Below are 72,089 nucleotides of genomic sequence, written 5' to 3' on the forward strand. Positions count from 1 at the left end.
GTTTGTAACTCCTGCTCTTTCAGGGCAGTTTCTCTCTGCAAGGCGGTGTCTCTCTGTACGGCCGCCACCTGCTGCAGGAGCACATCTCTGTCCAAGATGATGGACTCCATATCTTCCTCCATGGCCTCCTTGGCAGAAAGAGCAGCATTTAACTCCTCTTCTGCCTTGACAAGGGCGGCCGCCATCTTTTTGTTGGTCTGAAAAACCTCGTCAGCATGGCGTTCCAGCCTCTCCATCCTACGACCAAGCTCCATGGCAGCAATTTGAAGTAAAGGTTCCACCTTCAGGGCCGTGTCTTTCTGCAGGGTGGCATCTCTTTGCACAGCCTCCACCTGCTGCAGGAGCTCGTCTTTGTCCAGGAGGATTGACTCTTTTCCTTGCTCCATGGCCTTCTTGGCAGAAAGAGCGGCACTTAACTCCTCCTCTGCCTGGAGGGGTGCAGCCGCCATCTTTTCTTTGTGTTGCTCCCCTTGGGAAAGCTCGGCAGTGAAGAGTTCTAACTGCTCCTCCAGAGCCTTCATTTTCACCATGGCAGCAGTGTGTAACTCCTGCTCCTTCAGGGCAGTGTCTCTCTGCAAAGCAGCATCTCTCTGTATGGCCTCCACCTGCTGCAGGAGTGCCTCCTTTTCTTGTTCCATGGCTTCCTTGGCGGAAAGAGCGGCATTTAACTCCTGCTCCTTCAGGGTGCCGTGTCTCCGCAGGGCCTCCAGACGCACCTCGTTGTCCAAGATGATGGACTCCATATCTTCCTCCATGGCGTCCTTGGCAGAAAGAGCAGCATTTAACTCGTCTTCTGCCTTGACAAGGGCGGCCGCCATCAGGGTGGCATCTCTTTGCACAGCCTCCACCTGCTGCAGGAGCTCGTCTTTGTCCAGGAGGATTGACTCTTTTCCTTGCTCCATGGCCTTCTTGGCAGAAAGAGCGGCACTTAACTCCTCCTCTGCCTGGAGGAGTGCAGCCGCCATCTTTTCTTTGTGTTGCTCCCCTCGGGAAAGCTCGTCAATGAGGAGTTCCACCTGCTCCTCAAGAGCCTTCAGTTTCATCATGGTAGCAGTTTGTAACTCCTGCTCCCTTGGGGTGGTGTCTCTCAGCAGGAGCACATCTTTGTCCAGGATGACTGATTCCATGTCTTGCTCCATGGCGTTCGTAGCAAAAAGAGCGGCATTTAACTCCACCACTGCCTGGCGGACGGCAGCCACTCTCTTTTTGTTGTTTGTTTGTTTTGTTGTTTGCTACACAACAGATGGAAAATATCAGTGAATGTCCGTGATTAGATCTGCTCACCACATCAGTGGCAAACACGAAGTCTGTAAGTATCACTACGAGAACTGTCTCAATCCCCCCCTCATTTGTTGAGAAGGTAATGCCTGCAGTCTGCGGGAAGGCAGAGTTGGCCGTTCAGCCCCGCCCACAGGTCCAGCCCCGCCCGCCCACAATAGATTGACAGTGACAGCGATTTATGCAGAAAATAATTACTGTTTAACATAAGCCTGAGAGTTTCACGTTTTGTTTTACAATAATAATAATAATAATAATGTAACCGGTTATTTTCTTGCCCGGTGCGGGAATCTATGCGGATGTACTGCACCACAAGGCGACATCACTAACAGTACTCTCCCACTTGGCCAGATACAAAAGGGAAATTAAAACAAACATCATAAATCCCATAAATCACAGATGAAGTCTGAAGAGGTGAGTCCCGACACAAATCATGGCCGTTAATACCACGACTGTTAATTCCGAAGCTACTGTGTGCTTCAAACTTCCATTAATTGCCTGTGTGGCTCAACATCCGTTAAAAAGGGGGGGTTGATTTTTGGGGATTATCTTGATGAACAAAACGTGTTAATATCATAAGCTTTTGTTCGGTACGGAATTTATTTTCGTAATTTATCCAAATTCATCATTTTAGGATTCACTTGACCTTTTCCCTTTTCCGGTTCCGGGTTAAAAAGGAGGCGGGAAGAAGAAACTCGCGTTATGGCGGTGAGTGTTAAATGGCCGCGCTACAGTAATCTGAACGCTCGCTCAGATCTTATTAGGAATCAAACGTGTTTGGTTGCAGTGACGTGTCTTCTTAATATGAACGTTAGGATGTGTAGGTTGGTTAGCCACGTGGCGTCGCGTTGTTAGCATGTAACGCTAGATCGGTTATTTTAAACGAGCGGCAGCGTCGCCGTCGTGTGACGGAGTATAAACCAGGCTTTCCACCGAGCCACCACGCTCAATAACTGCTGCTGTTGTGCAGATATTAGTAACAGCTGGCTGGTTTGGGGGCAGGACCTGTGGGGTAAAATGCTAAACCAAAAGCGCGGTGGGGAATCGATGTGGGCTTGGGAGCGAAGCGCGGTGTCGTCATGAATGTGGGCGGGGCTGGACAGACAGGACGTCCAGATCCGCGTGCCGGCGGGCTGCAGCCGGTACTACTTGGCATCTGTCTGGCTTGGCCCGTTTTTTCGTTTTGTTTTTAACGTTATAAACATACAGTCCAAAATGTTCAGACATGCAGTCGTTACGTGAAACATAAACCCTTATATAATTTACACTTATACGAGTGAAAATGGAAAAAGGCAGGTAATCAAATTAAATATGTAAAATAAACAAGTTAATTAGCTTAAAATGGCTTGGCCTGTTTTTACCTGCTGACCGGACTCCTGGTTCAGACCAGCTCTTGCGTTTTCACGTCCTTGGTGGTGAACGTCGTCCTGCTTCATCTTTCCTTTCGCACTTCTCTGTCTGCGACTCGGGAGTCTGACCTGTTCTGTCCACCGCGAATCACCAACTGACTCCGCCGCCGCTGCGCGGCCTTTTATAGCGTTCCGAGGCCCGGCGCCGGAAATGGAACGCAACATGATTGACAGATTCTTTCTTACACATTCTACAACGGTCGGTTTGTTGTTTGTTTTTAAAATGGCAAACACACCGCAGAATGAATTACAATTATTTCAGTAAAATTACTGGTACAGAAATATTAAATGTGTTCACTATACAAGCCTTAAAATGTACTTTGTGGCGGACACTAGGGGCTATGCCTCTCACCCAGCAGGGCTGTGAGCTGGGGGCGTGGTTTACGTTCCCGGGCTTGCTGGTGCAAGTTCCGAACAGTTTATTGATGGAAATCAGCAACCTACGATATTCTACTACAGCTTTGAGGAATCTGTGAGTAGCCTAACGACATCATCATGACCACGCTGGGTCGCATAGAAGAGTTTGATGAAGGCTCCAGCGGCAATGCCATTGAGGAGTATATTGAGAGACTGGAATGTTTTTTCCTGGCAAATGGAGTAGATGGGGAGGAGAAGACACGCGCTATTTTGCTTAGCGACTGTGGTGCTGCAACGTATTCTACACTACGTTCGGTGGTCGCTCCCGTCCTTCCTACGGCCGTCACCTATGAAAACTTAGTATCGGCCTTGAAGCGCCACTACAGTCCTCCTCCGTCACAAATTGTTCAGCGTTTTCAGTTTCACAATTGCAAACAAAAGCAAGGCCAAGGAATCTCCAGCTACATTGCTGAACTCCGTAAACTCTCAGTGCATTGCGCTGTTGGTGACCAACTGGAAGCCATGCTGCGTGACAGAATTGTCTGTGGGGTGCTAGATGAAGCGCTGCAGCACCGCCTGCTGGCTGAAAAGGAACTCACATTCAAAGCAGCAGAGGAGAAAGCCCTTGCAGCGGAAACAGCCACGTTAAATGCGCGAATACTACAACCAAACCAGCTGGGACCACCACAGTCAGCAGAAGTTCATCAGACTGCACAAAGTCAAACCGTTTTGAAAGTGAAACAAACAGTAGCAGAAGGTGGTGCAAAGCCATGTTTTCGTTGTGGAGGCACACACAACCAACAACATTGCAAATTTACCTCTGCTGTATGCCACTATTGCAAAAAAGGGGGCACATTTCTCGTGTTTGTTTTAAAAAGAGCAGGGATGTTGCATCAGCAGATTCTTCTGACACAGTTCCTCAATCTGAACAACACACACACACTGTTAGGCAACGAGTGCTCACGTAAAAAAGCCATATCAAGCCACTGTGATCCTGAATAACAAAACACATGTAATGGAGGTGGACTCTGGAGCCGCATGCTACTTGATCAGTGAGGGCAGTTACAACACCTTGTGGCCTGACCAGCCGCCTTTACTGCACAAGGACAGTAGTGTGCTTAGACAATGGTCACAAGCAGAACTACAAGTTAATGGGAAGACTTTTGTGGATGTGCAGTATCAAGGCAATCACAAGACCTTACCACTGATTATTGTTCGAGGTCAGGGGACAAGTCTACTGGGCAGGGACTGGTTTGAGGCACTGGGCCTTTCTGTAATGGGGGTGTGCCAAGTATGCTTACAATCCGTGGAGTCCATCTTAACGGAATATGCAGAAGTCTTCCAGGACCTCAGGGCTTCACGAACCCCTCCAATTGCTATTGATATTGATACGACAGCATCACCCAAGTTTTTTAAAGCACGTTTGGTGCCCTTTGCCCTTCGGCCAAAGCTAGATGAGGAGCTTGACAAGCTAGTAGCTCAGGCTATTTTTGAACCCGTGAGACACTCAAGGTGGGCCACACCCATCGTACCAATAGTTAAAAAGGATGGCAGCTTAAGAATTTGCGGTGACTATCGCTGCACTGTGAATACAGTTGTGAAACCTGATGTATACCCCATTCCTACGGTGGGTGAACTGTTTTCCAGACTGGCAGGGGGGGTGCTTTTCAGTAAATTGGACCTCAAACAAGCTTACCAGCAGCTGGTGCTGGACGATGAGGCTGCAGAGCTTCCCACTATAAACACCCATTGGGGGCTGTTTCGGGCCCGCCACCTGCAGTTTGGAGTATCGACAGCTGAGTCCATATTTCAGCGTTTCATGGATACACTTCTCGCCGGTATACCAGCCATGCAACCGTACCTGGGTGATGTCTTAATAGCGGGAAAGACTGTTGGCCAGCACAGTGACCGTCTTCGTGCAGTGCTGGAATGATTTGCAGAAGCAGGATTGCGGCTACAGAAGGAGAAGAGTGTGTTTGCTGCTGACCAAGTTGAATTTTTAGGTTTTCGTGTGGACAAGGATGGCGTGCGGCCGACTATGGAGAAAGTTGAGGCTATTCAGAAGGCGCCTTCACCCCGGAACAAAACGGAGCTTCAGTCATTCCTAGGACTGCTCAATTTTTACAGCTGTTTTTTGCCAAACAAGGCTACCATCTTAGAACCGCTGCACCGCCTCCTGCATCAGTCTGAAAAAGCTTACACTGCTGCAAAACAACTGCTTCAGGCTGATGGCGTGTGACGAAACAAAGCCATTAGCCGTTGTTTGTGACGCTTCGCCTTATGGCTTGGGGGCACTGCTCTTCCATATGGAGTCCGATAGCCGGGAGGCTCCCATCATCTTTGCCTCGAAGACACTATCCTCCACTGAAAGAAATTATGCCCAAATAGATAAGGAGGCATTGGTGGTCATTTTTTCAGTCAAAGAATTTCATCAGTACCTTGCTGGTCGCCACTTTGTGGTTTTTACTGACCACAAACCTCTTTTGGGCCTGCTACACCACTCTAAGCCCATGCCACCTGTCCTGTCCCCACGCATGCTACGCTGGAGTGTTCTTCTTGGGGCCTACGATTACGAATTGTGCTACCGCCCTGGCAAACAGCTAGCAAATGCTGATGCCCTCAGTCGCTTACCACTGCCCACTGGTATGCATGATACCCCTCCACCCATGGAGGTGCTCTTACTGGAAATGGCGCCTGAAGCCCCACTGAATGCAAAACACATTGCCGCCCTTACTCGGAAGGATCCAGTTCTGTCCCGGGTGCTGCGCTGGGTCCTGCATGGCTGGCCAGTGGATACACCTGACAGCCGTTTCAAGCCGTTTTTCACCCGATGCCATGAACTGTCCACACACAAGGACTGCCTATTATGGGGGAGTCGTGTAGTTATTCCCAACCTGGCGAGGGAGGAGGTACTAGCCATGCTGCATGATGCACACCCAGGCATTGTGCATATGAAGGGCCTGGGGAGGAGTTATGCCTGGCGGCCAGGTATGGATTTAGCAATAGAACAGACAGTAAAATCCTGTGAAACCTGCCAGAGAACTCGTCATGTACCACCAACAGCACAGCTGCACCCTTGGGAGTGGACAACTAAGAAATGGTCCCGGCTACACATTGACTTTGCTGGTCCATTCCAGGGGAAGACATTTCTCATAATTGTGGACTCGCACTCTAAGTGGTTAGAGGTTGCCACGGTGAGTTCAATGTCCTCCTCTGCAGTGATCAGCACACTGAGGCTCCTCTTTGCAACTCACGGGTTGCCAGATGTCATTGTTTCTGACAACGGTACGGCCTTCACATCAGAAGAATTCAAAGAGTTTGCCAGATGGAATGGCATCAGAGCAGTGACTACAGCCCCTTACCATCCTCGTTCAAATGGCCAAGCAGAACGTATGGTCCAGACAACCAAGGAGGCCCTGTCTAGGATCACTATCGGTGACTAGCAGACACGCCTGGCTAGGTTTCTGCTGTCACAGCATGTGACTCCCAATTCAGCAACAGGAAAGAGCCCTGCCGAGCTTCTCATGAACCGGAGTCTGCATGGTCTTTGATCGCTTTCATCCTGACTATGAAAATGAGATGCACCTCAAGCAGGAGGTGAGTGCAGAAAAGCTGCAAGGCCCAAACAGATGTTTTAGGCCACAGGACACTGTGTACATGAGGAACTACACTCTGGGACACAAATGGGTCCCTGGTGTGATAGCCGATCCTACTGGCCCAGTTTCATATAGAGTGCAGACTCCTGATGGGCAAATGCATCGATGCCACGTGGATCAGCTGCATAGTAGAGCGACTGCACGCACGGATGTGGTCGCTGGAGAATCCATTGTTCCTGGTGAGCAGTCACCTGAAGATGGGCCGCTCGAGTCTACCTCATCTGAAATGCCACGACCAGAGACCAGCAGGTCTGTTGAGGTCCTGTGTCTATTCCTGTGCCCACTACCCCTCTTACAGCGTCCAGCAAGAGACCGGCACCCTCCACACCACTTGGCAGATTTTTTGACTGGGGGAAAGGGGTGTAATGTATTGGGACTTATGTTAATGCGCATGCTCTCTGGTTAGTCTTTGATGGGGGGCTCTCGCGGGGCGAGACTAGGAAGTAATGTTAAGTGTGAGCCGAACTGGAGGGAACGCAGATGTAGCCTGATGGCTGAGTATCCTAACTTTGCTAAGGTCTAAGTAAAGAGTTCGTATACAACCAATGTCTCTCGTCTCTAAGTCGAATCCTACAAATTTCATTTTAAAACTATTTTATAGCAGAAAAGTAGCGAAACTCAATTGATTTACATGACAGTCGGCCAAGTCAATTTTATTTGTATAGCCCGATATCACAAATTACAAAATTTCCTCGGTGAACTTTACAGCAACACATCATCCTGTCCTTAGACCCTCACATCGGATAAGGAACAGCTCCCTAAAAAAAAAAAAAAACCTTTAACAGGGAGAAAAATATGAGGAAACATTAGGAAGAGCAACAGGGGAGGGATAAACACAATTTACAGAATACAGCGTTGAAAGAGGATAACAGAATTATAATGGAATTATGAGATAATATGAAGAATAGGATGAGGAGGATGCCAAGCAGTGCCCAGATGCCACCGGAACAGCCCAGGACCTGAGCCATGCGACCACCATCACCATGGAGACCTGACAGGAGGACAGACTGCACACGCACACAAAGGAGAGTCGGTAACACTTTCTATGACGCTTGCATCTATAATACTCTATAAGCATCTATAACGCCCTATAAGTGTATCTATAAGTCATTGTAAGATTCATTATAACCATGTATACGCCCCCACAACACCTCATAACCACCTTTATGATACACTATATCAATTTAAAATGGATTTATGCATTATAAATATGTCATCATTAGCCTGTTTATCTGTCAAATGTCATAATGCATCATAGCCAACTTGTTTTGCTGAAGTTTTGTAGAGATGCATAATGAGACTTCAGTGCTATTTCACAGTCGTCAACCCTAGCTGTTAGTCATTGTAATACACATTATAGGAAAGTATGGGCGTTATAGATGCTTATAGGGCATTATAGATGCTTCTGGGCCTTATAGGTGCAAGCTTCATAGAAAGTGTTACCGGAGACTCACATGACACCATTCACATACAGAAAAATGTAAAGGAGAAGGCATCATTCAGAGAGAGAGAAAAGATGTGAGAGAAGAGAACAGTTTGCAGTTGTCAATAATCTATACTCTATAATCTGGTCGGCAGAGCAGTGCTTGGTAAATTCATTGAGACAGAAACCGATCTGCCATTCAGTACAGGTTGTGGAGTTTAATTTGGTAGATGGTATTCATCTGTTGTCTGCACGTCGTTTGTTTCCTTGGCCTGTATATTTGAACGCCTTCGGTCCTCCTTGCCCGCTATGTCCTGTTGTCAATTCTGCCTTGGTGTTTACATGATTCGTTTTTGTATGAGAGTTTTATTATACTGGCTGCAAACTAATTTTCCTGTCAGGGACAATAAAGCCACTTTGACTTTGACTTAAACCTCTGAGCCACCACTGCAGCACAGAGCTCAATCTGAGACAGCTGAGCCATAAGTGCTGTAGAGTTTCTTCATCATTACAGAAAAAAACAGTGACTCCTTGCTCAGGGATCTACGTATATGTGCCACATGCCTGTTCATAGTCACATCCCCATGTACCACCTCCACTGCAGAGCTGCAGTGTGTTTCTTTATGGGGGTTTTGTACAGGTAATTCCATCTGCCTTTGGGAGATGAACCTGGTGTCAATACACTCAGCCACCTCGCCTCCTGTACACTGGCTAGTTATGTTCTGTTGAGAATCTTTACAGTGACTGCATACAAGGCCTGCCTTGATGTTCTTGAGAAGTCCTGTAGATCTGGTGTTTTAAAAGACAGAAGGGGTCCGTTTTCTTCCTCCTGCTCTTCCACTGCAGCATGGATCCATAAAGATTGAAAAACAGACCGCATAACTGACTGATCCTCTCCACACCCTGCTCCAAATGCCTCTCTGAAGAAATGAGGAAGTGCACTGATCACTTCCTCCAACAGCATCTCCATTAGACAAAAATATTTAAAACCAGTCCCTTGGCTCAAAATGGCAGCCGTTTTCCACACGCTATCTTAGTAAATCCAGCTCTTGTGAGGGATCGCCGTACACTGACGGATCTGAGAATCCTGCAGTGTATCAGCGGGTTACAGAACAGAGATTCATCTGCTACACTGCCATAGATCTGGGAGCAATCTCTCTTCTTGTTTTAGACTGTTCCCCAAGCTCGGAGGACAGCCTGATAGAATGGTGTCGTAGTGAACTCCATGCCAGCTAGTTCCAGAAGGTGCAAGTGCTTGTCATAATTCAGGTTCACAATCCTACAAAGCAACACAGATGCAGTTTCAATTCAAAGCAGGTTTCCCCCCCCATTTTCTCCTCAGTTGTATCCAGCCAATTACCCCACTCCTCTGAGCCATCCTGGTCGCTGCTCCACCCCCTCTGCCGATCAGGAGAGGGCTGCAGACTACCACATACCTCCTCCGATACATGTGGAGTCGCCAACCGCTTCTTTTCACCTGATATTGAGGAGTTTCGCCAGGGGTATGTAGTACATGGGAGTATCACGCTATTCCCCCCAGCCCCCCCCTAACAGGCGCCCCGACCGACCAGAGGAGGCACTAGTGCAGTGACCAGGACACATACCCACATCTGGCTTCGCACCTGCAGATGCAGTCAATTGTGTCTCCAGGGACACCCGAACAAGCCAAAGGTGACACGGGGATTCGAACCGGCGATCTCCGTGTTGGTAGGCAAAGGAATAGACTTCGATGCTACCTGGTTACCCCCAAAACTGTTGTTTATGATATATAGTCCTTTGAGCTCCTTATCTTAGGTCAAGGAAATATGACAATAATAACAAAAATATATTACTGTTAAGAATAACAATAACGATAATAATAAATGAGGTACGTTAGTGTAAAACAAAGAGAACGAGAAAAAATGTATATAAAGACACATACAAGCATAAATGAGAGCAAAGTGTACTGCATATATGTATGGGCCATTACAGTGCATAATAAGTTGTTGGGGGTTTGAAGATTTTCAGTGTGCTACCAAACTGTAGGATTTAGCTGTTCCATTGTATTAATCGTCTCATCTGGGTAGTCATTCTGGGGAAAGGGAGGTCAGACTCTTAACAGAAGAGGTCAGAGGCTGCCAATTTATCTGTCGAACCTGGTATGGAGAATTTGATCTTTTCCAACTCCAAAACAGACATGGTATCACGCAGCCAAGAAGTGGTAGGTGGGGGTAACAGTTTCTTCCATAGTAAAAGTGTTCACCGATGGGCTATTACAGAGGTGAATGAGATTATATTGGCTTGCATCACTGACATATTTTTGCCAGGGTCAGGTACACCAAATATAGCAGTCAGTAGGGATGGTTCTATTGCTTGCTCTAATATTACTGAAATGACTTGAAAGTAAGATTTCCAATACTCCCCCAGTCTCGGACATGACCAGGACATGTGAGTGAGATTACAAGGAGCCTGATAACATCTGTCACAGGTGTTAGCTATATTCAGGTATATCCTGGCAAGTTTAGATTTACTACAGTGTGCCCTGTGAACTATTTTGAATTGTATGAGTTGACATTTTGCACAAGATGAACAAGATTTTATTTCTTTCAGCGCCTTAGCCCACCGATCATCAGGCATGATAATGTCAAGTTCTGTTTCCCATTCTGTTTTAATTTTCAGCAAAACTGGAAGTGTATCTGGAGCTAGGAAGTTATATAAAGACGACATATGCTGTCTTGTCATTTTTATCACCATTAAATGCTTATCAATTCCCGATGAGGGTGGGGCATCTGGAAAAGAAGGTGTGTTTGATTTGAGGAAATGCCAAATTTGGAAGTACCTGAAGTGGTCAGATTGCTGTAGGTTGAAGGTATTACACAACTGAGCAAAGCTGGAAAATGTGCCTTCACTATAGAAATCACCTAGTGTACCTTGTCTGTCCTAAAAAGAAAATCTGGCATCAATCTTAGCGGGTTTGAACAGTTCATTATTACATATTGGGGTGTTAAGGGGGGGCGCATGTTCCAACCACAGTGTTGTTTGATTTGTTGCCAGATTTTCAAAGTGGATATGACTATCGGTGTATCCGTCTATTGTTTGGGTTTAAGTCTGTTAGCAAAGCATACCAAAGCGTTTAAGCAGGAGGAGTAACATGAATGTGATTCCACCACTTGGTTTCAGGACAGACAATGTGACATTTTTGCATGTTGGCTGCCCATTAGTAAAATTGCAAATTTGGTTATCCTAAACCTCCCTCCAATCTACCCCTCTGTAATAGGGGTTTTTGAAGCCTTGGTGATTTATTGCCCCATATAAATGAGGAAAACATACTGTTAATGCTACGAAAAAAATGACCTATGGAGGAAAAGAGGCAAACATTGAAATAGGTACAGATATTGAGGGACAATATTCTTGTTTATACATTGTAGTCTCCCTGCCAGTGTGATCTGCAAGCTGTTCCACCTTTGAAGATCTTCTAACTTGTGTTGTTGGCACAGAAAAGTTGTTGTCAAATAGTAGTGATATATTTTGGGAAATGTTGATTCCTAAATATTTAAAGGTTGTTGGGGAAAGAGTGAATGGCAAATCAGATCGTGTAATATCCCCTGCCAGCTGATTGGTTCGGGTGGGGGGGGGGGGGGGGTAAATCCCTTTTTCCTATACTGAGCTTATATCCAGAGAAAGTGCCAAATGTTTTGAGAGTGTCTAAAAAATATGGAATGGCTGTTTTTGGATCTGATACATAAAGTAACAAATCATCTGCATACAAGGACACTTTATGCTCAATTCATTATTCCCATTGGTCACGTGACTTTCTGGTTGCCGCCATGTTGGATCACAACCGAGCTATGGATACATGTAGCAACTGTTTGATATTCTATGCAACGTGTGTTCTCGCTGCTTGTTTTTGCTCGAAAGTACGTTTATAAGTTAAAAGTTAATTCTTACTTCGTAAAATGATTGCCTGCTGCCTTTTATTATCTAGGGAACAGGTTTTTTTAAACTTTAAGTACCTGGCTCTGACAGGAGTAGGAAAAATTCTTCGAGTTAGTTCCTATCGTTTTAGGCCATAAGCCTACCCGATCAAAAGGAGTTCATCGATCATGGTAAACTTTTTTGCAGTCGTTGGGTGTTCAAACAGAATTGGAAGTGACAAGAAATCTTTGTTCAGATTACCAAAAGTTATCACACATCACGGTGAAGATGCAAAATTAATTTCAGAAGAGAGACGTCTGTCTGGTTGGCTCAGATTAGCAGATCAGATTTGACCACGAGAAGCAAACCAACACCAGGGTTTGTTCAGATCACTTCGTCTCCGGGAAACCAGCTGCTCTTTTCCACAAGGCGAACATAGACTGGGCACCTACTTTAAACTTGGGACACAACAAATTCAGGCCTCCTGCAGATTCATCACTGAAAAGAATCGTTAGAGGTCAAAAATGGAGCAACATCAGGCAAACCAAGATGAAGGCAATCAGACCCCTGTCAAGTTACCGAACGATAAGGACGGATATATCGAAACCACACTGGTAACCAAGGATGTTTCTTGTCAAACTGATATGACCTGTGAGGAGATTTATGACTTGGAGAGAAGGTATGAAAATGCGGTAGCAAAGCTTGATAAGTTATCCTTTACTGAAGAATGATTGAAGGAAGACGACAAAAAAAGTTGCAGTATACACAGGGCTTCCAAATTTTCTCACCCTGTCTTCAGTATTTAGCCTTTTTGAGCCATATATACCTTTAGCATAGGGCTCTTTATTGACAAAATTTCAGCAGTTGATGGTCCTTTTACTGTGACTGAGGCTTAATCTGTCTGTCGAAGATATAGCATACAGATTGGATTTATCCAAGTCTACCATATCAAGAATATTCCTACGGATGCTAGACGTTGCCTTTTTTAGGTTTTCATTTTTTATTATAGATGGCCAGAAAGAGAAGAAATATGGAAAACAACACCACTTCCACTTCGACAGCATTGAGGGACTAAAGTGACAGTAGTGATAGACTGCTTTGATGTTTTTATGGAGAAACCTTTGTGTTTACTTGCAAGGGTACAAACATTTTCAGCATATAAGCATCACAATACCGTAACATTTTTGATTGGAATTTCTGCACAAGGAGTTATAACATTCATCTCTAAGACATGGGGTGGAAGAGCCAGTGATAAATTCTTCACTGAAATTGTGGACTGCTGGATAATATTGTATGTTTTGTAGCCATTATATCTTTATATGCATCAAGTGCCACTTTTTCATGGGTGCATCCCCATCTTATTGCCTCAGTAGTGAAACTATATGAGGGTAGCAAATTTTCTTGATCAGGCTTTGAGAAGGGCACTTGATATTTGTCCTACAGCAAGATTTTAATGTTGATGAGGAGATATGTCCTGCCTTGAATTATAGCCAAAGCTAAGATTTTGCCTGTTCCCGGGTTAGCTCTTCAACACATTTAATTTGCTCATCAGTTACACTCAGGTCAATCTTGCAATTTGCCCTTGCCATCGAACCCCTGGCAATAAAATTTCTCTCCAATCCTCTCATTAAAGGTCTAATTAGACACGGACACGAACACAAACTGTCTTTATATGCAGATGATTTATTGTTATACATATCCGACCTTTCTGTTTCTGTCCCCGCAGCCCTTGCCACTTTCACATCCTTCGGCCACTTATCAGGGTATAAACGGAATTTTAGTAAAAGTGAATTGATGCCACTTAATGTGGCCGCCAAAAGTTTCTCTCTACATAACTGTCAATTTAAAACGGTTTATAATACTTTCACCTATCTCGGTGTACATGTCACAAACAGACTTGAAAACCTCTTTCAGGCCAACTTTGTCCCCCTTTTAACCCGAACTAAGGACGATTTGGGACACTGGTCATTGCTGCACCTCTCTTTAGTCGCAAGAATTAATTCTATTAAAATGAACACCCTCCCTAAATTCCTATATTGCTTTCAATGCCTACTGATTTCTCTTCCCGATAAGTTTTTTGAAAAGATTGATGGCCTAATTTTACCTTTTATATGGGATGGAAAGTCTCCTAGGATGCGAAAACAGCTCTTGCAGAGGCCCAAGTCAGACGGAGGCCTAGCGCTACCAGATTTCAGGTCAAGTAAAGTCAAGTCAATTTTATTTGTATAGCCCAATATCGCAAATTAATAAATTGCCTCAGTGGGCTTAACAGCAACACAACATCCTGTCCTTAGACCCTCTCATTAGATAAGGAACAACTCCCTAAAAACAAAAACCCCTTAAACAGGGAGAAAAAATACGAAGAAACCTCTCTCCCAAGACGGACAATGTGCAATGGATTTTGTCTTTATATAATTTACACAATACAACATTGAAAGAGGATAACAGAATCCAGGTCCTACTACTGGGCTGCTAATCTCAGGATTATTCAGTTCTGGTTGCAGAACAAAGAAATATCCACACCCCCAGTTTGGCTAGAGATGGAGGCCGCCTCATGTGCACCGGCGTCATTGTCTTCCCTCGCTCACTCTTCCATTACAGGCCCTCATCACTTCTTCACTAAGAATGTATGTGTCAAAACAACATTGAGGATCTGGAACCAATTTAGACGCCATTTTGGGTTTCAGACAACTTCTTTTGATGCCCCTGTGGCTTCAAATCCAGCTTTCCCCGCATCTATGGTGGACAGTGCCCTCTCAATGTGGTCTAGTTTTGGCATCAAAAGGTTCAGAGATCTCTAGTATATTAATAATACATTTCCTACATTTGAGCAACTCTAAGCCAAATTCGGGCTTCCCAGACATCATTATTTTAGGTACTTACAGATCCAGAGTTATATCTGCAGCAAATATCCTCGATTCCCCGCTCTTGCTGGTGACACACAGTTTGGACACTTTTCTTACCCCCCTTCCTACTCTAAAAAGTACCCTGACATTAGCCTATAGACAAATTTGTTCTCTACAGGCCACCTCATGAAACAATATGAAATCTTCATGGGAGGTAGAACTGGGTGAGGAACTATCTGACCAATTATGGGTAGAGGCACTCAGAAGGGTACACCTCCTCTATCTGTGCCCGACACAGCCTCATCTAATGCAAACTCATTCACAGGCCTCACTGGACCAAAGCAGGATTATCCAAAATTTACAAAGATGTTAGCCCTAACTGTGCTAAGTGTAACCAATCTCCTGCAAATCATGTTCCTATGTTTTGGGGTTGCCCACCTCTTGTTGGTTTTTGGGAAGACGTATTTAACACACTCTCTGAAATAAGCGGCACAAATTGAACTAGACCCACTCATCACCCTATTTGGGGTTGCCTCACCCACATTACGACTGACCAAAATGGACTTAGTTGCCTTTGTCACCCTGTTGGTGAGACAATTGATCTTACTTAGATGGAAATCTCTGGCACCCCCTTCCCATGCTCTCTGGATTAAAGCTGTTTTAAATTGCATAAAGCTGGAAAAATTAGACATACACTTAGAGGATCCATATTTTGTGTTATGTGGATTCCCGCCTTTTCTCATATTAAGCCATTACACCTCCCTGCAGTTCCAGAGTGATGTCTAACCATTTTTTATAGTATATAAAAAAGAAATAAAAAACAGTTGATTCTCAAAAAAAAAGAAAAGAAAAGACAATCAATGCTTGGCAGAGAAGTAGTTTATTATTTGCAAGCCTGTAAGGTCTACATTGAACAGTAAAAATGAACTGGCCACCAGCTGTAGACACAAAAAAATATCTGCTTTGCCATTATAAACAAGCCATTGTCTTTATTACCCCCCCCCCCATTAGATGATATACATGTGATGACCTTTATAGATGTTATATTTTATATTTCAACCGTCTGCTCTTTCAACTGTGCTCCAGCCCCACTCCACTATATGATATACGTAAAGTACCCCACTGGATGGTATTTTGTTATATTTTGAATGTATGCTTTTTCAACAGTGCCCCGGCCCTTTAAGTCCACACTTTTTCAAAACGAGCCCCAGTCTTTCCCCCCATTGGTTGTAAGGATTCTGTAGTTATTTTTGAAATGTTTCCTCTCCTCTCATTGGTTGCCGTGCACTGTAACTAGGGGCATGGCGCAGGGCAGCATGGCATTTATTGGCGGTATCTTCTATCTTCTTTGTTGTTTAACCACCTTAGCAGCTTGTACTACTATGAATGAAAGTTTTTTCCCCTACATCTATCTTTATATATACGTAAGTGCTCAACAAATGAGCGGAATATCAATATAGATGTAGGGAAAAAAACGTTTAATGCAAAGCAGTACAAGCTTGTTTCATGCGACGCACACTCAACAGCTGCTAATGTGATTCAACAAAGAAACAACACAGTTTATGTTGCCCCACGTCATGCTCCTGATTTCGGTGGGCAGCACAATTGGAAGGGCAGGCAGTTAAAATATAAAAAAATACAACATCTAATAAATGTCACACGTGTGTCATCTATGGGGAGGGGGGGTGAGAGAATAATAAAGACATTTTACTTGTAGTTACAAAGAAGATATTTTTTCAGTGTTTACAGCTGATGGCCAATTTGTTTCTTCTATTCAAGGTGGACATTTTGGGTGGACGGCACAGTTGGAAGGGCAGGCAGTGATCAGCTAATTGACAGCTGATGATTGCTTATGGCATGAAACAGGCTTGTACTGTCTCATAAAGAATGCACTTGACTCTGGATATATATTTATATATATATATTTATTTATTTATATAAATAACACTCAGCAATTCATCCTGAGGGGTGCTCTTCCTGATGTATTCATTATTTGTATAGCCCAATATCACACATTACAAATTTGTGTCAGTGGGCTTTACAGCAACACAACACCCTGTCCTTAGACCCTCACATCGGATAAGGAACAACTCCCTAAAAAACCCCTTTAACAGGGAGAAAAAATAGGAAGAAACCTCAGGGAGAGCAACAGAGGAGGGATCTCTCTCCCAAGACGGACAACGTGCAATGGATGTTGTGTTCATACAATTTACAGAATACAACATTGAAAGAAGGTAAACAGTGGTCCTGACACTCACTAACCCCTCGGCCCCCCATCTGTTCATTTATCATACAGTCTCAGGCTGCTGGACTTCGAGTGGAACCCTCTGTGCATAGTGAGGAGGTTCCGTATCCTGATATCTGTGGCCTTTGATTTGAGGAGGATAAACTCCTGAGAGAGTAGCACCATAGAAATGTGACTTATACACCGAAGCAACTTGTGTTTTTTTCCTCGCAACAATACGTTTTTTGCTGAGTAGGACTTATACTCCGGTGTGACTTGTAGTCTGGGAAAAACTATATATAGTGCTTGGTTAGTGACCATCAGTTGTATACTACTTTTCACGATGCGTTGTGGGATACTTTGAGTCCACTATGTAGAGTATAGCGATTCTCGCCATACAGTCGGACAACACTACAAGTGAGTAGTGAGTGATTTCGGACACGGATCTTGAGGCTTGTGGGTGAAAGCTGTCCTTAAGCCTGTTGGTCTGGCCCAGATGCTCTGGTACCATTTTCAACAGTGGAGGAACATCAGCGGCGAACAATCCTCCTCAGCCTCTCAAAGAAGCGCTGGAGACGGCCCTTCTTGCGCTTAACTTTATGCTCTCTTCCTACCTCAGCCTCTTCATCTTCGTTGGGGGAGAATGTTCCTGCCCTGGCCTCTTCAACTTCATCAGGGGAGGGTGTTTCTACCTTGGCCTCCTGTGCATTCTGATCAGGAGAGGATGTTTTTTCTTTGGCTGCCTCCTCTTTCTGCTTGGAGGAGTCCTTTCCCTGACAGGTTTTAGATGAAGCTCTGTAAAACACAAAACTGTTGTCATTCTACTGTCAATACACTATAATTTGTGCTACTGCTGTACACTGATTGTCTGACATTACAGCAAACTTATTTGATCCATTTCACTGACACACATGGCAATGTTGTATACTTGTGTATAATGTACACCGTTTCTTCCACCTACCACTAGAACACAGTGAACATACATACCTGTCTCTGTATTCTGTCCTGCTATCCATGGAGCTGTCCTCCTTTTTTTTCTTGGCCAGGAGGACTTTTTCCTCCTGCTCCTCGAGGGCGGTGTCTCTCTGCAGGGCCTCCACCTGCTGCAGGAGCATGTCTCTGCCCAGAAGGAAGGACTCCCGTTCTCGTATCATGGCCTCCTTGGCAGAAGGAGTGGCATTTAACTCCTCCTCTGCCCAGAGGAGGGCAGCCACCAAATTTCCTTTGCTTTCCTCGCGTGGGGAAAGCTCGTCAGTGAGGAGTTCCACCTGTTCCTCCAGAGCCTTAATTTTCGCCATGGCAGCAGTTTGTAACTCCTGCTCTTTCAGGGCAGTTTCTCTCTGCAAGGCGGTGTCTCTCTGTACGGCTGCCACCTGCTGCAGGAGCACGTCTCTGTCCAAGATGATGGACTCCATATCTTCCTCCATGGCCTCCTTGGCAGAAAGAGCAGCATTTAACTCCTCCTCTGCCTTGACAAGGGCGGCCGCCATCTTTTTGTTGGTCTGAAAAACCTCGTCAGCATGGCGTTCCAGCCTCTCCATCCTACGACCAAGCTCCATGGCAGCAATTTGAAGTAAAGGTTCCACCTTCAGGGCCGTGTCTTTCTGCAGGGTGGCATCTCTTTGCACAGCCTCCACCTGCTGCAGGAGCTCGCCTTTGTCCAGGAGGATTGACTCTTTTCCTTGCTCCATGGCCTTCTTGGCAGAAAGAGCGGCACTTAACTCCTCCTCTGCCTGGAGGGGTGCAGCCGCCATCTTTTCTTTGTGTTGCTCCCCTTGGGAAAGCTCAGCAGTGAAGAGTTCTAACTGCTCCTCCAGAGCCTTCATTTTCACCATGGCAGCAGTGTGTAACTCCTGCTCCTTCAGGGCAGTGTCTCTCTGCAAAGCAGCATCTCTCTGTATGGCCTCCACCTGCTGCAGGAGTGCCTCCTTTTCTTGTTCCATGGCTTCCTTGGCGGAAAGAGCGGCATTTAACTCCTGCTCCTTCAGGGTGCCGTGTCTCCGCAGGGCCTCCAGACGCACCTCGTTGTCCAAAATGATGGACTCCATATCTTCCTCCATGGCCTCCTTGGCAGAAAGAGCAGCATTTAACTCGACCTCTGCCTTGACAAGGGCGGCCGCCATCAGGGTGGTATCTCTTTGCACAGCCTCCACCTGCTGCAGGAGCTCGTCTATGTCCAGGAGGATTGACTCTTTTCCTTGCTCCATGGCCTTCTTGGCAGAAAGAGCGGCACTTAACTCCTCCTCTGCCTGGAGGAGTGCAGCCGCCATCTTTCCTTTGTGTTGCTCCCCTCGGGAAAGCTCGTCAATGAGGAGTTCCACCTGCTCCTCAAGAACCTTCAGTTTCATCATGGTAGCAGTTTGTAACTCCTGCTCCCTCGGGGTGGTGTCTCTCAGCAGGAGCACATCTTTGTCCAGGATGACTGATTCCATGTCTTGCTCCATGGCGTTCGTAGCAAAAAGAGCGGCATTTAACTCCACCACTGCCTGGCGGACGGCAGCCACTCTCTTTTTGTTGTTTGTTTGTTTTGTTGTTTGCTGCACAACAGATGGAAAATATCAGTGAATGTCCGTGATTAGATCTGCTCAACACATCAGTGGCAAACACGAAGTCTGTAAGCATCACTACAAGAACTGTCTCATTCCCCCCCCTCATTTGTTGAGAAGGTAATGCCTGCAGCCTGCGGGAAGGCAGAGTTGGCCGTTCAGCCCCGCCCACAGGTCCAGCCCCGCCCGCCCACAATAGATTGACAGTGACAGCGATTTATGCAGAAAATAATTACTGTTCAACATAAGCCTGAGAGTTTCACCTTTTGTTCTACAATAATAATAATGTAACCGGTTATTTTCTTACCCGGTGCGGGATTCTAAACGGGGTGTACTGCACCACAAGGCGACATCACTAACCGCTCAACTAAAGGGCCAGACCCGTTAATCAGGGACTAACGTGTCTTATTAGTAGTTTACAGTCGTCACCCTCCCCGGAAGCGTGCCCTCGCGCTTTGTTATTCCCGCGCTCCGAAGAGACTTCTGAGGATCTGCACACTTCCGGATCCCACCGCTGCCACCAATGTAACCGGTTATTTTCTTGCCCGGTGCGGGATTCACACAGGTGTACTGCACCACAAGGCGACATCACTAACAGTACTCTCCCACTTGGCCAGATACAAAAGGGAAATTAAAACAAACATCATAAATCCCATAAATCACAGATGAAGTCTGAAGAGGTGAGTCCCGACACAAATCATGGCCGTTAATACCACCACTGTTAATTATGAAGCTACTGTGTGCTTCAAACTTCAATTAATTGCCTGTGTGGCTCAACATCCGTTAAAAAGGGGGGGTTGATTTTTGGGGATTATCTTGATGATCAAAATGTGTTAATATCATAAGCCTTTGTTCGCTACGGAATTTATTTTCGTATTTTATCCCAATCCATAATTTTAGGATTCACCTGACCTTTTTCCTTTTCCGGTTCCGGGTTAAAAAGGAGGCCGGAAGAAGAAACTCGCGTTATGGCGGTGAGTGTTAAATGGCCGCGCTACAGTAATCTGAACGCTCGTTCAGATCTTATCAGGAATCAAACGCGTTTGGTTGCAGTGACGTGTCTTCTTAATATGAACGTTAGGATGTGTAGGTTGGTTAGCCACGTGGCGTCGAGTTGTTAGCATGTAACGCTAGATCGGTTATTTTAAACGAGCGGCAGCGTCGCCGTCGTGTGACGGAGTATAAACCAGGCTTTCCACCGAGCCAACATGCTCAATAACTGCTGCTGTTGTGCAGATATTAGTAACAGCTGGCTGGTTTGGGGGCAGGACCTGTGGGGTAAAATGCTAAACCAAAAGCGCGGTGGGTAATCGATGTGGGCTTGGGAGCGAAGCGCGGTGTCGTCATGAATGTGGGCGGGGCTGGACAGACAGGACGTCCAGATCCGCGTGCCGGCGGGCTGCAGCCGGTACTACTTGGCATATGCCTGGCTTGGCCCGTTTTTTCGTTTTGTTTTTAACGTTATAAACATACAGTCCAAAATGTTCAGACATGCAGTCGTTACGTGAAATATACACCCTTATATAATTTACACTTATACGAGTGAAAATGGAAAAAGGCAGGTAATCAAATTAAATATGTAAAATAAACAAGTTAATTAGCTTAAAATGGCTTGGCCTGTTTTTACCTGCTGACCGGACTCCTGGTTCAGACCAGCTCTTGCGTTTTCACCTCCTTGGTGGTGAACGTCGTCCTGCTTCATCTTTCCTTTCGCACTTCTCTGTCTGCGACTCGGGAGTCTGACCTGTTCTGTCCACCGCGAATCACCAACTGACTCCGCCGCCGCTGCGCGGCCTTTTATAGCATTCCGAGGCACGGCGCCGGAAATGGAACGCAACATGATTGACAGATTCTTTCTTACACATTCTACAGCGGTCGGTTTGTTGTTTGTTTTTAAAATGGCAAACACACCGCAGAATGAATTACAATTATTTCAGTAAAATTACTGGTACAGAAATATTAAATGTGTTCACTATACAAGCCTTAAAATGTACTTTGTGGCGGACACTAGGGGCTATGCCTCTCACCCAGCAGGGCTGTGAGCTGGGGGCGTGGTTTACGTTCCCGGGCTTGCTGGTGCAAGTTCCGAACAGTTTATTGATGGCAATCAGCAACCTCCGATATTCTACTACAGCTTTGAGGAATCTGTGAGGTGCCTAACGACTTCACCATGACCACGCTGGGTCGCATAGAAGAGTTTGATGAAGGCTCCAGCGGCAATGCCATTGAGGAGTATATTGAGAGACTGGAATGTGTTTTCCTGGCAAATGGAGTAGATGGGGAGGAGAAGAAACGCTCTATTTTGCTTGGCGACTGTGGTGCTGCAACGTATTCTACACTACGTTCGGTGGTCGCTCCCGTCCTTCCTACGGCCGTCACCTATGAAAACTTAGTATCGGCCTTTAAGCGCCACTACAGTCCTCCTCCTTCACAAATTGTTCAGCGTTTTCAGTTTCACAATTGCAAACAAAAGCAAGGCCAAGGAATCTCCAGCTACATTGCTGAACTCCGTAAACTCTCAGTGCATTGCGCTGTTGGTGACCAACTGGAAGCCATGCTGCGTGACAGAATTGTCTGTGGGGTGCTAGATGAAGCGCTGCAGCGCCGCCTGCTGGCTGAAAAGGAACTCACATTCAAAGCAGCAGAGGAGAAAGCCCTTGCAGCGGAAACAGCCGCGTTAAATGCGCGAATACTACAACCAAACCAGCTGGGACCACCACAGTCAGCAGAAGTTCATCAGACTGCACAAAGTCAAACCGTTTTGAAAGTGAAACAAACAGTAGCAGAAGGTGGTGCAAAGCCATGTTTTCGTTGTGGAGGCACACACAACCAACAACATTGCAAATTTACCTCTGCTGTATGCCACTATTGCAAAAAAAGGGGGCACATTTCTCGTGTTTGTTTTAAAAAGAGCAGGGATGTCGCATCAGCAGATTCTTCTGACACAGTTCCTCAATCTGAACAACACACACACACTGTTAGGCAACGAGAAGAGGAATATGACATTTACACCATGGGCAGGCAGCTGTATGCTCACATAAAAAAGCCATATCAAGCCACTGTGATCCTGAATAACAAAACACATGTAATGGAGGTGGACTCTGGAGCCGCATGCTCCTTGATCAGTGAGGGCCGTTACAACACCTTGTGGCCTGACCAGCCGCCTTTACTGCACAAGGACAGTAGTGTGCTTAGACAATGGTCACAAGCAGAACTACAAGTTAATGGGAAGACTTTTGTGGATGTGCAGTATCAAGGCAATCACAAGACCTTACCACTGATTATTGTTCGAGGTCAGGGGGCAAGTCTACTGGGCAGGGACTGGTTTGAGGCACTGGGCATTTCTGTAATGGGGGTGCGCCAAGTATGCTTACAATCCGTGGGGTCCATCTTAACGGAATATGCAGAAGTCTTCCAGGACCTCAGGGCTTCACGAACCCCTCCAATTGCTATTGATATTGATACGACAGCATCACCCAAGTTTTTTAAAGCACGTTCGGTGCCCTTTGCCCTTCGGCCAAAGCTAGATGAGGAGCTTGACAAGCTAGTAGCTCGGGGTATTTTTGAACCCGTGAGACACTCAAGGTGGGCCACACCCATCGTACCAGTAGTTAAAAAGGATGGCAGCTTAAGAATTTGCGGTGACTATCGCTGCACTGTGAATACAGTTGTGAAACCTGATGTATACCCCATTCCTACGATGGCTGAACTGTTTTCCAGACTGGCAGGGGGGGTGCTTTTCAGTAAATTGGACCTCAAACAAGCTTACCAGCAGCTGGTGCTGAACAACGAGGCTGCAGAGCTTCTCACTATAAACACCCATCGCGGGCTGTTTCGGGCCCGCCGCCTGCAGTTTGGAGTATCGACAGCTGAGTCCATATTTCAGCGTTTCATGGATACACTCCTCGCCGCTATACCAGGCGTGCAACCGCACCTGGATGATGTCTTAATAGCGGGAAAGACTGTTGACCAGCACAGTGACCGTCTTCGTGCAGTGCTGGAATGATTCGCAGAAGCAGGATTGCGGCTACAGAAGGAGAAGAGTGTTTGCTGCTGACCAAGTTGAATTTTTAGGTTTTCGTGTGGACAAGGATGGCGTGCGGCCGACTATGGAGAAAGTTGAGGCTATTCAGAAGGCGCCTTCACCCTGGAACAAAATGGAGCTTCAGTCATTCCTAGGCCTACTCAATTTTTACAGCTGTTTTTTGCCAAACAAGGCTACCATCTTAGAACCGCTGCACCTTCTCCTGGATCAGTCTGCACCCTGGCAGTGGACTGACGCACATGAAAAAGCTTACACTGCTGCAAAACAACTGCTTCAGGCTGATGGCATGTGACGAAACAAAGCCATTAGCCGTTGTTTGTGACGCTTCGCCTTATGGCTTGGGGGGGCGCTGCTCTTCCATATGGAGTCCGATGGCCGGGAGGCTCCCATCGTCTTTGCCTCGAAGACACTATCCTCCACTGAAAGAAATTATGCCCAAATAGATAAGGAGGCATTGGCGGTCATTTTTTGAGTCAAAGAATTTCATCAGTACCTTGCTGGTCGCCGCTTTGTGGTTTTTACTGACCACAAACCTCTTTTGGGCCTGCTACACCACTCTAAGCCCATGCCACCTGTCCTGTCCCCACGCATGCTACGCTGGAGTGTTCTTCTTGGGGCCTACGATTACGAATTGTGCTACTGCCCTAGCAAACAGCTAGCAAATGCTGATGCCCTCAGTCGCTTACCACTGCCCGCTGGTATGCATGATACCCCTCCACCCATGGAGGTGCTCTTACTGGAAATGGCGCCTGAAGCCCCACTGAATGCAAAACACATTGCCGCCCTTACTCGGAAGGATCCAGTTCTGTCCCGGGTGCTGCGCTGGGTCCTGCATGGCTGGCCAGTGGATACACCTGACAGCCGTTTCAAGCCGTTTTTCACCCGGCGCCATGAACTGTCCACACACAAGGACTGCCTATTATGGGGGAGTCGTGTAGTTATTCCCAACCTGGCGAGGGAGGAGGTACTAGCCATGCTGCATGATGCACACCCAGGCATTGTGCATATGAAGGGCCTGGGGAGGAGTTATGCCTGGTGGCCAGGTATGGATTTCAATAATCTATACTCTATAATCTGGTCGGCAGAGCAGTGCTTGGTAAATTCATTGAGACCGAAACCGATCTGCCATTCAGTACAGGTTGTGGAGCTTAATTTGGTAGATGGTATTCATCTGTTGTCTGCACGTCGCTTGTTTCCTTGGCCTGTATATTTGAACGCCTTCGGTTCTCCTTGCCCACTATGTCCTGTTGTCAATTCTGCCTTGGTGTTTACATGATTCGTTTTTGTATGAGAGTTTTGTAGAGTTTCTTCATCATTACAGAAAAAACAGTGACTCCTTGCTCAGGGATCTACGTATATGTGCCACATGCCTGTTCATAGTCACATCCCCATGTACCACCTCCACTGCAGAGCTGCAGTGTGTTTCTTTATGGGGGTTTTGTACAGGTAATTCCATCTGCCTTTGGGAGATGAACCTGGTGTCAATACACTCAACCACCTCGCCTCCTGTACACCGGCTAGTTATGTTCTGTTGAGAATCTTTACAGTGCCTGCATACAAGGCCTGCCTTGATGTTCTTGAGAAGTCCTGTAGATCTGGTGTTTTAAAAGACAGAAGGGGCCCGTTTTCTTCCTCCTGCTCTTCCACTGCAGCATGGATCCATAAAGATTGAAAAACAGACCGCATAACTGACTGATCCTCTCCACACCCTGCTCCAAATGCCTCTCTGAAGAAATCAGGAAGTGCACCGATCACTTCCTCCAACAGCATCTCCATTAGACAAAAATATTTAAAACCAGTCTCTTGGCTCAAAATGGCAGCCGTTTTCCACACGCTATCTTAGTAAATCCAGCTCTTGTGAGGGATCACCGTACACTGACGGAGCTGAGAATCCTGTAGTGTATCAGTGCGTTACAGAACAGAGATTCATCTGGTACACTGCCATAGATCTGGGAGCAATATCTCTTCTTGTTTTAGACTGTTCCCCAAGCTCGGAGGACAGCCTGATAGAAAGGTGTCGTAGTGAACTCCATGCCAGCTAGTTCCAGAAGGTGCAAGTGCTTGTCATAATTCAGGTTCACAATCCTACAAAGCAAAACAGATGCAGTTTCACTTCAAAGCAGGTTTTTTTCCCCTCAATTGTATCCAGCCAATTACCCCACTCCTCTGAGCCATCGTGGTCACTGCTCCACCCCCTCTGCCGATCAGGGGAGGGCTGCAGACTACCACATGCCTCCTCCGATACATGTGGAGTCGCCAGCCGCTTCTTTTCACCTGATAGTGAGGAGTTTCGCCAGGGGTATGTAGTACATGGGAGGATCACGCTATTCCCCCCAGCCCCCCCCCCAAACAGGCACCCCGACCGACCAGAGGAGGCACTAGTGCAGTGACCAGAACACATACCCACATCTGGCTTCCCACCTACAGATGCAGCCAATTGTATCTGCAGGGACTCCCGAACAAGCCAAAGGTGACACGGGGATTCGAACCGGCGATCTCCGTGTTGGTAGGCAAAGGAATAGACTGCGATGCTACCTGGTTACCCCCAAAACTGTTGTTTATGATATATAATAGTCACTGCACACTTTGAAGGTGAAAAGCTGTGATACGACTGCAATGGTCAATCAGGCCCTGGCCACCTTCTTTTTTTATGAACATATTTTATTAGCATTTTAGGAAAAAAAACTTTTTAGGAAAATATAAAGCAATGCATTAACATAAATTGTTAATGGCTTCCTCTACCCCCCCCCCCTCCCACCACCACCACTTAGTCTTTTGAGCTCCTTATCTTAGGTCAAGGAAATATGACAATAATAACAAAAATATATTACTGTTAAGAATAACAATAACGATAATAGTAAATGAGGTACGTTAGTGTAAAACAAAGAGAACGAGAAAAAATGTATATAAAGACACATACAAGCATAAATGAGAGCAAAGTGTACTGCGTATATGTATGGGCCATTACGGTGCATAATAAGTTGTTGGGAGTTTGAAGATTTTCAGTGTGCTACCAAACTGTAGGATTTAGCTGTTCCATTGTATTAATCGTCTCATCTGGGTAGTCATTCTGGGGAAAGGGAGGTCAGACTCTTAACAGAAGAGGTCAGAGGCTGCCAATTTATCTGTCGAACCTGGTATGGAGAATTTGATCTTTTCCAACTCCAAAACAGACATGGTATCACACAGCCAAGAAGTGGTAGGTGGGGGTAACAGTTTCTTCCATAGTAAAAGTGTTCGCCGATGGGCTATTACAGAGGTGAATGAGATTATATTGGCTTGCATCACTGACATATTTTTGCCAGGGTCAGGTATACCAAATATAGCAGTCAGTAGGGATGGTTCTATTGCTTGCTCTAATATTACTGAAATGACTTGAAAGTAAGATTTCCAATACTCCCCCAGTCTCGGCCATGACCGGGACATGTGAGTGAGATTACAAGGAGCCTGATAACATCTGTCACAGGTGTTAGCTATATTCAGGTATATCCTCGCAAGTTAAGATTTATTACAGTGTGCCCGGTGAACTATTTTGAGTTGTATGAGTTGACATTTTGCACAAGATGAACAAGATTTTATTTCTTTCAGTGCCTAAGCCCACCGATCGTCAGGCATGATAATGTCAAGTTCTGTTTCCCATTCTGTTTTAATGTTCAGCAAAACTGGAGGTGTATCTGGAGCTAGGAAGTTATATAAAAACGACATATGCTGTCTTGTCATTTTTGTCACCATTAAATGGTTATCAATTCCCGATGAGGGTGGGGCATCTGGAAAAGAAGGTGTGCTTGATTTGAGGAAATGCCAAATTTGGAAGTACCTGAAGTGGTCAGATTGCTGTAGGTTGAAGGTATTACACAACTGAGCAAAGCTGGAAAATGTGCCTTCACTATAGAAATCACCTATTGTACCTTGTCTGTCCTAAAAAGAAAATCTGGCATCAATCTTAGCGGGTTTGAACAGTTCATTATTACATATTGGGGTGTTAAGGGGGGGGCATGTTCTAGCCACAGTGTTGTTTGATTTGTTGCCAGATTTTCAAAGTGGATATGACTATCGGCGTATCCGTGTATTGTTTGGGTTTAAGTCTGTTAGCATAGCATACCAAAGCGTTTAAGCAGGAGGAGTAACATGAATGTGATTCCACCACTTGGTTTCAGGACAGACAATGTGACATTTTTGCATGTTGGCTGCCCATTAGTAAAATTGCAAATTGGGTTATCCTAAACCTCCCTCCAATCTACCCCTCTGTAATAAGGCTTTTTGAAGCCTTGGAGATTTATTGCCCCATATAAATGAGGAAAACATACTGTTAATGCTATGAAAAAAATGACCTATGGAGGAAAAGAGGCAAACATTGAAATAGGTACAGATATTGAGGGACAATATTCTTGTTTATACATTGTACTCTCTCTGCCAGTGTGATCTGCAAGCTGTTCCACCTTTGAAGATCTTCTAACTTGTGTTGTTGGCACAGAAAAATTGTTGTCAAATAATAGTGATATATTTTGGGAAATGTTGATTCCTAAATATTTAAAGGTTGTTGGGGAAAGAGTGAATGGCAAATCAGATCGTGTAATATCCCCTGCCAGCTGATTGGTGGGGTGTGGGGGGGTAAATCCCTTTTTCCTATACTGAGCTTATATCCAGAGAAAGTGCCAAATGTTTTGAGAGTGTCTAAGAAATATGGAATGGCTGTTTTTGGATCTGATACATAAAGTAACAAATCATCTGCATACAAGGACACTTTATGCTCAATTCATTATTCCCATTGGTCACGTGACTTTCTGGTTCCCGCCATGTTGGATCACAACCGAGCTATGGATACATGTAGCAACTGTTTGATATTCTATGCAACGTGTGTTCTCGCTGCTTGTTTTTGCTCGAAAGTACGTTTATAAGTTAAAAGTTAATTCTTACTTCGTAAAATGATTGCCTGCTGCCTTTTATTATCTAGGGAACAGGTTTTTTTAAACTTTAAGTACCTGGCTCTGACAGGAGTAGGAAAAATTCTTCGAGTTAGTTCCTATCGTTTTAGGCCATAAGCCTACCCGATCAAAAGGAGTTCATCAATCATGGTAAACTTTTTTTGCAGTCGTTGGGTGTTCAAACAGAATTGGAAGTGACAAGAAATCTTTGTTCAGATTACCAAAAGTTATCACACATCACGGTGAAGATGCAAAATTAATTTCAGAAGAGAGACGTCTGTCTGGTTGGCTCAGATTAGCAGATCAGATTTAACCACGAGAAGCAAACCAACACCAGGGTTTGTTCAGATCACTTCGTCTCCGGGAAACCAGCTGCTCTTTTCCACAAGACGAACATAGACTGGGCACCTACTTTAAACTTGGGACACAACAAATTCAGGCCTCCTGCAGATTCATCACTGAAAAGAATCGTTAGAGGTCAGAAGCGGAAGCAACATCAGGCAAACCAAGATGAAGGCAATCAGACCCCTTTCAAGTTACCGAACGATAAGGACGGATATATCGAAGACACATTGGTAACCAAGGATGTTTCTTGTCAAACTGATATGACCTGTGAGGAGATTTATGACTTGGAGAGAAGGTATGAAAATGCGGTAGCAAAGCTTGATAAGTTATCCTTTACTGAAGAATGATTGAAGGAAGATGACAAAAAAAGTTGCAGTATACACAGGGCTTCCAAATTTTCTCACCCTGTCTTCAGTATTTAGTTTTTTTGAGCCATATATACCTTTAGCATAGAGTTCTTTATTGACAAAATTTCAGCAGTTGATGGTCCTTTTACTGTGACTGAGGCTTAATCTGTCTCTCGAAGATATAGCATACAGACTGGATTTATCCAAGTCTACCATATCAAGAATATTCCTACGGATGCTAGACATTGCCTTTGTTAGGTTTTCATTTTTGATTATAGATGGCCAGAAAGAGAAGAAATATGGAAAACAACACCACTTCCATTTCGACAGCATTGAGGGACCAAAGTGACAGTAGTGATGGACTGCTTTGATGTTTTTGTGGAGAAACCTTTGAGTTGACTTGCAAGGGTACAAACATTTTCAACATATAAGCATCACAATACCGTAACATTTTTGATTGGAATTTCTGCACAAGGAGTTATAACATTCATCTCTAAGGCATGGGGCGGAAGAGCCAGTGATAAATTCTTCACTGAAAATTGTGCACTGCTGGATAATCTACTCCCAGGTGATGTCATTCTTGCAGATAGGAGATTTAATATTGAAGAAAGTGTTGCCCTTTATTATGGAGAAGTTAAAATCCCAGAGGGAAGAAACAACTTGCTGCACATGATGTGGAGAGTACAAGAAAAATTGCCTCTGTAAGGATTCACATTGAGAGAGTGGCTGGACTGGTATGTAGAAAATACAGAATTCTGCAGTCTACCCTTCCAACAGACCATGTAAATACAAAAGATGTTAATGGTGCAACAACAATTGATCAAATTGCTTTGGTTGCTTGTGCCTTATCAAATACCTGCAATAGCATAGTTCTTACAGCATAAATTAGGTTTCAACCTTTCCTTGTAAAGTACGTATAGCTACAAGTTCTGGTAGTAGGCAGTTCTTAAAAAATGAAGATGCTTCAGCAACAGTCGTTTTCCACATCTCTTTATCAGGCAGGATTCTTTCAATAAATACATCTTTCTCTGTCCACAAGACAAAATCTCCAAAGATGGCTTCTTTATACAGATTGATCTGTACCTGGCAATAATAATATGCATGATAGCTTGATGATTGCATACCACCAATACACTCAACAAGGCAAAGTTTTTCTTTTTTAGGCCAGCTTCAATGCTTGAGTCATGTATGCAAAAAGGGCACTTTATTTCAAATGAACCAATCCCACAACAAAAAACAATACGTGGTTCCATCTGGGGAGACACCCATGAACGGTGGATCCTTTGAAATCACAAAGCCACAATCCTTTACTTGAAATATTGTATGTTTTGCAGCCATTATATCTTTATAGTGCCACTTGTTCATGGGTGCATCCCCATCGTATTGCCTCAGTAGTGAAACTATATGAGGGTAGCAAATTTTCTTGATTAGGCTTTGAGAAGGGCACTTGATATTTGTCCTACAGCAAGATTCTAATGTTGATGAGGAGATATGTCCTGCCAAAGCTAAGATTTTGCCTGTTCCCGGGTTAGCTCTTCAACACATTTAATTTGCTCATCGGTTACACTCAGGTCAATCTTGCAATTTGCCCTCGCCATAGAACCCCTGGCAATAAAACTTCTCTCCAATCCTCTCATTAAAAGGTCTAATTAGACACGGGCATGAACACAAACTGTCTCTATATGCAGATGATTTATTGTTATACATATCCGACCTTTCTGTTTCTGTCCCCGCAGCCCTTGCCACTTTAACATCCTTCGGTCACTTATCAGGGTATAAACTGAATTTTAGTAAAAGTGAATTGATGCCACTTAATGTGGCCGCCAAAGGTTTCTCTCTACATAACTGTAAATTTACAATGGTTTATAATACTTTCACCTATCTCGGTGTACATGTCACAAACAGACTTGAAAACCTCTTTCAGACCAACTTTGTCCCCCTTTTAACCTGAACTAAGGACGATTTGGAACACTAGTCATTGCTGCACCTCTCTTTAGTTGCAAGAATTAATTCTATTAAAATGAACACCCTTCCTAAATTCCTATACTACTTTCAATGCCTACTGATTTATCCTCCCAATAAGTTTTTCGAAAAGATTGATGGCCTAATTTTACCTTTTATATGGGATGGAAAGTCTCATAGAATGCGAAAACAGCTCTTGCAGAGGCCCAAGTCAGACGGAGGCCTTGCACTACCAGATTTCAGGTCAAGTAAAGCAAGTCAATTTTATTTGTATAGCCCAATATCGCAAATTAATAAATTGCCTCAGTGGGCTTAACAGCAACACAACATCCTGTCCTTAGACCCTCTCATTAGATAAGGAACAACTCCCTAAAAAAAAACCCCTTAAACATGGAGAATAAATAGGAAGAAACCTCGGGGAGAGCAACAGAGAAGGGATCTCTCTCCCAACACGGACAATGTGCAATGGATTTTGTGTTTACATAATTTACACAATAAAACATTGAAAGAGGATAACAGAATCCAGGTCCTACTACTGGGCTGCTAATCTCAGGATTATTCAGTTCTGGTTGCAGAGCAAAGAAATATCCACACCCCCAGTTTGGCTAGAGATGGAGGACGCCTCATGTGCACCGGCGTCATTGTCTTCCCTCGCTCACTCTTCCATTACAGGCCCTCATCACTTCTTCACTAAAAATGTATGTGTCAAAACAACATTGAGGATCTGGAACCAATTTAGACGCCATTTTGGGTTTCAGACAACTTCTTTTGATGCCCCGGTGGCTTCAAATCCGGCTTTCCCCCCCATCTATGGTGGACAGTCCCTTCTCAATGTGGTCTAGTTTTGGTATTAAAAGGTTCAGAGATCTCTAGTATATTAATAATACATTTCCTACATTTGAGCAACTCTCAACCAAATTCGGGCTTCCCAGACATCATTATTTTAGGTACTTACAGATCCAGAGTTATATCTGCAGCAAATATCCTCGATTCCCCGCTCTTGCTGGCGACACACAGTTTTGACACTTTTCTTACCCCCCTTCCTACTCTAAAAAGTACCCTGACATTAGCCTATAGACAAATTTGTTCTCTACAGGCCACCTCATTAAACAATATGAAATCTTCATGGGAGGTAGAACTGGGTGAGGAAATATCTGACCAATTATGGGTAGAGGCACTCAGAAGGGTACACACCTCCTCTATCTGTGCCCGACACAGCGTCATCTAATGCAAACTCATTCACAGGCCTCACTGGACCAAAGCAAGATTATCCAAAATGTACAAAGATGTTAGCCCTAACTGTGTTAAGTGTAACCAATCTCCTGCAAATCATGTTCCTATGTTTTGGGGTTGCCCACCTCTTGTTGGTTTTTGGGAAGACGTATTTAACACACTCTCTGAAATAAGTGGCACAAGTTGAACCAGACCCACTCATCGCCCTATTTGGGGTTGCCTCACCCACATTACGACTGTCCAAAATGGACATAGTTGCCTTTGTCACCCTGTTGGTGAGACAATTGAGCTTGCTTGGATGGAAATCTCTGGCACCCCCTTACCATGCTCTCTGGATTAAAGCTGTTTTAAATTGCATAAAGCTGGAAAAAATTAGACATACACTTAGACGGTCCATATTTTGTGTTATGTGGACTCCCGCCTTTTCTCGTATTAAGCCATTACACCTCCCTGCAGTTCCAGAGTGATGTCTAACCATTTTTTATAGTATATAAAAAAGAAATAAAGAACAATTTATTGTTCAATGCTTGGCAGAGAAGTACTTTATTATTTGCAAGCCTGTAAGGTCTACCTTGAACAGTAGAAATGAACTGGTCACCAGCTGTAGACACAAAAAAATATCTGCTTTGCCATTATAAACAAGCCATTGTCTTTATTACCCCCCCCCATTAGATGATATACATGTGACGACCTTTATAGATGTTATATTTTATATTTCAAACGTCTGCTCTTTCAACTGTGCTCCAGCCCCACTCCACTATATGATATACGTAAAGTACCCCACTGGATGGTATTTTGTTATATTTTGAATGTATGCTTTTTCAACAGTGCCCCGGCCCTTTAAGTCCATGCTTTTTCAAAACAAGCCCCAGTCTCTCCCCCCATTGGTTGTAAGGATTCTGTAGTTATTTTTGAAATGTTTCCTCTCCTCTCATTGGTTGCTGTGCACTGTAACTAGGGGCATGGCGCGGGGTAGCATGGCATTTATTTGTGGTATCTCCTATCTTCTTTGTTGTTTAACCACCTTAGCAGCTTGTACTACTACGAATGAAAGTTTTTCCCCCTACATCTATCTTTATATATACGTAAGTGCTCAATAAATGAGCGGAATATCAATATAGATGTAGGGGAAAAAACTTTTAATACAAAGCAGTACAAGCTTGTTTCATGCGTCGCACACTCAACAGCTGCTAATGTGATTCAACAAAGAAACAACACAGTATATGTTGCCCCACGTCATGCTCCTGATTTCGGTGACAGCACAGTTGGAAGGGCAGGCAGTGATCAGCTAATTGACAGCTGATGATTGCTTATGGCATGAAACAGGCTTGTACTGTCTCATAAAGAATGCACTTGACTCTGGATATATTTATATATTTATTTATTTATTTATATAAATAACACTCAGCAGTTCATACTGAGGGGTGCTCTTCCTGATGTATTCATTATTTGTATAGCCCAATATCACAAATTTGTGTCAGTGGGCTTTACAGCAACACAACACCCTGTCCTTAGACCCTCACATCGGATAAGGAACAACTCCCTAAAAAACCCCTTTAACAGGGAGAACAAATAGGAAGAAACCTCAGGGAGAGCAACAGAGGAGGGATCTCTCTCCCAAGACGGACAACGTGCAATGGATGTTGTGTTCATACAATTTACAGAATACAACATTGAAAGAGGGTAAACAGTGGTCCTGACACTCACTAACCCCTCGGCCCCCCATCTTTTCATTTATCATACAGTCTCAGGCTGCTGGACTTCGAGTGGAACCCTCTGTGCATTGTGAGGAGGTTCCGTATCCTGATATCTGTGGCCTTTGATTTGAGGAGGATAAACTCCTGAGAGAGTAGCACCATAGAAATGTGACTTATACACCGAAGCAACTTGGGTTTTTTTCCTCGCAACAATGCGTTTTTTGCTGAGTAGGACTTATACTCCGGTGTGACTTGTTGTCTGGGAAAATCTATATATAGTGCTTGGTTAGTGACCATCAGTTGTATACTACTTTTCACGATGCGTTGTGGGATACTTTGAGTCCACTATGTAGAGTATAGCGATTCTCGCCATACAGTCGGACAACACTACAAGTGAGTAGTGAGTGATTTCGGACACGGATCTTGAGGCTTGTGGGTGAAAGCTGTCCTTAAGCCTGTTGGTCTGGGCCCAGATGCTCTGGTACCATTTTCAACAGTGGAGGAAGATCAGCGGCGAACAATCCTCCTCAGCCTCTCAAAGAAGCGCTGGAGACGGCCCTTCTTGCGCTTAACTTTATGCTCTCTTCCTACCTCAGCCTCTTCATCTTCGTTGGGGGAGGATGTTCCTGCCCTGGCCTCTTCAACTTCATCAGGGGAGGGTGTTTCTACCTTGGCCTCCTGTGCATTCTGATCAGGAGAGGATGTTTTTTCTTTGGCTGCCTCCTCTTTCTGCTTGGAGGAGTCCTTTCCCTGACAGGTTTTCGATGAAGCTCTGTAAAACACAAAACTGTTGTCATTCTACTGTCAATACACTATAATTTGTGCTACTGCTGTACACTGATTGTCTGACATTACAGCAAACTTATTTGATCCATTTCACTGAGACACATGGCAATGTTGTATACTTGTGTATAATGTACACCGTTTCTTCCACCTACCACTAGAATACAGTGAACATACCTGTCTCTGTATTCTGTCCTGCTATCCATGGAGCTGTCCTCCTTTTTTTTCTTGGCCAGGAGGACTTTTTCCTCCTGCTCCTCGAGGGCGGTGTCTCTCTGCAGGGCCTCCACCTGCTGCAGGAGCATGTCTCTGCCCAGAAGGAAGGACTCCCGTTCTCGTATCATGGCCTCCTTGGCAGAAGGAGTGGCATTTAACTCCTCCTCTGCCCAGAGGAGGGCAGCCACCAAATTTCCTTTGCTTTCCTCGCGTGGGGAAAGCTCGTCAGTGAGGAGTTCCACCTGTTCCTCCAGAGCCTTAATTTTCGCCATGGCAGCAGTTTGTAACTCCTGCTCTTTCAGGGCAGTTTCTCTCTGCAAGGCGGTGTCTCTCTGTACGGCTGCCACCTGCTGCAGGAGCACGTCTCTGTCCAAGATGATGGACTCCATATCTTCCTCCATGGCCTCCTTGGCAGAAAGAGCAGCATTTAACTCCTCCTCTGCCTTGACAAGGGCGGCCGCCATCTTTTTGTTGGTCTGAAAAACCTCGTCAGCATGGCGTTCCAGCCTCTCCATCCTACGACCAAGCTCCATGGCAGCAATTTGAAGTAAAGGTTCCACCTTCAGGGCCGTGTCTTTCTGCAGGGTGGCATCTCTTTGCACAGCCTCCACCTGCTGCAGGAGCTCGCCTTTGTCCAGGAGGATTGACTCTTTTCCTTGCTCCATGGCCTTCTTGGCAGAAAGAGCGGCACTTAACTCCTCCTCTGCCTGGAGGGGTGCAGCCGCCATCTTTTCTTTGTGTTGCTCCCCTTGGGAAAGCTCGGCAGTGAAGAGTTCTAACTGCTCCTCCAGAGCCTTCATTTTCACCATGGCAGCAGTGTGTAACTCCTGCTCCTTCAGGGCAGTGTCTCTCTGCAAAGCAGCATCTCTCTGTATGGCCTCCACCTGCTGCAGGAGTGCCTCCTTTTCTTGTTCCATGGCTTCCTTGGCGGAAAGAGCGGCATTTAACTCCTGCTCCTTCAGGGTGGCGTGTCTCCGCAGGGCCTCCAGACGCACCTCGTTGTCCAAGATGATGGACTCCATATCTTCCTCCATGGCCACCTTGGCAGAAAGAGCAGCATTTAACTCGACCTCTGCCTTATCAAGGGCGGCCGCCATCAGGGTGGCATCTCTTTGCACAGCCTCCACCTGCTGCAGGAGCTCGTCTATGTCCAGGAGGATTGACTCTTTTCCTTGCTCCATGGCCTTCTTGGCAGAAAGAGCGGCACTTAACTCCTCCTCTGCCTGGAGGAGTGCAGCCGCCATCTTTTCTTTGTGTTGCTCCCCTCGGGAAAGCTCGTCAATGAGGAGTTCCAGCTGCTCCTCAAGAGCCTTCAGTTTCATCATGGTAGCAGTTTGTAACTCCTGCTCCCTCGGGGTGGTGTCTCTCAGCAGGAGCACATCTTTGTCCAGGATGACTGATTCCATGTCTTGCTCCATGGCGTTTGTAGCAAAAAGAGCGGCATTTAACTCCACCACTGCCTGGCGGACGGCAGCCACTCTCTTTTTGTTGTTTGTTTGTTTTGTTGTTTGCTACACAACAGATGGAAAATATCAGTGAATGTCCGTGATTAGATCGGCTCACCACATCAGTGGCAAACACGAAGTCTGTAAGTATCACTACGAGAACTGTCTCATTCCCCCCCTCATTTGTTGAGAAGGTAATGCCTGCAGTCTGCGGGAAGGCAGAATTGGCCGTTCAGCCCCGCCCACAGGTCCAGCCCCGCCCGCCCACAATAGATTGACAGTGACAGCGATTTATGCAGAAAATAATTACTGTTTAACATAAGCCTGAGAGTTTCACGTTTTGATCTACAATAATAATAATAATAATGTAACCGGTTATTTTTTTGTCCGGTGCGGGATTTGACACAGGTGTACTGCACCACAAGGCGACGTCACTAACAGTACTCTCCCACTTGGCCAGATACAAAAGGGAAATTAAAACAAACATCATAAATCCCATAAATCACAGATGAAGTCTGAAGAGGTGAGTCCCGACACAAATCATGGCCGTTAATACCACGACTGTTAATTATGAAGCTACTGTGTGCTTCAAACTTCCATTAATTGCCTGTGTGGCTCAACATCCGTTAAAAAGGGGGGGTTGATTTTTGGGGATTATCTTGATGAACAAAACGTGTTAATATCATAAGCCTTTGTTCGCTACGGAATTTATTTTCGTAATTTATCCAAATTCATCATTTTAGGATTCACCTGACCTTTTCCCTTTTCCGGTTCCGGGTTAAAAAGGAGGCGGGAAGAAGAAACTCGCGTTATGGCGGTGAGTGTTAAATGGCCGCGCTACAGTAATCTGAACGCTCGCTCAGATCTTATTAGGAATCAAACGCGTTTGGTTGCAGTGACGTGTCTTCTTAGTATGAACGTTAGGATGTGTAGGTTGGTTAGCCACGTGGCGTCGCGTTGTTAGCATGTAACGCTAGATCGGTTATTTTAAACGAGCGGCAGCGTCGCCGTCGTGTGACGGAGTATAAACCAGGCTTTCCACCGAGCCAACATGCTCAATAACTGCTGCTGTTGTGCAGATATTAGTAACAGCTGGCTGGTTTGGGGGCAGGACCTGTGGGGTAAAATGCTAAACCAAAAGCGCGGTGGGTAATCGATGTGGGCTTGGGAGCGAAGCGCGGTGTCGTCATGAATGTGGGCGGGGCTGGACAGACAGGACGTCCAGATCCGCGTGCCGGCGGGCTGCAGCCGGTACTACTTGGCATCTGTCTGGCTTGGCCCGTTTTTTCGTGTTGTTTTAACGTTATAAACATACAGTCCAAAATGTTCAGACATGCAGTCGTTACGTGAAACATAAACCCTTATATAATTTACACTTATACGAGTGAAAATGGAAAAAGGCAGGTAATCAAATTAAATATGTAAAATAAACAAGTTAATTAGCTTAAAATGGCTTGGCCTGTTTTTACCTGCTGACCGGACTCCTGGTTCAGACCAGCTCTTGCGTTTTCACGTCCTTGGTGGTGAACGTCGTCCTGCTTCATCTTTCCTTTCGCACTTCTCTGTCTGCGACTCGGGAGTCTGACCTGTTCTGTCCACCGCGAATCACCAACTGACTCCGCCGCCGCTGCGCGGCCTTTTATAGCGTTCCGAGGCCCGGCGCCGGAAATGGAACGCAGCATGATTGACAGATTTTTCTTACACATTCTACAACGGTCGGTTTGTTGTTTGTTTTTAAAATGGCAAACACACCGCAGAATGAATTACAAGTATTTCAGTACAATTACTGGTACAGAAATATTAAATGTGTTCACTATACAAGCCTTAAAATGTACTTTGTGGCGGACACTAGGGGCTATGCCTCTCACCCAGCAGGGCTGTGAGCTGGGGGCGTGGTTTACGTTCCCGGGCTTGCTGGTGCAGGGTTGTTCCTGCTGTAGTTTTGGTTTTGGAGCTGAGGAATAAACAACAAACTCGCCTTCGTCTCCTGTGTTTTTTCCTCATCCTGCCACAACTTCATATTTTAGAACCTGTGGGCACTTTCTGGAGCGCAGGTCCTTTCTCATGCCACCCTGTAGCTGAGCCGTCTCTCCAAGTACCCAACTCCACAACCAGCAAGAAACGCACAAAAACCGACTGCAATCCAGCATCAATATCTTTCCCTCAATTCACACCGGGGCTGTGTTAAGCTCTGGGTGACGGATCGAGATCGGTGGGTCAGAAAGGCATGCAAAATGATGACAAAAACACTAAAAACAACTTCTGGGGATCTCACAATTGCAAATCCAACTCTATGACTGATCAACTTTTAGGTTATCGTGCACATTTTTAATGCGCCATTTTTTTATTGTGAACGCGCACGTTTGTAAACACTGTTGGTGCATTCTTCTGTCCACAATTTATCAGCTGACATACTGTTAACATCTGGGATTTTGGAGCGTTTTATTTTGCTTTATTTTCTCTATTGATGAAACAGGTCGCTTGCAAGCCTTAACTTTAATCTGCAGTTCCAAGTCCCCCCCCCCCTCCACGTTGTGAGCAATGCGTTGCACATTGTGGCCCCTCACTCATGGACGACCTGAGAGGGACGCTTAGCTGGGACGTTTAGTAGCACGCGCTTCTGCTAATCGCGCGCTCGTTATTCTTTGATGTATTAATTTATACATTTCAAAGTTGATCGGAGTAATCTGACCAAAACGCTTCCACTTCATGAAATGCGCGCAGCAGAGGGGCGCCGTGGGTCTGGACGGCAACAGGCAACAAAGAGAACACGACTAAGATTTTTGGTTTTTTACTTAAACAGGCCCAAGTGACCTGAAAAGATTTGCAGCATTTTGAAATCAGAGTTAACAACTGGCTGTTAATTTATCACAACAAATAAAACAAAGATGCTACAGCAGCCTTTTCTATTTTAAGTTAAATTATACATTTCAGATAAAAAAAATTAATGGTCCATAGCCTTGAAATAAATAAAATTTAGATAGATTAAATGTTACATAACGTCAAACACAATGAGTGAAATGTAAACCTGCTATAGAGCAGTTGTTTTTCTGCTGAATTATATTAGTATCATTTGAACATTGAACAAAGTGACAATAGTATAAAAAACAAGGACCTATTATGGCTTTCATTGGAAATGGCCATTTAGGGCTTCTCTTTCACCATTGTTGGCAAGTTCTTTGCAAAATGAAGCATTTCAATTTTTTCACAGGCTAATCTGTTCCTCTTCGTCCACCACAATGATTCTTCAGACTGTAGAATAAATTCAAATTCAGAAATTCGTTGGATTACCACACATGATTTGGTCCATAACAGTTTTGTAATTTCAAAAGTAAAAGCAATTGTCTCATAATAGCAAATGTTGTACAGGTGTCTGACACAAACAATTTTGTAATGTATTGGGACAAGCCATTAGCCGTTGTTTGTGACGCTTCGCCTTATGGCTTGGGGGCGCTGCTCTTCCATATGGAGTCCGATGGCCGGGAGGCTCCCATCGTCTTTGCCTCGAGGACATTATCCTCCACTGAAAGAAATTATGCCCAAATAGATAAGCAGGCATTGGCGGTCATTTTTTCAGTCAAAGAATTTCATCAGTACCTTGCTGGTCGCCACTTTGTGGTTTTTACTGACCACAAACCTCTTTTGGGCCTGCTACACCACTCTAAGCCCATGCCACATGTCCTGTCCCCACACATGCTACGCTGGAGTGTTCTTCTTGGGGCCTACGATTACGAATTGTGCTACCGCCCTGGCAAACAGCTAGCAAATGCTGATGCCCTCAGTCGCTTACCACTGCCTGCTGGTATGCATGATACCCCTCCACCCATGGAGGTGCTCTTACTGGAAATGGCGCCTGAAGCCCCACTGAATGCAGAACACATCGCCACCCTTACTCGGAAGGATCCAGTTCTGTCCCGGGTGCTGCGCTGGGTCCTGCATGGCTGGCCAGTGGATACACCTGACAGCCGTTTCAAGCTGTTTTTCACCCGGCGCCATGAACTGTCCACACACAAGGACTGCCTATTATGGGGGAGTCGTGTAGTTATTCCCAACCTGGCGAGGGAGGAGGTACTAGCCATGCTGCATGATGCACACCCAGGCATTGTGCATATGAAGGGCCTGGGGAGGAGTTATGCCTGGTGGCCAGGTATGGATTTAGCAATAGAACAGACAGTAAAATCCTGTGAAACCGGCCAGAGAACTCGTCATGCACCACCAACAGCACAGCTGCACCCTTGGGAGTGGACAACTAAGAAATGGTCCCGGCTACACATTGACTTTGCTGGTCCATTCCAGGGGAAGACATTTCTCATAATTGTGGACTCACACTCTAAGTGGTTAGAGGTTGCCACGGTGAGTTCAATGTCCTCCTCTGCAGTGATCAGCACACTGAGGCTCCTCTTTGCAACTCACGGGTTGCCAGATGTCATTGTTTCTGACAATGGTACGGCCTTCACATCGGAAGAATTCAAAGAGTTTGCCAGACGGAATGGCATCAGAGCAGTGACTACAGCCCCTTACCATCCTTGTTCAAATGGCTAAGCAGAACGTATGGTCCAGACAACCAAGGAGGCCCTGTCTAGGATCACTATCGGTGACTGGCAGACACGCCTGGCTAGGTTTCTGCTGTCACAGCATGTGACTCCCAATTCAGCAACAGGAAAGAGCCCTGCCGAGCTTCTCATGAACCGGAGTCTGCATGGCCTTTGATCGCCTTCATCCTGACTATGAAAATGAGATGCACCTCAAGCAGGAGGTGAGTGCAGAAAAGCTGCAAGGCCCAAACAGATGTTTTAGGCCACAGGACACTGTGTACATGAGGAGCTACACTCTGGGACACAAGTGGGTCCCTGGTGTGATAGACGATCCTACTGGCCCAGTTTCATATAGAGTGTAGACTCCTGATGGGCAAATGCATCGATGCCACGTGGATCAGCTGCATGGTAGAGCGACTGCACGCATGGATGTGGTCGCTGGAGAATCCATTGTTCCTGGTGAGCAGTCACCTGAAGATGGGCCGCTCGAGTCTACCTCATCTGAAATGCCACGACCAGAGACCAGCAGGTCTGTTGAGGTCCTGTGTCCATTCCTGTGCCCACTACCCCTCTACAGCGTCCGGCAAGAGACCGGCACCCTCCACGCCACTTGGCAGATTTTGTTGACTGGGGGAAAAGGGTGTAATGTATTGGGACTTATGTTAATGCGCATGCTCTCTGGTTAGTCTTTGATGGGGGGCTCTCGCGAAGCGAGACTAGGAAGTAATGTTAAGTATGAGCCGAACTGGAGGGAACGCAGATGTAGCCTGATGGCTGAGTATCCTAACTTTGCTAAGTTCTAAGTAAAGAGTTCGTTTACAACCAATGTCTCTCTCATCTCTAAGTCGAATCCTACAAATTTCATTTTAAAACTATTTTATAGCAGAAAAGTAGCGAAACTCAATTGATTTACATGACAGTCGGCCAAGTCAATTGTATTTGTATAGCCCAGTATCACAAATTACAAAATTTCCTCAGTGAACTTTACAGCAACACATCCTGTCCTTAGACCCTCACATCGGATAAGGAACAGCTTCCTAAAAAAAAAGCCTTTAACAGGGAGAAAAATATGAGGAAACATTAGGAAGAGCAACAGAGGAGGGATAAACACAATTTACAGAATACAGCGTTGAAAGAGGATAACAGAATTATAATGGAATTATGAGATGATATGAAGAATAGGATGAGGAGGATGCCAAGCAGTGCCCAGGTGCCACCGGAACAGCCCAGGACCTGAGCCATGCGACCACCATCACCATGGAGACCTGACAGGAGGACAGACTGCACACGCACACAAAGGAGAGTCGGTAACACTTTCTATGAAGCTTGCATCTATAATGCTCTATAAGCATCTATAATGCCCTATAAGTGTATATATAAGTCATTGTAAGATTCATTATAACCATGTATACGCCCCCACAACACCTCATAACCACCTTTATGATACACTATATCAATTTAAAATGGATTTATGCATTATAAATATGTCATCATTAGCCTGTTTATCTGTCAAATGTCATAATGCACCATAGCCAACTTGTTTTGCTGAAGTTTTGTAGAGATGCATAATGAGACCAGTGCTATTTCACAGTCATCAGCCCTAGCTGTTAGTCATTGTAATACACATTATAGGAAAGTATGGGCGTTATAGATGCAATAGATGCTTATAGGGCATTATAGATGCTTCTGGGCCTTATAGGTGCAAGCTTCATAGAAAGTGTTACCGGAGACTCACATGACACCATTCACATACAGAAAAATATAAAGGAGAAGGCATCATTCAGAGAGAGAGAGAAAAGATGTGAGAGAAGAGAACAGTTTGCAGTTGTCAATAATCTATAATCTATAATCTGGTCGGCAGAGCAGTGCTTGGTAAATTCATTGAGACAGAAACCGATCTGCCATTCAGTACAGGTTGTGGAGTTTAATTTGGTAGATGGTATTCATCTGTTGTCTGCACGTCGCTTGTTTCCTTGGCCTGTATATTTGAACGCCTTCGGTCCTCCTTGCCCGCTATGTCCTGTTGTCAATTCTGCCTTGGTGTTTACATGATTCGTTTTTGTATGAGAGTTTTATCATACTGGCTGCAAAGTAATTTTCCTGTAAGGGACAATAAAGGCACTTTGACTTTGACTTAAACCTCTGAGCCACCACTGCAGCACAGAGCTCAATCTGAGACAGCTGAGCCATAAGTGCTGTAGAGTTTCTTCATCATTACAGAAAAAAACAGTGACTCCTTGCTCAGGGATCCACGTATATGTGCCACATGCCTGTTCATAGTCACATCTCCATGTACCACCTCCACTGCAGAGCTGCAGTGTGTTTCTTTATGGGGGTTTTGTACAGGTAATTCCATCTGCCTTTGGGAGATGAACCTGGTGTCAATACACTCAACCACCTCGCCTCCTGTACACTGGCTAGTTATGTTCTGTTGAGAATCTTTACAGTGACTGCATACAAGGCCTGCCTTGATGTTCTTGAGAAGTCCTGTAGATCTGGTGTTTTAAAAGACAGATGGGGCCCGTTTTCTTCCTCCTGCTCTTCCACTGCAGCATGGATCCATAAAGATTGAAAAACAGACCGCATAACTGACTGATCCTCTCCACGTCCTGCTCCCAATGCCTCTCTGAAGAAATCAGGAAGTGCACTGATCACTTCCTCCAACAACATCTCCATTAGACAAAAATATTTAAAACCAGTCTCTTGGCTCAAAATGGCAGCCGTTTTCCACACGCTATCTTAGTAAATCCAGCTCTTGTGAGGGATCGCCGTACACTGACGGAGCTGAGAATCCTGCAGTGTATCAGTGTGTTACAGAACAGAGATTCATCTGCTACACTGCCATAGATCTGGGAGCAATCTCTCTTCTTGTTTTAGACTGTTCCCCAAAGCTCGGAGGACAGCCTGATAGAAAGGTGTCGTAGTGAACTCCATGCCAGCTAGTTCCAGAAGGTGCAAGTGCTTGTCATAATTCAGGGTCACAATCCTACAAAGCAACACAAATGCAGTTTCACTTCAAAGCAGGTTTTTTTCCCCCCATTTGTATCCAGCCAATTACCCCACTCCTCTGAGCCATCCTGGTCGCTGCTCCACCCCCTCTGCCGATCAGGGGAGGGCTGCAGACTACCACATGCCTCCTCCGATACATGTGGAGTCGCCAGCCGCTTCTTTTCACCCGATAGTGAGGAGTTTCGCCAGGGGTACGTAGTATATGGGAGGATCACGCTATTCCCCCCAGCCCCCCCCCCCCCAGACAGGTGCCCCGACCGACCAGAGGAGGCACTAGTGCAGTGACCAGGACACATACCCACATCTGGCTTCGCACCTGCAGATGCAGCCAATTGTGTCTGCAGGGACACCCGAACAAGCCAAAGGTGACACGGGGATTCGAACCGGCGATCTCCGTGTTGGTAGGCAAAGGAATAGACTGCGATGCTACCTGGTTATCCCCAAAACTGTTGTTTATGATATATAATAGTCACTGCACACGTTGAAGGTGAAAAGCTGTGATACGACTGCAATGGTCAATCAGGCCCTGGCCACCTTCTTTTTTTATGAACATATTTTATTAGCATTTTAGGAAAACAAACTTTTTAGGAAAATATAAAGCAATGCATTAACATAAATTGTTAATGGCTTCCTCTACCCCCCCCCCCACCACCACCACTTAGTCCTTTGAGCTCCTTATCTTAGGTCAAGGAAATATGACAATAATAACAAAAATATATTACTGTTAAGAATAACAATAATGATAATAATAATTGAGGTACGTTAGTGTAAAACAAAGAGAACGAGAAAAAATGTATATAAAGACACATACAAGCATAAATGAGAGCAAAGTGTACTGCGTATATGTATGGGCCATTACGGTGCATAATCAGTTGTTGGGAGTTTGAAGATTTTCAGTGTGCTACCAAACTGTAGGATTTAGCTGTTCCATTGTATTAATCGTCTCATCTGGGTAGTCATTCTGGGGAAAGGGAGGTCAGACTCTTAACAGAAGAGGTCAGAGGCTGCCAATTTATCTGTCGAACCTGGTATGGAGAATTTGATCTTTTCCAACTCCACAACAGACATGGTATCACACAGCCAAGAAGTGGTAGGTGGGGGTAACAGTTTCTTCCATAGTAAAAGTGTTCGCCGATGGGCTATTACAGAGGTGAATGAGATTATATTGGCTTGCATCACTGACATACACTACCGTTCAAAAGTTTGGGATCACCCAAACAATTTCGTGTTTTCCATGAAAAGTCACACTTATTCACCACCATATGTTGTGAAATGAATAGAAAATAGAGTCAAGACATTGACAAGGTTAGAAATAATGATTTGTATTTGAAATAAGATTTTTTTTACATCAAACTTTGCTTTCGTCAAAGAATCCTCCATTTGCAGCAATTACAGCATTGCAGACCTTTGGCATTCTAGCTGTTAATTTGTTGAGGTAATCTGGAGAAATTGCACCCCACGCTTCCAGAAGCAGCTCCCACAAGTTGGATTGGTTGGATGGGCACTTCTTTGAGCAGATTGAGTTTCTGGAGCATCACATTTGTGGGGTCAATTAAACGCTCAAAATGGCCAGAAAAAGAGAACTTTCATCTGAAACTCGACAGTCTATTCTTGTTCTTAGAAATGAAGGCTATTCCATGCGAGAAATTGCTAAGAAATTGAAGATTTCCTACACCGGTGTGTACTACTCCCTTCAGAGGACAGCACAAACAGGCTCTAACCAGAGTAGAAAAAGAAGTGGGAGGCCGCGTTGCACAACTGAGCAAGAAGATAAGTACATTAGAGTCTCTAGTTTGAGAAACAGACGCCTCACAGGTCCCCAACTGGCATCTTCATTAAATAGTACCTCTTAGAGCCTGTTTGTGCTGTCCTCTGAAGGGAGTAGTACACACCGGTGTAGGAAATCTTCAATTTCTTAGCAATTTCTCGCATGGAATAGCCTTCATTTCTAAGAACAAGAATAGACTGTCGAGTCTCAGATGAAAGTTCTCTTTTTCTGGCCATTTTGAGCGTTTAATTGACCCCACAAATGTGATGCTCCAGAAACTCAAATCTGCTCAAAGAAGTGCCCATCCAACCAATCCAACTTGTGGGAGCTGCTTCTGGAAGCGTGGGGTGCAATTTCTCCAGATTACCTCAACAAATTAACAGCTAGAATGCCAAAGGTCTGCAATGCTGTAATTGCTGCAAATGGAGGATTCTTTGACGAAAGCAAAGTTTGATGTAAAAAAAATCTTATTTCAAATACAAATCATTATTTCTAACCTTGTCAATGTCTTGACTCTATTTTCTATTCATTTCACAACATATGGTGGTGAATAAGTGTGACTTTTCATGGAAAACACGAAATTGTTTGGGTGATCCCAAACTTTTGAACGGTAGTGTATATTTTTGCCAGGGTCAGGTATACCAAATATAGCAGTCAGTAGGGATGGTTCTATTGCTTGCTCTAATATTACTGAAATGACTTGAAAGTAAGATTTCCAATACTCCCCCAGTCTCGGACATGACCAGGACATGTGAGTGAGATTACAAGGAGCCTGATAACATCTGTCACAGGTGTTAGCTATATTCAGGTATATCATGGCAAGTTTAGATTTACTACAGTGTGCCCTGTGAACTATTTTGAATTGCATGAGTTGAAATTTTGCACAAGATGAACAAGATTTTATTTCTTTCAGCGCCTTAGCCCACCAATCGTCAGGCATGATAATGTCAAGTTCTGTTTCCCATTCTGTTTTAATTTTCAGCAAAACTGGGAGTGTATCTGGAGCTAGGAAGTTATATAAAAACGACATATGCTGTCTTGTCATTTTTGTCACCATTAAATGGTTATCAATTCCCGATGAGTGTGGGGCATCTGGAAAAGAAGGTGTGTTTGATTTGAGGAAATGCCAAATTTGGAAGTACCTGAAGTGGTCAGATTGCTGTAGGTTGAAGGTATTACACAACTGAGCAAAGCTGGAAAATGTGCCTTCACTATAGAAATCACCTAGTGTACCTTGTCTGTCCTAAAAAGAAAATCTGGCATCAATCTTAGCGGGTTTGAACAGTTCATTATTACATATTGGGGTGTTAAGGGGGGGGGGCATGTTCCAGCCACAGTGTTGTTTGATTTGTTGCCAGATTTTCAAAGTGGATATGACTATCGGCGTATCCGTGTATTGTTAGGGTTTAAGTCTGTTAGCATAGCATACCAAAGCGTTTAAGCAGGAGGAGTAACATGAATGTGATTCCACCACTTGGTTTCAGGACAGACAATGTGACATTTTTGCATGTTGGCTGCCCATTAGTAAAATTGCAAATGTGGTTATCCTAAACCTCCCTCCAATCTACCCCTCTGTAATAAGGCTTTTTGAAGCCTTGGCGATGTATTGCCCCATATAAATGAGGAAAACATACTGTTAATGCTACGAAAAAAATGACCTATGGGGGAAAAGAGGCAAACATTGAAATAGGTACAGATATTGAGGGACAATATTCTTGTTTATACATTGTAGTCTCCCTGCCAGTGTGATCTGCAAGCTGTTCCACCTTTGAAGATCTTCTAACTTGTGTTGTTGGCACAGAAAAATTGTTGTCAAATAATAGTGATATATTTTGGGAAATGTTGATTCCTAAATATTTAAAGGTTGTTGGGGAAAGAGTGAATGGCAAATCAGACCGTGTAATATCCCCTGCCAGCTGATTGGTGGGGTGGGGGGGGGCAAATCCCTTTTTCCTATACTGAGCTTATATCCAGAGAAAGTGCCAAATGTTTTGAGAGTGTCTAAGAAATATGGAATGGCTGTTTTTGGATCTGATACATAAAGTAACAAATCATCTGCATACAGGGACGCTTTATGCTCAATTCATTATTCCCATTGGTCACGTGACTTTCTGGTTGCCGCCATGTTGGATCACAACTGAGCTATGGATACATGTAGCAACTGTTTGATATTCTATGCAACGTGTGTTCTCGCTGCTTGTTTTTGCTCGAAAGTACGTTTATAAGTTAATTCTTACTTCGTAAAATGATTGCCTGCTGCCTTTTATTATCTAGGGAACAGTTTTTTTTTAAACTTTAAGTACCTGGCTCTGACAGGAGTAGGAAAAATTCTTCGAGTTAGTTCCTATCGTTTTAGGCCATAAGCCTACCCGATCAAAAGGAGTTCATCAATCATGGTAAACTTTTTTGCAGTCGTTGGGTGTTCAAACAGAATTGGAAGTGACAAGAAATCTTTGTTCAGATTACCAAAAGTTATCACACATCACGGTGAAGATGCAAAATTAATTTCAGAAGAGAGACAAGCTGTCTGGTTGGCTCAGATTAGCAGATCAGATTTGACCACGAGAAGCAAACCAACACCAGGGTTTGTTCAGATCACTTCGTCTCCGGGAAACCAGCTGCTCTTTTCCACAAGACGAACATAGACTGGGCACCTACTTTAAACTTGGGACACAACAAATTCAGGCCTCCTGCGGATTCATCACTGAAAAGAATCGTTAGAGGTCAAAAATGGAGCAACATCAGGCAAACCAAGATGAAGGCAATCAGACCCCTGTCAAGTTACCGAACGATAAGGACGGATATATCGAAACCACATTGGTAACCATGGATGTTTCTTGTCAAACTGATATGACCTGTCAGGAGATTTATGACTTGGGGAGAAGGTATGGAAATGCGGTAGCAAAGCTTGATAAGTTATCCTTTACTGAAGAATGATTGAAGGAAGATGACAAAAAAGTTGCAGTATACACAGGGCTTCCAAATTTTCTCACCCTGTCCTCAGGATTTAGCCTTTTTGAGCCATATATACCTTTAGCACAGAGTTCTTTATTGACAAAATTTCAGCAGTTGATGGTCCTTTTACTGTGACTGAGGCTTAATCTGTCTGTCGAAGATATAGCATACAGATTGGATTTATCCAAGTCTACCATAACAAGAATATTCCTACGGATACTAGACATTGCCTTTGTTAGGTTTTCATTTTTGATTAGATGGCCAGAAAGAGAAGAAATATGGAAAACAACACCACTTCCATTTCGACAGCATTGAGGGACCAAATTGACAGTAGTGATGGACTGCTTTGATGTTTTTGTGGAGAAACCTTTGAGTTGACTTGCAAGGGTACAAACATTTTCAACATAGAAGCATCACAATACCGTAACATTTTTGATTGTAATTTCTGCACAAGGAGTTATAACATTCATCTCTAAGGCATGGGGTGGAAGAGCCAGTGATAAATTCTTCACTGAAAATTGTGGACTGCTGGATAATATTGTATGTTTTGTAGCCATTATATCTTTATATGCATCAAGTGCCACTTTTTCATGGGTGCATCCCCATCGTATTGGCTCAGTAGTGAAACTATATGAGGGTAGCAAATTTTCTTGATCAGGCTTTGAGAAGGGCACTTGATATTTGTCCTACAGCAAGATTTTAATGTTGATGAGGAGATATGTCCTGCCTTGAATTATAGCCAAAGCTAAGATTTTGCCTGTTCCCGGGTTAGCTCTTCAACACATTTAATTTGCTCATCAGTTACACTCAGGTCAATCTTGCAATTTGCCCTCGCCATAGAACCCCTGGCAATAAAACTTCTCTCCAATCCTCTCATTAAAGGTCTAATTAGACGCGGACACGAACACAAACTGTCTTTATATGCAGATGATTTATTGTTATACATAGCCGACCTTTCTGTTTCTGTCCCCGCAGCCCTTGCCACTTTCACATCCTTCGGTCACTTATCAGGGTATAAACAGAATTTTAGTAAAAGTGAATTGATGCCACTTTATGTGGCCGCAAAAGGTTTCTCTCTACATAACTGTCAATTTAAAACGGTTTATAATACTTTCACCCATCTCGGTGTACATGTCACAAACAGACTTGAAAACCTCTTTCAGGCCAACTTTGTCCCCCTTTTAACCCGAACTAAGGACGATTTGGGACACTGGTCATTGCTGCACCCCTCTTTAGTCGCAAGAATTAATTCTTTTAAAATGAACACCCTCCCTAAATTCCTATATTGCTTTCAATGCCTACTGATTTCTCCTCCCAATAAGTTTTTTGAAAAGATTGATGGCCTAATTTTACCTTTTATATGGGATGGAAAGTCTCATAGAATGTGAAAACAGCTCTTGCAGAGGCCCAAGTCAGACGGAGGCCTAGCGCTACCAGATTTCAGGTCAAGTAAAGTCAAGTCAATTTTATTTGTATAGCCCAATATCGCAAATTAATAAATTGCCTCAGTGGGCTTAACAGCAACACAACATCCTGTCCTTAGACCCTCTCATTAGATAAGGAACAACTCCCTAAAAAAAAACCCCTTAAACAGGGAGAAAAAATAGAAAGAAACCTCGGGGAGAGCAACAGAGAAGGGATCTCTCTCCCAAGACGGACAATGTGCAATGGATTTTGTGTTTACATAATTTACACAATAAAACATTGAAAGAGGATAACAGAATCCAGGTCCTACTACTGGACTGCTAATCTCAGGATTATTCAGTCTGGTTGCAGAGCAAAGAAATATCCACACCCCCAGTTTGGCTAGAGATGGAGGCCGCCTCATGTGCACCGGCATCATTGTCTTCCCTCGCTCACTCTTCCATTACAGGCCCTCATCACTTCTTCACTAAAAATGTATGTGTCAAAACAACATTGAGGATCTGGAACCAATTTAGACGCCATTTTGGGTTTCAGACAACTTCTTTTGATGCCCCGGTGGCTTCAAATCCGGCTTTCCCCGCATCTATGGTGGACAGTGCCTTCTCAATGTGGTCTAGTTTTGGTATTAAAAGGTTCAGAGATCTCTAGTATATTAATAATACATTTCCTACATTTGAGCAACTCTCAACCAAATTCGGGCTACCCAGACATCATTTTAGGTACTTACAGATCCAGAGTTATATCTGCAGCAAATATCCTCGATTCCCCGCTCTTGCTGGCGACACACAGTTTGGACACTTTTCTTACCCCCCTTCCTACTCTAAAAAGTACCCTGACATTAGCCTATAGACAAATTTGTTCTCTACAGGCCACCTCATGAAACAATATGAAATCTTCATGGGAGGTAGAACTGGGTGAGGAAATATCTGACGAATTATGGGTAGAGGCACTCAGAAGGGTACACACCTCCTCTATCTGTGCCCGACACAGCCTCATCTAATGCAAACTCATTCACAGGCCTCACTGGACCAGAGCAAGATTATCCAAAATGTACAAAGATCTTAGCCCTAACTGTGTAAAGTGTAACCAATCTCCTGCAAATCGTGTTCCTATGTTTTGGGGTTGCCCACCTCTTGTTGGTTTTTGGGAAGACATATTTAACACACTCTCTGAAATAAGAGGCACAAGTTGAACCAGACCCACTCATCGCCCTATTTGGGGTTGCCTCACCCATATTACGACTGACCAAAATGGACATAGTTGCCTTTGTCACCCTGTTGGTGAGACAATTGATCTTGCTTAGATGGAAATCTCTGGCACCCCCTTCCCATGCTCTCTGGATTAAAGCTGTTTTAAATTGCATAAAGCTGGAAAAAATTAGACATACACTTAGACGATCCATATTTTGTGTTATGTGGACTCCCGCCTTTTCTCATATTAAGCCATTACACCTCCCTGCAGGTTCAGAGTGATGTCTAACCATTTTTTATAGTATATAAAAAAGAAATAAAAAACAATTTGTCAAAAAAAAAGAAAAGAAAAGACAATCAATGCTTGGCAGAGAAGTACTTTATTATTTGCAAGCCTGTAAGGTCTACCTTGAACAGTAGAAATGAACTGGCCACCAGCTGTAGACACAAAAAAATATCTGCTTTGCCATTATAAACAAGCCATTGTCTTTATTACCCCCCCCCCATTAGATGATATACATGTGATGACCTTTATAGATGTTATATTTTATATTTCAACCGTCTGCTCATCAACTGTGCTCCAGCCCCACTCCACTATATGATATACGTAAAGTACCCCACTGGATGGTATTTTGTTATATTTTGAATGTATGCTTTTTCAACAGTGCCCCGGCCCTTTAAGTCCATGCTTTTTCAAAAGGAGCCCCAGTCTCCCCCCCCTTTGGTTGTAATGATTCTGTAGTTATTTTTGAAATGTTTCCTCTCCTCTCATTGGTTGCCGTGCACTGTAACTAGGGGCATGGCGCGGGGCAGCATGGCATTTATTGGCGGTATCTTCTATCTTCTTTGTTGTTTAACCACCTTAGCAGCTTGTACTACTATGAATGAAAGTTTTTTTCCCCTGCATCTATCTTTATATATACGTAAGTGCTCAACAAATGAGCGGAATATCAATATAGATGTAGGGAAAAAAACGTTTAATACAAAGCAGTACAAGCTTGTTTCATGCGTCGCACACTCAACAGCTGCTAATGTGATTCAGCAAAGAAACAACACAGTTTATGTTGCCCCACGTCATGCTCCTGATTTCGGTGGACAGCACAATTGGAAGGGCAGGCAGTTAAAATATAAAAAAATACAACATCTAATAAATGTCACACGTGTGTCATCTAATCGGGAGGGGGGTGAGAGAATAATAAAGACATTTTACTTGTAGTTACAAAGAAGATATTTTTTCAGTGTTTACAGCTGATGGCCAATTTGTTCCTACTATTCAAGGTGGACATTTTGGGTGGACAGCACAGTTGGAAGGGCAGGCAGTGATCAGCTAATTGACAGCTGATGATTGCTTATGGCATGAAACAGGCTTGTACTGTCTCATAAAGAATGCACTTGACTCTGGATATATTTATATATTTATTTATTTATTTATTTATATAAATAACACTCAGCAGTTCATACTGAGGGGTGCTCTTCCTGATGTATTCATTATTTGTATAGCCCAATATCACAAATTTGTGTCAGTGGGCTTTACAGCAACACAACACCCTGTCCTTAGACCCTCACATCGGATAAGGAACAACTCCCTAAAAAACCCCTTTAACAGGGAGAACAAATAGGAAGAAACCTCAGGGAGAGCAACAGAGGAGGGATCTCTCTCCCAAGACGGACAACGTGCAATGGATGTTGTGTTCATACAATTTACAGAATACAACATTGAAAGAGGGTAAACAGTGGTCCTGACACTCACTAACCCCTCGGCCCCCCATCTTTTCATTTATCATACAGTCTCAGGCTGCTGGACTTCGAGTGGAACCCTCTGTGCATTGTGAGGAGGTTCCGTATCCTGATATCTGTGGCCTTTGATTTGAGGAGGATAAACTCCTGAGAGAGTAGCACCATAGAAATGTGACTTATACACCAAAGCAACTTGTGTTTTTTTCCTCGCAACAATACGTTTTTTGCTGAGTGGGACTTATACTCCGGTGTGACTTGTAGTCTGGGAAAAACTATATATAGTGCTTGGTTAGTGACCATCAGTTGTAAACTACTTTTCACGATGCGTTGTGGGATACTTTGAGTCCACTATGTAGAGTATAGCGATTCTCGCCATACAGTCGGACAACACTACAAGTGAGTAGTGAGTGATTTCGGACACGGATCTTGAGGCTTGTGGGTGAAAGCTGTCCTTAAGCCTGTTGGTCTGGGCCCAGATGCTCTGGTACCATTTTCAACAGTGGAGGAAGATCAGCGGCGAACAATCCTCCTCAGCCTCTCAAAGAAGCGCTGGAGACGGCCCTTCTTGCGCTTAACTTTATGCTCTCTTCCTACCTCAGCCTCTTCAACTTCGTTGGGGGAGGATGTTCCTGCCCTGGCCTCTTCAACTTCATCAGGGGAGGGTGTTTCTACCTTGGCCTCCTGTGCTTTCTTATCAGGAGAGGATGTTTTTTCTTTGGCTGCCTCCTCTTTCTGCTTGGAGGAGTCCTTTCCCTGACAGGTTTTCGATGAAGCTCTGTAAAACACAAAACTGTTGTCATTCTACTGTCAATACACTATAATTTGTGCTACTGCTGTACACTGATTGTCTGACATTACAGCAAACTTATTTGATCCATTTCACTGAGACACATGGCAATGTTGTATACTTGTGTATAATGTACACCGTTTCTTCCACCTACCACTACAACACAGTGAACATACCTGTCTCTGTATTCTGTCCTGCTATCCATGGAGCTGTCCTCCTTTTTTTTCTTGGCCAGGAGGACTTTTTCCTCCTGCTCCTCGAGGGCGGTATCTCTCTGCAGGGCCTCCACCTGCTGCAGGAGCATGTCTCTGCCCAGAAGGAAGGACTCCCGTTCTCGTATCATGGCCTCCTTGGCAGAAGGAGTGGCATTTAACTCCTCCTCTGCCCAGAGGAGGGCAGCCACCAAATTTCCTTTGCTTTCCTCGCGTGGGGAAAGCTCGTCAGTGAGGAGTTCCACCTGTTCCTCCAGAGCCTTAATTTTCGCCATGGCAGCAGTTTGTAACTCCTGCTCTTTCAGGGCAGTTTCTCTCTGCAAGGCGGTGTCTCTCTGTACGGCCGCCACCTGCTGCAGGAGCACGTCTCTGTCCAAGATGATGGACTCCATATCTTCCTCCATGGCCTCCTTGGCAGAAAGAGCAGCATTTAACTCCTCCTCTGCCTTGACAAGGGCGGCCGCCATCTTTTTGTTGGTCTGAAAAACCTCGTCAGCATGGCGTTCCAGCCTCTCCATCCTACGACCAAGCTCCATGGCAGCAATTTGAAGTAAAGGTTCCACCTTCAGGGCCGTGTCTTTCTGCAGGGTGGCATCTCTTTGCACAGCCTCCACCTGCTGCAGGAGCTCGTCTTTGTCCAGGAGGATTGACTCTTTTCCTTGCTCCATGGCCTTCTTGGCAGAAAGAGCGGCACTTAACTCCTCCTCTGCCTGGAGGGGTGCAGCCGCCATCTTTTCTTTGTGTTGCTCCCCTTGGGAAAGCTCGGCAGTGAAGAGTTCTAACTGCTCCTCCAGAGCCTTCATTTTCACCATGGCAGCAGTGTGTAACTCCTGCTCCTTCAGGGCAGTGTCTCTCTGCAAAGCAGCATCTCTCTGTATGGCCTCCACCTGCTGCAGGAGTGCCTCCTTTTCTTGTTCCATGGCTTCCTTGGCGGAAAGAGCGGCATTTAACTCCTGCTCCTTCAGGGCGCCGTGTCTCCGCAGGGCCTCCAGACGCACCTCGTTGTCCAAGATGATGGACTCCATATCTTCCTCCATGGCCACCTTGGCAGAAAGAGCAGCATTTAACTCGACCTCTGCCTTGACAAGGGCGGCCGCCATCAGGGTGGCATCTCTTTGCACAGCCTCCACCTGCTGCAGGAGCTCGTCTATGTCCAGGAGGATTGACTCTTTTCCTTGCTCCATGGCCTTCTTGGCAGAAAGAGCGGCACTTAACTCCTCCTCTGCCTGGAGGAGTGCAGCCGCCATCTTTTCTTTGTGTTGCTCCCCTCGGGAAAGCTCGTCAATGAGGAGTTCCACCTGCTCCTCAAGAGCCTTCAGTTTCATCATGGTAGCAGTTTGTAACTCCTGCTCCCTTGGGGTGGTGTCTCTCAGCAGGAGCACATCTTTGTCCAGGATGACTGATTCCATGTCTTGCTCCATGGCGTTTGTAGCAAAAAGAGCGGCATTTAACTCCACCACTGCCTGGCGGACGGCAGCCACTCTCTTTTTGTTGTTTGTTTGTTTTGTTGTTTGCTACACAACAGATGGAAAATATCAGTGAATGTCCGTGATTAGATCTGCTCACCACATCAGTGGCAAACACGAAGTCTGTAAGTATCACTACGAGAACTGTCTCATCCCCCCCCTCATTTGTTGAGAAGGTAATGCCTGCAGTCTGCGGGAAGGCAGAATTGGCCGTTCAGCCCCGCCCACAGGTCCAGCCCCGCCCGCCCACAATAGATTGACAGTGACAGCGATTTATGCAGAAAATAATTACTGTTTAACATAAGCCTTAGAGTTTCACGTTTTGTTCTACAATAATAATAATCGTTCAGATCTTATTAGGAATCAAACGCGTTTGGTTGCAGTGACGTGTCTTCTTAATATGAACGTTAGGATGTGTAGGTTGGTTAGCCACGTGGCGTCGCGTTGTTAGCATGTAACGCTAGATCGGTTATTTTAAACGAGCGGCAGCGTCGCCGTCGTGTGACGGAGTATAAACCAGGCTTTCCACCAAGCCACCATGCTCAATAACTGCTGCTGTTGTGCAGATATTAGTAACAGCTGACTGGTTTGGGGGCAGGACCTGTGGGGTAAAATGCTAAACCAAAAGCGCGGTGGGGAATCGATGTGGGCTTGGGAGCGAAGCGCGGTGTCGTCATGAATGTGGGCGGGGCTGCACAGACAGGACGTCCAGCTCCGCGTCCCGGCAGGCTGCAGCCGGTACTACTTGGCATCTGTCTGGCTTGGCCCGTTTTTTCGTTTTGTTTTAACGTTATAAACATACAGTCCAAAATGTTCAGACATGCAGTCGTAAAGTGAAACATACACCCTTATATAATTTACACTTATACGAGTGAAAATGGAAAAAGGCAGGTAATCAAATTAAATATGTAAAATAAACAAGTTAATTAGCTTAAAATGGCTTGGCCTGTTTTTACCTGCTGACCGGACTCCTGGTTCAGACCAGCTCTTGCGTTTTCAGGTCCTTGGTGGTGAACGTCGTCCTGCTTCATCTTTCCTTTCGCACTTCTCTGTCTGCGACTCGGGAGTCTGACCTGTTCTGTCCACCGCGAATCACCAACTGACTCCGCCGCCGCTGCGCGGCCTTTTATAGCGTTCCGAGGCACGGCGCCGGAAATGGAACGCAACATGATTGACAGATTCTTTCTTACACATTCTACAACGGTCGGTTTGTTGTTTGTTTTTAAAATGGCAAACACACCGCAGAATGAATTACAATTATTTCAGTAAAATTACTGGTACAGAAATATTAAATGTGTTCACTATACAAGCCTTAAAATGTACTTTGTGGCGGACACTAGGGGCTATGCCTCTCACCCAGCAGGGCTGTGAGCTGGGGGCGTGGTTTACGTTCCTGGGCTTGCTGGTGCAAGTTCCGAACAGTTTATTGATGGAAATCAGCAACCTACGATATTCTACTACAGCTTTGAGGAATCTGTGAGTAGCCTAACGACATCACCATGACCACGCTGGGTCGCATAGAAGAGTTTGATGAAGGCTCCAGCGGCAATGCCATTGAGGAGTATATTGAGAGACTGGAATGTTTTTTCCTGGCAAATGGAGTAGATGGGGAGGAGAAGACACGCGCTATTTTGCTTAGCGACTGTGGTGCTGCAACGTATTCTACACTACGTTCGGTGGTCGCTCCCGTCCTTCCTACGGCCGTCACCTATGAAAACTTAGTATCGGCCTTGAAGCGCCACTACAGTCCTCCTCCGTCACAAATTGTTCAGCGTTTTCAGTTTCACAATTGCAAACAAAAGCAAGGCCAAGGAATCTCCAGCTACATTGCTGAACTCCGTAAACTCTCAGTGCATTGCGCTGTTGGTGACCAACTGGAAGCCATGCTGCGTGACAGAATTGTCTGTGGGGTGCTAGATGAAGCGCTGCAGCACCGCCTGCTGGCTGAAAAGGAACTCACATTCAAAGCAGCAGAGGAGAAAGCCCTTGCAGCGGAAACAGCCGCGTTAAATGCGCGAATACTACAACCAAACCAGCTGGGACCACCACAGTCAGCAGAAGTTCATCAGACTGCACAAAGTCAAACCGTTTTGAAAGTGAAACAAACAGTAGCAGAAGGTGGTGCAAAGCCATGTTTTCGTTGTGGAGGCACACACAACCAACAACATTGCAAATTTACCTCTGCTGTATGCCACTATTGCAAAAAAAGGGGGCACATTTCTCGTGTTTGTTTTAAAAAGAGCAGGGATGTCGCATCAGCAGATTCTTCTGACACAGTTCCTCAATCTGAACAACACACACACACTGTTAGGCAACGAGTGCTCACGTAAAAAAGCCATATCAAGCCACTGTGATCCTGAATAACAAAACACATGTAATGGAGGTGGACTCTGGAGCCGCATGCTACTTGATCAGTGAGGGCAGTTACAACACCTTGTGGCCTGACCAGCCGCCTTTACTGCACAAGGACAGTAGTGTGCTTAGACAATGGTCACAAGCAGAACTACAAGTTAATGGGAAGACTTTTGTGGATGTGCAGTATCAAGGCAATCACAAGACCTTACCACTGATTATTGTTCGAGGTCAGGGGACAAGTCTACTGGGCAGGGACTGGTTTGAGGCACTGGGCCTTTCTGTAATGGGGGTGTGCCAAGTATGCTTACAATCCGTGGAGTCCATCTTAACGGAATATGCAGAAGTCTTCCAGGACCTCAGGGCTTCACGAACCCCTCCAATTGCTATTGATATTGATACGACAGCATCACCCAAGTTTTTTAAAGCACGTTTGGTGCCCTTTGCCCTTCGGCCAAAGCTAGATGAGGAGCTTGACAAGCTAGTAGCTCAGGCTATTTTTGAACCCGTGAGACACTCAAGGTGGGCCACACCCATCGTACCAATAGTTAAAAAGGATGGCAGCTTAAGAATTTGCGGTGACTATCGCTGCACTGTGAATACAGTTGTGAAACCTGATGTATACCCCATTCCTACGGTGGGTGAACTGTTTTCCAGACTGGCAGGGGGGGTGCTTTTCAGTAAATTGGACCTCAAACAAGCTTACCAGCAGCTGGTGCTGGACGATGAGGCTGCAGAGCTTCCCACTATAAACACCCATCGGGGGCTGTTTCGGGCCCGCCACCTGCAGTTTGGAGTATCGACAGCTGAGTCCATATTTCAGCGTTTCATGGATACACTTCTCGCCGGTATACCAGCCATGCAACCGTACCTGGGTGATGTCTTAATAGCGGGAAAGACTGTTGGCCAGCACAGTGACCGTCTTCGTGCAGTGCTGGAATGATTTGCAGAAGCAGGATTGCGGCTACAGAAGGAGAAGAGTGTGTTTGCTGCTGACCAAGTTGAATTTTTAGGTTTTCGTGTGGACAAGGATGGCGTGCGGCCGACTATGGAGAAAGTTGAGGCTATTCAGAAGGCGCCTTCACCCCGGAACAAAACGGAGCTTCAGTCATTCCTAGGACTGCTCAATTTTTACAGCTGTTTTTTGCCAAACAAAGCTACCATCTTAGAACCGCTGCACCGCCTCCTGCATCAGTCTGAAAAAGCTTACACTGCTGCAAAACAACTGTTTCAGGCTGATGGCGTGTGACGAAACAAAGCCATTAGCCGTTGTTTGTGACGCTTCGCCTTATGGCTTGGGGGCACTGCTCTTCCATATGGAGTCCGATAGCCGGGAGGCTCCCATCATCTTTGCCTCGAAGACACTATCCTCCACTGAAAGAAATTATGCCCAAATAGATAAGGAGGCATTGGTGGTCATTTTTTCAGTCAAAGAATTTCATCAGTACCTTGCTGGTCGCCACTTTGTGGTTTTTACTGACCACAAACCTCTGTTGGGCCTGCTACACCACTCTAAGCCCATGCCACCTGTCCTGTCCCCACGCATGCTACGCTGGAGTGTTCTTCTTGGGGCCTACGATTACGAATTGTGCTACCGCCCTGGCAAACAGCTAGCAAATGCTGATGCCCTCAGTCGCTTACCACTGCCCACTGGTATGCATGATACCCCTCCACCCATGGAGGTGCTCTTACTGGAAATGGCGCCTGAAGCCCCACTGAATGCAAAACACATTGCCGCCCTTACTCGGAAGGATCCAGTTCTGTCCCGGGTGCTGCGCTGGGTCCTGCATGGCTGGCCAGTGGATACACCTGACAGCCGTTTCAAGCCGTTTTTCACCCGATGCCATGAACTGTCCACACACAAGGACTGCCTATTATGGGGGAGTCGTGTAGTTATTCCCAACCTGGCGAGGGAGGAGGTACTAGCCATGCTGCATGATGCACACCCAGGCATTGTGCATATGAAGGGCCTGGGGAGGAGTTATGCCTGGTGGCCAGGTATGGATTTAGCAATAGAACAGACAGTAAAATCCTGTGAAACCTGCCAGAGAACTCGTCATGTACCACCAACAGCACAGCTGCACCCTTGGGAGTGGACAACTAAGAAATGGTCCCGGCTACACATTGACTTTGCTGGTCCATTCCAGGGGAAGACATTTCTCATAATTGTGGACTCGCACTCTAAGTGGTTAGAGGTTGCCACGGTGAGTTCAATGTCCTCCTCTGCAGTGATCAGCACACTGAGGCTCCTCTTTGCAACTCACGGGTTGCCAGATGTCATTGTTTCTGACAACGGTACGGCCTTCACATCAGAAGAATTCAAAGAGTTTGCCAGACGGAATGGCATCAGAGCAGTGACTACAGCCCCTTACCATCCTCGTTCAAATGGCCAAGCAGAACGTATGGTCCAGACAACCAAGGAGGCCCTGTCTAGGATCACTATCGGTGACTAGCAGACACGCCTGGCTAGGTTTCTGCTGTCACAGCATGTGACTCCCAATTCAGCAACAGGAAAGAGCCCTGCCGAGCTTCTCATGAACCGGAGTCTGCATGGTCTTTGATCGCTTTCATCCTGACTATGAAAATGAGATGCACCTCAAGCAGGAGGTGAGTGCAGAAAAGCTGCAAGGCCCAAACAGATGTTTTAGGCCACAGGACACTGTGTACATGAGGAACTACACTCTGGGACACAAATGGGTCCCTGGTGTGATAGCCGATCCTACTGGCCCAGTTTCATATAGAGTGCAGACTCCTGATGGGCAAATGCATCGATGCCACGTGGATCAGCTGCATGGTAGAGCGACTGCACGCACGGATGTGGTCGCTGGAGAATCCATTGTTCCTGGTGAGCAGTCACCTGAAGATGGGCCGCTCGAGTCTACCTCATCTGAAATGCCACGACCAGAGACCAGCAGGTCTGTTGAGGTCCTGTGTCTATTCCTGTGCCCACTACCCCTCTTACAGCGTCCAGCAAGAGACCGGCACCCTCCACACCACTTGGCAGATTTTTTGACTGGGGGAAAGGGGTGTAATGTATTGGGACTTATGTTAATGCGCATGCTCTCTGGTTAGTCTTTGATGGGGGGCTCTCGCGGGGCGAGACTAGGAAGTAATGTTAAGTGTGAGCCGAACTGGAGGGAACGCAGATGTAGCCTGATGGCTGAGTATCCTAACTTTGCTAAGGTCTAAGTAAAGAGTTCGTATACAACCAATGTCTCTCGTCTCTAAGTCGAATCCTACAAATTTCATTTTAAAACTATTTTATAGCAGAAAAGTAGCGAAACTCAATTGATTTACATGACAGTCGGCCAAGTCAATTTTATTTGTATAGCCCGATATCACAAATTACAAAATTTCCTCGGTGAACTTTACAGCAATACATCATCCTGTCCTTAGACCCTCACATCGGATAAGGAACAGCTCCCTAAAAAAAAACAACCTTTAACAGGGAGAAAAATATGAGGAAACATTAGGAAGAGCAACAGAGGAGGGATAAACACAATTTACAGAATACAGCGTTGAAAGAGGATAACAGAATTATAATGGAATTATGAGATAATATGAAGAATAGGATGAGGAGGATGCCAAGCAGTGCCCAGGTGCCACCGGAACAGCCCAGGACGTGAGCCATGCGACCACCATAACCATGGAGACCTGACAGGAGGACAGACTGCAAACGCACACAAAGGAGAGTCGGTAACACTTTCTATAAAGCTTGCATCTATAATGCTCTATAAGCATCTATAACGCCCTATAAGTGTATCTATAAGTCATTGTAAGATTCATTATAACCACGTATACGCCCCCACAACACCTCATAACCACCTTTATGATACACTATATCAATTTAAAATGGATTTATGCGTTATAAATATGTCATCATTAGCCTGTTTATCTGTCAAATGTCATAATGCATCATAGCCAACTTGTTTTGCTGAAGTTTTGTAGAGATGCATAATGAGACTTCAGTGCTATTTCACAGTCGTCAGCCCTAGCTGTTAGTCATTGTAATACACATTATAGGAAAGTATGGGCGTTATAGATGCTTATAGGGCATGATAGATGCTTCTGGGCCTTATAGGTGCAAGCTTCATAGAAAGTGTTACCGGAGACTCACATGACACCATTCACATACAGAAAAATATAAAGGAGAAGGCATCATTCAGAGAGAGAGAAAAGATGTGAGAAGAGAACAGTTTGCAGTTGTCAATAATCTATACTCTATAATCTGGTCGGCAGAGCAGTGCTTGGTAAATTCATTGAGACAGAAACCGATCTGCCATTCAGTACAGGTTGTGGAGTTTAATTTGGTAGATGGTATTCATCTGTTGTCTGCACGTCGCTTGTTTCCTTGGCCTGTATATTTGAACGCCTTCGGTCCTCCTTGCCCGCTATGTCCTGTTGTCAATTCTGCCTTGGTGTTTACATGATTCGTTTTTGTATGAGAGTTTTATTATACTGGCTGCAAACTAATTTTCCTGTAAGGGACAATAAAGACACTTTGACTTTGACTTAAACCTCTGAACCACCACTGCAGCACAGAGCTCAATCTGAGACAGCTGAGCCATAAGTGCTGTAGAGTTTCTTCATCATTACAGAAAAAACAGTGACTTCTTGCTCAGGGATCTACGTATATGTGCCACATGCCTGTTCATAGTCACATCCCCATGTACCACCTCCACTGCAGAGCTGCAGTGTGTTTCTTTATGGGGGTTTTGTACAGGTAATTCCATCTGCCTTTGGGAGATGAACCTGGTGTCAATACACTCAACCACCTCGCCTCCTGTACACTGGCTAGTTATGTTCTGTTGAGAATCTTTACAGTGACTGCATACAAGGCCTGCTTTGATGTTCTTGAGAAGTCCTGTAGATCTGGTGTTTTAAAAGACAGAAGGGGCCCGTTTTCTTCCTCCTGCTCTTCCACTGCAGCATGGATCCATAAAGATTGAAAAACAGACCGCATAACTGACTGATCCTCTCCACATCCTGCTCCAAATGCCTCTCTGAAGAAATCAGGAAGTGCACTGATCACTTCCTCCAACAGCATCTCCATTAGACAAAAATATTTAAAACCAGTCTATTGGCTCAAAATGGCAGCCGTTTTCCACACGCTATCTTAGTAAATCCAGCTCTTGTGAGGGATCGCCGTACACTGATGGAGCTGAGAATCCTGCAGTGTATCAGTGGGTTACAGAACAGAGATTCATCCGCTACACTGCCATAGATCTGGGAGCAATCTCTCTTCTTGTTTTAGACTGTTCCCCAAGCTCGGAGGACAGCCTGATAGATAGGTGTCGTAGGGAACTCCATGCCAGCTAGTTCCAGAAGGTGCAAGTGCTTGTCATAATTCAGGTTCTACAAAGCAAAACAGATGCAGTTTCACTTCAAAGTAGGTTTTTTCCCCCCATTTGTATCCAGCCAATTACCCCACTCCTCTGAGCCATCCTGGTCGCTGCTCCACCCCCTCTGCCGATCAGGGGAGGGCTGCAGACTACCACATGCCTCCTCCGATGCATGTGGAGTCGCCAGCCGCTTCTTTTCACCTGATAGTGAGGAGTTTCGCCAGGGGTACGTAGTACATGGGAGGATCACGCTATTCCCCCCAGCCCCCCCCCCCCAGACAGGCGCCCCGACCGACCAGAGGAGGCACTAGTGCAGTGACCAGAACACATACCCACATCTGGCTTCCCACCTACAGATGCAGCCAATTGTATCTGCAGGGACTCCCGAACAAGCCAAAGGTGACACGGGGATTCGAACCGGCGATCGAACCGGGCACGAACACAAACTATCTTTATATGCAGATGATTTATTGTTATACATATCCGACCTTTCTGTTTCTGTCCCCGCAGCCCTTGCCACTTTCACATCCTTCGGTCACTTCTCAGGGTATAAACGGAATTTTAGTAAAAGTGAATTGATGCCACTTAATGTGGCCGCCAAAGGTTTCTCTCTACATAACTGTCAATTTAAAACGGTTTATGATACTTTCACCTATCTCGGTGTACATGTCACAAACAGACTTGAAAACCTCTTTCAGGCCAACTTTGTCCCCCTTTTAACCCGAACTAAGGACGATTTGGGACACTAGTCATTGCTGCACCTCTCTTTAGTCGCAAGAATTAATTCTATTAAAATGAACACCCTCCCTAAATTCCTATATTGCTTTCAATGCCTACTGATTTCTCCTTCCAATAAGATTTTTGAAAAGATTGATGGCCTAATTTTCCCTTTCATATGGGATGGAAAGTCTCCTAGGATGCGAAAACAGCTCTTGCAGAGGCCCAAGTCAGACGGAGGCCTTGCGCTACCAGATTTAAGGTCAAGTAAAGTCAAGTCAACTTTATTTGTATAGCCCAATATCGCAAATTAATAAATTGCCTCAGTGGGCTTAACAGCAACACACCATCCTGTCCTTAGACCCTCTCATTAGATAAGGAACAACTCCCTAAAAAAAAACCCTTAAACAGGGAGAAAAAATAGGAAGAAACCTCGGGGAGAGCAATAGAGAAGGGATCTCTCTCCCAAGACGGACAATGTGCAATGGATTTTGTGTTTACATAATTTACACAATACAACGTGGAAAGAGGATAACAGAATCCAGGTCCTACTACTGGGCTGCTAATCTCAGGATTATTCAGTTCTGGTTGCAGAGCAAAGAAATATCCACACCCCCAGTTTGGCTAGAGATGGAGGCCGCCTCATGTGCACCGGTGTCATTGTCTTCCCTCACTCACTCTTCCATTACAGGCCCTCATCACTTCTTCACTAAAAATGCATGTGTCAAAACAACATTGAGGATCTGGAACCAATTTAGACACCATTTTGGGTTTCAGACAACTTCTTTTGATGCCCCTGTGGCTTCAAATCCGGCTTTCCCCCCCATCTATGGTGGACAGTGCCTTCTCAATGTGGTCTAGTTTTGGTATTAAAAGGTTCAGAGATCTCTAGTATATTAATAATACATTTCCTACATTTGAACAACTCTCAACCAAATTCGGGCTTCCCAGACATCATTATTTTAGGTACTTACAGATCCAGAGTTATATCTGCAGCATATATCCTCGATTCCCCGCTCTTGCTGGTGACACATAGTTTTGACACTTTTCTTACCCCCCTTCCTACTCTAAAAAGTACCCTGACATTAGCCTATAGACAAATTTGTTCTCTACAGGCCACCTCATGAAACAATATGAAATCTTCATGGGAGGTAGAACTGGGTGAGGAAATATCTGACCAATTATGGGTAGAGGCACTCAGAAGGGTACACAACTCCTCTATCTGTGCCCGACACAGCCTCATCTAATGCAAACTCATTCACAGGCCTCACTGGACCAAAGCAAGATTATCCAAAATTTACAAAGATGTTAGCCCTAACTGTGTAAAGTGTAACCAATCTCCTGCAAATCATGTTCCTATGTTTTGGGGTTGCCCACCTCTTGTTGGTTTTTGGGAAGACATATTTAACACACTCTCTGAAATAAGCCGCACAAGTTGAACCAGACCCACTCATCGCCCTATTTGGGGTTGCCTCACCCACATTACCACTGACCAAAATGGACATAGTTGCCTTTCTCACCCTGTTGGTGAGACAATTGATCTTACTTAGACGGAAATCTCTGGCACCCCCTTCCCATGCTCTCTGGATTAAAGCTGTTTTAAATTGCATAAAGCTGGAAAAATTAGACATACACTTAGAGGATCCATATTTTGTGTTATGTGGACTCCCGTCTTTTCTCGTATTAAGCCATTACACCTCCCTGCAGGTCCAGAGTGACGTCTAACCATTTTTTACAGTATATAAAAAAGAAATAAAAAACAATTTATTGTCAAAAAAAAGAGAAAAGACAATCAATGCTTGGCAGAGAAGTACTTTATTATTTGCAAGCCTGTAAGGTCTACCTTGAACAGTAGAAATGAACTGGCCACCAACTGTAGACACAAAAAAATATCTGCTTTGCCATTATAAACAAGCCATTGTCTTTATTACCCCCCCCCCATTAGATGATATACATGTGATGACCTTTATAGATGTTATATTTTATATTTCAAACGCCTGCTCTTTCAACTGTGCTCCAGCCCCACTCCACTATATGATATACGTAAAGTACCCCACTGGATGGTATTTTGTTATATTTTGAATGTATGCTTTTTCAACAGTGCCCCGGCCCTTTAGGTCCATGCTTTTTCAAAACGAGCCCCAGTCTCTCCCCCCATTGGTTGTAATGATTCTGTAGTTATTTTTGAAATGTTTCCTCTCCTCTCATTGGTTGCCGTGCACTGTAACTAGGGGCATGGCGCGGGGCAGCATGGCATTTATTGGCGGTATCTTCTATCTTCTTTGTTGTTTAACCACCTTAGCAGCTTGTACTACTATGAATGAAAGTTTTTTTCCCCTACATCTATCTTTATATATACGTAAGTGCTCAACAAATGAGCGGAATATCAATATAGATGTAGGGGAAAAAACGTTTAATGCAAAGCAGTACAAGCTTGTTTCATGCGACGCACACTCAACAGCTGCTAATGTGATTCAACAAAGAAACAACACAGTTTATGTTGCCCCACGTCATGCTCCTGATTTCGGTGGGCAGCACAATTGGAAGGGCAGGCAGTTAAAATATAAAAAAATACAACATCTAATAAATGTCACACGTGTGTCATCTATGGGGAGGGGGGGTGAGAGAATAATAAAGACATTTTACTTGTAGTTACAAAGAAGATATTTTTTCAGTGTTTACAGCTGATGGCCAATTTGTTTCTTCTATTCAAGGTGGACATTTTGGGTGGACGGCACAGTTGGAAGGGCAGGCAGTGATCAGCTAATTGACAGCTGATGATTGCTTATGGCATGAAACAGGCTTGTACTGTCTCATAAAGAATGCACTTGACTCTGGATATATATTTATATATATATATTTATTTATTTATATAAATAACACTCAGCAATTCATCCTGAGGGGTGCTCTTCCTGATGTATTCATTATTTGTATAGCCCAATATCACACATTACAAATTTGTGTCAGTGGGCTTTACAGCAACACAACACCCTGTCCTTAGACCCTCACATCGGATAAGGAACAACTCCCTAAAAAACCCCTTTAACAGGGAGAAGAAATAGGAAGAAACCTCAGGGAGAGCAACAGAGGAGGGATCTCTCTCCCAAGACGGACAACGTGCAATGGATGTTGTGTTCATACAATTTACAGAATACAACATTGAAAGAGGGTAAACAGTGGTCCTGACACTCACTAACCCCTCGGCCCCCCATCTGTTCATTTATCATACAGTCTCAGGCTGCTGGACTTCGAGTGGAACCCTCTGTGCATTGTGAGGAGGTTCCGTATCCTGATATCTGTGGCCTTTGATTTGAGGAGGATAAACTCCTGAGAGAGTAGCACCATAGAAATGTGACTTATACACCGAAGCAACTTGTGTTTTTTTCCTCGCAACAATACGTTTTTTGCTGAGTAGTACTTATACTCCGGTGTGACTTGTAGTCTGGGAAAAACTATATATAGTGCTTGGTTAGTGACCATCAGTTGTATACTACTTTTCACGATGCGTTGTGGGATACTTTGAGTCCACTATGTAGAGTATAGCGATTCTCGCCATACAGTCGGACAACACTACAAGTGAGTAGTGAGTGATTTCGGACACGGATCTTGTGGCTTGTGGGTGAAAGCTGTCCTTAAGCCTGTTGGTCTGGGCCCAGATGCTCTGGTACCATTTTCAACAGTGGAGGAAGATCAGCGGCGAACAATCCTCCTCAGCCTCTCAAAGAAGCGCTGGAGATGGCCCTTCTTGCGCTTAACTTTATGCTCTCTTCCTACCTCAGCCTCTTCATCTTCGTTGGGGGAGGATGTTCCTGCCATGGCCTCTTCAACGTCATCGGGGGAGGGTGTTTCTACCTTGGCCTCCTGTGCATTCTGATCAGGGGAGGATGTTTTTTCTTTGGCCGCCTCCTCTTTCTGCTTGGAGGAGTCCTTTCCCTGACAGGTTTTAGATGAAGCTCTGTAAAACACAAAACTGTTGTCATTCTACTGTCAATACACTATAATTTGTGCTACTGCTGTACACTGATTGTCTGACATTACAGCAAACTTATTTGATCCATTTCACTGAGACACATGGCAATGTTGTATACTTGTGTATAATGTACACCGTTTCTTCCACCTACCACTAGAAACACAGTGAACATACCTGTCTCTGTATTCTGTCCTGCTATCCATGGAGCTGTCCTCCTTTTCTTTCTTGGCCAGGAGGACTTTTTCCTCCTGCTCCTCGAGGGCGGTGTCTCTCTGCAGGGCCGCCATCTGCTGCAGGAGCATGTCTCTGTCCAGGAGGAGTAAATCCTTTTCTCGAGCCATGATTTCCGTGGCAGAAATAGCAGCATTTAACTCCTGCTCCTTCAGGGTGCCGTGTCTCCACAGGGCCTCCAGGAGCACGTCCTTGTCCAAGATGATGGACTCCATATCTTCCTCCATGGCCTCCTTGGCAGAAAGAGCAGCATTTAACTCCTCCTCTGCCTTGACAAGGGCGGCCGCCATCTTTTTGTTGGTCTGAGAAACCTCGTCAGCATGGCGTTCCAGCCTCTCCATCCTACGACCAAGCTCCATGGCAGCAATTTGAAGTAAAGGTTCCACCTTCAGGGCCGGGTCTTTCTGCAGGGTGGCATCTCTTTGCACAGCCTCCACCTGCTGCAGGAGCTCGTCTTTGTCCAGGAGGATTGACTCTTTTCCTTGCTCCATGGCCTTCTTGGCAGAAAGAGCGGCACTTAACTCCTTCTCTGCCTGGAGGGGTGCAGCCGCCATCTTTTCTTTGTGTTGCTCCCCTTGGGAAAGCTCGGCAGTGAAGAGTTCTAACTGCTCCTCCAGAGCCTTCATTTTCACCATGGCAGCAGTGTGTAACTCCTGCTCCTTCAGGGCAGTGTCTCTCTGCAAAGCAGCATCTCTCTGTATGGCCTCCACCTGCTGCAGGAGTGCCTCCTTTTCTTGCTCCATGGCTTCCTTGGCGGAAAGAGCGGCATTTAACTCCTGCTCCTTCAGGGTGCTGTGTCTCCGCAGGGCCTCCAGACGCACCTCGTTGTCCAAGATGATGGACTCCATATCTTCCTCCATGGCCTCCTTGGCAGAAAGAGCAGCATTTAACTCGTCCTCTGCCTTGATCAGGGCGGCCGCCATCAGGGTGGCATCTCTTTGCACAGCCTCCACCTGCTGCAGGAGCTCGTCTTTGTCCAGAAGGATTGACTCTTTTCCTTGCTCCATGGCCATCTTGGCAGAAAGAGCAGCACTTAACTCCTCCTCTGCCTGGAGGAGTGCAGCCGCCATCTTTTCTTTGTGTTGCTCCCCTCGGGAAAGCTCGTCAATGAGGAGTTCCACCTGCTCCTCAATAGCCTTCAGTTTCATCATTGTAGCAGTTTGTAACTCCTGCTCCCTCGGGGTGGTGTCTCTCAGCAGGAGCACATATTTGTCCAGGATGACTAATTCCATGTCTTGCTCCATGGCATTCTTAGCAGAAAGAGCGGCATTTAACTCCACCACTGCCTGGCGGACGGCAGCCACTCTCTTTTTGTAGTTTCTTTGTTTTGTTGTTTGCTACACAACAGATGGAAAATATCAGTAAATGTCCGTGATTAGATCTGCTCAACACATTAGTGGCAAACACGAAGTCTGTAAGTATCACTACAAGAACCGTCTCATTCCCCCCCTCATTTGTTGAGAAGGTAATGCCTGCAGCCTGCGGGAAGGCAGAGTTGGCCGTTCAGCCCCGCCCACAGGTCCAGTCCCGCCCGCCCACAATAGATTGACAGTGACAGCGATTTATGCAGAAAATAATTACTGTTTAACATAAGCCTGAGAGTTTCACGTTTTGTTCTACAATAATAATAATAATGATGTAACCGGTTATTTTTTTACCCGGTGCGGGATTCTATACGGGGTGTACTGCACCACAAGGCGACATCACTAACAGTACTCTCCCACTTGGCCAGATACAAAAGGGAAATTAAAACAAACATCATAAATCCCATAAATCACAGATGAAGTCTGAAGAGGTGAGTCCCGACACAAACCATGGCCGTTAATACAACGACTGTTAATTATGAAGCTACTGTGTGCTTCAAACTTCCATTAATTGCCTGTGTGGCTCAACATCCGTTAAAAAGGGGGGGGTTGATTTTTGGGGATTATCTTGATGAAGAAAACGTGTTAATATCATAAGCCTTTGTTCGCTACGGAATTTATTTTCGTAATTTATCCAAATTAATCATTTTAGGATTCACCTGACCTTTTCCCTTTTCCGGTTCCGGGTTAAAAACGACGCCGGAAGAAGAAACTCGCGTTATGGCGGTGAGTGTTAAATGGCCGCGCTACAGTTATCTGAACGCTCGTTCAGATCTTATCAGGAATCAAACGCGTTTGGTTGCAGTGACGTGTCTTCTTAATATGAACGTTAGGATGTGTAGGTTGGTTAGCCACGTGGCGTCGCGTTGTTAGCATGTAACGCTAGATCGGTTATTTTAAACGAGCGGCAGCGTCGCCGTCGTGTGACGGAGTATAAACCAGGCTTTCCACCGAGCCAACATGCTCAATAACTGCTGCTGTTGTGCAGATATTAGTAACAGCTGACTGGTTTGGGGGCAGGACCTGTGGGGTAAAATGCTAAACCAAAAGCGCGGTGGGTAATCGATGTGGGCTTGGGAGCGAAGCGCGGTGTCGTCATGAATGTGGGCGGGGCTGGACAGACAGGACGTCCAGCTCCGCGTCCCGGCAGGCTGCAGCCGGTACTACTTGGCATCTGTCTGGCTTGGCCCGTTTTTTCGTTTTGTTTTTAACGTTATAAACATACAGTCCAAAATATTCAGACGTTCAGTCGTTACGTGAAACATACACCCTTATATAATTTACACTTATACGAGTGGTGCAGTACACCCCGTATCGAATCCCGCACCGGACAAGAAAATAACCGGTTACATAAACAAGTTAATTAGCTTAAAATGGCTTGGCCTGTTTTTACCTGCTGACCGGACTCCTGGTTCAGACCAGCTCTTGCGTTTTCACGTCCTTGGTGGTGAACGTCGTCCTGCTTCATCTTTCCTTTCGCACTTCTCTGTCTGCGACTCGGGAGTCTGACCTGTTCTGTCCACCGCGAATCACCAACTGACTCCGCCGCCGCTGCGCGGCCTTTTATAGCGTTCCGAGGCACGGCGCCGGAAATGGAACGCAGCATGATTGACAGATTCTTTCTTACACATTCTACAGCGGTCGGTTTGTTGTTTGTTTTTAAAATGGCAAACACACCGCAGAATGAATTACAATTATTTCAGTACAATTACTGGTACAGAAATATTAAATGTGTTCACTATACAAGCCTTAAAATGTACTTTGTGGCGGACACTAGGGGCTATGCCTCTCACCCAGCAGGGCTGTGAGCTGGGGGCGTGGTTTACGTTCCCGGGCTTGCTGGTGCAGGGTTGTTCCTGCTGTAGTTTTGGTTCTGGAGCTGAGGAATAAACAACACACTCGCCTTCGTCTCCTTTGTTTTTTCCTCATCCTGCCACAACTTCATATTTTAGAACCTGTGGGCACTTTCTGGAGCGCAGGACCTTTCTCATACCATCCTGTAGCTGAGCCTTCACTCCAAGTACCCAACTCCACAACCAGCAAGAAACGCACAAAAACCGGCTGCAATCCAGCATCAATATCTGTCCCTAAATTCACACCGGGGCTGTGTTAAGCTCTGGGTGACGGATCGAGATCGGTGGGCCAGAAAGGCATGCAAAATGACGACAAAAACACTAAAAACAACTTCTGGGGATCTCACAATTGCAAATCCAACTCTATGAATGATCAACTTTTAGGTTATCTTGCACATTTTTAATACGCCATTTTTTTTATTGTGAACGCGCACGTTTGTAAACACTGTTGGTGCATTCTTCTGTCCACAATTTATCAGCTGACGTACTGTTAACATCTGGGATTTTGGAGCGTTTTATTTTGCTTTATTTTCTCTATTGATGAA

At 45.1% G+C, this 72,089-nt stretch overlaps 2 pseudogenes; both read left to right on the forward strand.

Moving 5' to 3' along the window:
• The first annotated feature begins 21,803 nt into the window (after nucleotides 1–21,803).
• Nucleotides 21,804–40,780, forward strand: LOC130115301 (uncharacterized protein K02A2.6-like; annotated as a pseudogene).
• Nucleotides 40,781–58,248: 17,468 nt separating this feature from the next.
• On the forward strand, nucleotides 58,249–60,067 carry LOC130115371 (uncharacterized protein K02A2.6-like; annotated as a pseudogene).
• Nucleotides 60,068–72,089: the final 12,022 nt, after the last annotated feature.

Source organism: Lampris incognitus, chromosome 7 (genome assembly GCF_029633865.1).
Source record: "Lampris incognitus isolate fLamInc1 chromosome 7, fLamInc1.hap2, whole genome shotgun sequence".
Classification (NCBI taxonomy): domain Eukaryota; kingdom Metazoa; phylum Chordata; class Actinopteri; order Lampriformes; family Lampridae; genus Lampris; species Lampris incognitus.